Source organism: Balaenoptera ricei, chromosome 4 (assembly GCF_028023285.1).
Source record: "Balaenoptera ricei isolate mBalRic1 chromosome 4, mBalRic1.hap2, whole genome shotgun sequence".
Lineage (NCBI taxonomy): Eukaryota > Metazoa > Chordata > Mammalia > Artiodactyla > Balaenopteridae > Balaenoptera > Balaenoptera ricei.
In genome coordinates, this window is record NC_082642.1 from 159,025,441 (window position 1) to 159,095,739 (window position 70,299).

At 50.9% G+C, this 70,299-nt stretch overlaps 2 protein-coding genes across 10 annotated transcripts; both read right to left on the reverse strand.

Moving 5' to 3' along the window:
• Positions 1–212: 212 nt before the first annotated feature.
• Positions 213–31,697, reverse strand: CBS (cystathionine beta-synthase). Of its 5 annotated transcripts, none has more exons than XM_059921665.1 (16): positions 31,675–31,697; positions 26,781–26,997; positions 23,461–23,567; positions 21,324–21,458; positions 19,877–19,956; positions 19,647–19,781; positions 19,039–19,108; positions 17,677–17,768; positions 16,785–16,910; positions 16,185–16,269; positions 15,756–15,861; positions 8,174–8,251; positions 7,861–7,995; positions 7,043–7,151; positions 3,001–3,085; positions 213–1,070 (listed from the first exon to the last, which is right to left on the reverse strand). In XM_059921665.1, exons 2-16 carry the CDS (start codon positions 26,987–26,989, stop codon positions 925–927), a joined length of 1,698 nt encoding a protein of 565 aa, XP_059777648.1. In that variant the 5' UTR covers positions 26,990–26,997; positions 31,675–31,697; the 3' UTR covers positions 213–924. The 5 variants fall into 5 exon arrangements, with proteins under 5 accessions (XP_059777648.1, XP_059777645.1, XP_059777644.1 ...); XM_059921662.1 differs by lacking the exon at positions 31,675–31,697 and adding an exon at positions 30,744–30,847; XM_059921661.1 differs by lacking the exon at positions 31,675–31,697 and adding an exon at positions 30,430–30,736.
• Positions 31,698–48,249: 16,552 nt separating this feature from the next.
• On the reverse strand, positions 48,250–61,119 carry U2AF1 (U2 small nuclear RNA auxiliary factor 1). Of its 5 annotated transcripts, none has more exons than XM_059921668.1 (8): positions 60,987–61,119; positions 57,456–57,543; positions 54,081–54,147; positions 50,658–50,707; positions 50,407–50,505; positions 49,745–49,866; positions 49,562–49,654; positions 48,250–48,531 (listed from the first exon to the last, which is right to left on the reverse strand). In XM_059921668.1, exons 1-8 carry the CDS (start codon positions 61,028–61,030, stop codon positions 48,393–48,395), a joined length of 702 nt encoding a protein of 233 aa, XP_059777651.1. In that variant the 5' UTR covers positions 61,031–61,119; the 3' UTR covers positions 48,250–48,392. The 5 variants fall into 5 exon arrangements, with proteins under 5 accessions (XP_059777651.1, XP_059777650.1, XP_059777649.1 ...); XM_059921667.1 differs by lacking the exon at positions 54,081–54,147 and adding an exon at positions 54,964–55,030 and having other exon boundaries at positions 49,733–49,866; XM_059921666.1 differs by having other exon boundaries at positions 49,733–49,866; positions 60,987–61,118.
• Positions 61,120–70,299: the final 9,180 nt, after the last annotated feature.

A 70,299-nucleotide genomic window follows, 5' to 3' on the forward strand; every position in this document is an offset into this window, starting at 1 on the left:
ATCCCTATACACGAAGGTGCATAGCACTACTAGTCACAACAGCCCAAGAGTGGAAACAACCCAAATGTCCATCAACTGATGATGGATAAACAAAATGTGGTCTATCCGATAAGGAATACTGTTCAGCCACAAAAATGAAGTACCGATTCATGCTACGGTGTGAATGAATCTCAAAAACATCAGGCAAAGTGAAATAAGCCAGACACGAAAGGTCACAGATTGTATGATTCTTTTTATATGAAATATCCAAAACAGGTAAATCCATGGGGATGGAAAGCAGAGTAGTGGGTGCCAGGAGAGGAGGGGAGAGGGGAGTGACTGCTTAATGGGGGGATGAAATGTTCTGGAACTCGACAGAGGTGGTGGCTGGACGACCTCTAATAAACGCTACTGAATTACACATTTAAAAACTGATCATTTTAGGTTAAGTGGATTTCATCTCAATTAAAAAACCCCAAACACTCAAGCCACTCCAACCAACCCATCCCCAAGTGGACCACGCTGCTGAGAGAAGGGCCACGGCACCGACCCACGCTTCCTGGGCCGCATTCTTCTGCTCCCGCCTCTGGACTCCCGGGAAAGGCACTGGCCTTGGCCTTCAGTCCCCCTACCCCAGTCATGGCAGGGGTCCATCCGCCTGGCTGAGTTCTCTTTTAAAAGATTTGCTTGCTGAAACATCTTAAGAGAAAGTTAGTTAAAGAAAAACACATCTAATCGAATAAATCATAAATAGATTCATTTCGGTGGCCAAGTGTTAATGACGGGAAACTATAACATCTCTGCTGGGCCCGGGCTAAGCAGTAAGCATCCTTGCTACCCATTGTGACAGAGTGATGCCCAGTGCCAGGTGGCTAAAAATCACGTGTTTGTTTGTTTAGTGTTTACGAAAGCAAAAGAGAACAGCCGCGCAACCTCGGGGGGTGGTCAGGGCTGGGCTGCGGCCCCGGCACCTCCGCTTCCTGACTTTGTCTTCTGGTTCCGCTCACGGGCGGCCACGAAGTTCAGCAAGTCGATGGCAGTGACGACTCCGAACACCATCTGCCTCTTACTGGACTCCCCGTGGCTGTGGTCTGAGGGGGGACAAGGCCGCAGGTTCAGAGGGGCCTCCACACGGAGCGGGTCTGAGGCAGCCACGCCCCCAGGCACAGGGTAGCGGGGGTGTGCGGGGAGGATGCCCCGTGCCCACGGGCACCTGTGTGCCCTGGCAGCCCAAGCACAAGTGCCGTCCCCTCCCAACACAAGCCACTTGGGCGAAGCCGCAGAGAGCAGGGCCCTGACCCCTCTGAGCCACGCCCACCGGGGACGCCCGAGGGTCGCATTCATTCAGAACAGCCGGTGGTCCCCCCCGGGGCCCAAGGCCCGAGTCGTGGCATGAAATTCCAATCCTACTCACACCCAACACCACCGGCTCACATCTCTGGCCTACAGTTCTGTGTTCAAACCCACGCCTTTCTCTCAGGCTTAGAATGAACGCAGACCCCTGGCCCCCTGCCCTGCCGCCCAAGGACAGAGAGGGTGATGGAGATGGTTAATTTTACATTTCAACTCGACTGGGCCATGGAGTGCCCCAGTACTGGGTCGAACATCATTCTGGGTGTCTTTGGATGAGATCAACTCTTGATTGGATGGACCTAGTAAAGCAGATTGCACTCCCCAGTGTGGGTGGGCCTCATCCAGTCAGTTGAAGGCCCGAATAGAACAAAAGGGCTGACCCACCACGAGTAAGATGGAAACGTCCGGCCTTTGGACTCGGAAACATTGACTCTTGGGGTCATGAGCCTGGCCACTAGCCCCACAGGTCTTGGGACTTGCCGGCATATAAGCCATTCCTCACAGCAAACCTCTGTATACACACATCCTACTAGTTCTGCTTCTTGGGAGAACCCTGACTGACAGCTGTCGTGAAGCACACAGCGGGCTGGGCAGAGCTGAGCAGCAGGCGGTAAATGCCCAGGTAGCGTCCCATTCCACCAGACCCCACTGCCCTGCCTGTCCCTCACGCCTCTGAGGGCAGAGGTCGCACAGGGTGGGCTGCTGGAGACACAGAGAGGCCAGGCATCCTACTGGCCGGCTCGGAGCACCTCAGGAAAAAGCAAGGGGCACCCAGAAGAGATGAGGGGCTTCTAGGCAAAGGGGCAGCTTTGGAGAAGCACTGAGCCCCACGGGGACGGGCAGTCGGAGCGGTCTCCAGGTCCCCCGGGAGACGCTGGCCAGAGCTGGGTCGGCAAACTTTCTGTAAAGGGCGGTACGGTCTCTGTTATGACCCCTCAGCTCCACCCACACAGCGCGAAAGCAGCTGCTGACCGTGCTTTCTGGCAGGGCGGTGTCAAAGGAAACTTTATTTACAGACCCTGAAACCGGATCCCACGTCAGGGTGTGCAGATGTTCAAACACGAGTGTGTGACACAAGAAGGGGAGCCTCCCTCCCAAGCTCGGGGTCCGGGGCCTGGACGCCCTCCTTGTCACTCGGAGGCTGCGATGCTGATCACACACAGCTCCCCAGCTCGAGGGGTGGGCGGGGCGTACACACCTGCAGGTCCCCCCCACGCCCAAGGCCAGGCCCCGCGCTGAGGAGCCAAGGACGGGAGAGGGTTAGATGGGGGGGCCCAGGCCCCGGGACCAGCCCTCGGTGGGCGGGAGGGCGGGCTCCAAGGCCCCCGCCAATTCTCGGGATTTCTATAACCCTCGTCCTCGCCCGGCACCAGAACGACATCCCCGGCCTCTGGAGAGGCGGCCAGGAGGCCCGGGAAAGGCTTTGTGAGCAGGTTATAAAGCCCTGTGATCTCACCGGGAGCCGGTACCCAGGTTGGCCCACAGCGGGGTCCCTCTGAGATCTGCACCCAAGGCTGGGGATCAGCACCTCCAGCTCCCAGATGCCCTGTGAGCTCACGGCAGGAAAGCGCGCACACACATGCCTGGGGCGGGGGGCCCGGTGGCCAGCACCCCACAGGGCTCCTGCTCCCGCCCCCCAGCCCCCAGCCCACAGAGGGCCCCACTTACACTGGATCTGCTCGTGGACCACCAGGGCGAAGTGGTCCATCTCCAGGATGTGCGAGAGCTTGCCCAGAGGGTCCGTCAGGTGGATCTGGAAGAGAAGCCGTGGTCAGTGCTCGCCAGGGCAGCCCAGCTTGGCTGGAGCCCGAGGAAAGGAGCACAGGGCAGCAGGAGAGGCTAGCGTCCCTCCAGAAGGTTCTTCTGGAGTCTTGCTGACTTAGAAACTGAACGAGACTCGACACACGTGAAAGGACATTTGGATGACGTGCAAGAGTTCATATGTATCACTCAGTGCAAAGAGCCAGTAGGACGGCTTCCCACAGTATGATTCCACCTCTATGAATTTCTGGAAAAGGCAAAACTAGGCAGATTGGCGGTCGCAGGGTTCACGGAGTGGGGAATGGGTGCAGGGATCCAGGGCACGTGGGGCACATACACTACTCTGTGTGATGCTGTAATGGGTACAGGTCACTGTACATTTGTCAAAACCCACAGAGCTGCAGAACCCAAAGACTGAACCCTCAGTAAACTAGTGACTTTAGTTACGAACAGCGTAATATTCACCATCCATCGGAACAAATCCTACGTCAGTGCAAGATGTAACAGTACAGGGCGTGGTGATGCGAGGGGGTACAGGGCGTGGCGAGGGGGTAAGGGGCGTGGCAAGGGTCGGTGGTACGGGGCGTGGCGATGGGAGGGGGTACGGGGCGTGGTGAGGGGCGGGGGTACGGGGCGTGGTGAGGGGCGGTGGCGAGGGGCGTGGCGAGGGGCGGGGGTACGGGGCGTGGTGAGGGGAGGGGAACGTGAGCGCCCCGTCTGGGCCATCTGCTCAATAGACACATGATGAGAGCTTCCAAGAAAAAGAAAAAAAGGACACTTAGGTCCATCTTTCAAACCCCAAGGTGATCTCCAAAGCTGTTAGCCCCACTGGAACCCTTTCTAGTTCGGCTCTGGCAATGGAGGCAAGTTCCCTGTGAGAGGACGCAAGCTCCGGGGTGAGTGGAAAAGCGCCAGCGGTGCCTTCACCTGTGTAAGGAGGGTTGGGCACCACCTGCCTGCCAAGCACTAGTGCACGCTGAGCCGTACACAACACAGCGGCCCTGGGCTGTGGAAGCAACTTCCCCCAACGCTTGCCTTTATGAGGTCAGACGCTGGGCGTGGTCAGTAGACCACAGGGGTCAGGATTTCTCCTCTCCGCCGGGAGAATAGGGTGGAAAGGGGCGCCACAGCTCCATGCGGACCTCCCCGTGCTGCTCACTGCCGGCAGCCAGACCCCCGTGGCGGCAGGAAGGGGCAGCCCTGGATGCGGAGGGTGTACCCAGGAGACAGGACCCACCCAGGTTTCCTCGGGGCCGCATTCTCCTTGGGACACTATCTGGACCAGGGATGCCGGGGACCCTGCTGAAGGACGTCCTGTGTCCGCTTACACCCACGGCTTGGTGCCTGGGGCAGAGCAGGCACACACGTCCCCACCCAACATCTCGGTGGCAGGGCATCGAGACCCCCGAGGGTCTGGATGGCACTAGAGCCCAGGGAACTGGGGCTCGGCCACACCCCGGGGGAAGGCTGCGGCTGGAGGTCAGCCTCGGCACTAAGGGGGGTGACCTAGTGGAACAGGGAAGAGCCAATCCTGACTACATGCTGGATCTGTTTCTTTTACTTTAACCTTTGCTTCCCGTTGCTTTTGTTCGCTAAAAGGATACTGTCTCTACGGAACAGCCTGCCTCGGGGAACGCCGCCCCTCTGCCTGAAGGTTAAACCCAAGTGCCTTTGTTCAGGGAAGCATCCTGAGCTGTCCACCTGTGGATGGCTGCAAGAAAGAAGACATTAACACGTCCCCTCCCCGAGGCTGGCAATTCCAGGGGATATTTGCAAATCTTAGGGCCTTTTTACTTTACTTCCTCACCTCCTCTCCCTCTCTGTTCTATGAAAGAAACTGCCATCCAGACCCCGAGAAGATGGTTCTTTAATACATCAGTCTGCCATCTTCTGGGTCTGCTGGCTTTCCAAATAAAGTCGTATTCCTAGCCTCAGCACCTCGTCTCCCGATTTACTGGCCCGTCGTGCGGCGAGCAGAGCGCGCTTGGACTCGGTAACATTAGAGCGCTCAGCTCTTCCCCGGGGGAGGGAAGGGCGCGCACAGCAGAGAATCAGCAGGAAAGGCCAGAGACACAACAGAACTGGACTCAGGCACGGAAAGGGGTGGACGGCACGCACACCACACCTCGGAGGGACCTCAAAACACTCTGCTGGGCTTCCCTGGTGGCGCCGTGGTTAAGAACCCGCCTGCCAATGTAGGAGACACGGGTTCGAGCCCTGGTCCGGGAAGATCCCACATGCCACGGAGCAGCTAAGCCCGTGCGCCACAACTACTGGGCCTGCGCTCTAGAGCCCGCGAGCCATAACTACTGAGCCCACATGCCACAACTACTGAAGCCCTCACGCCTAGAGCCCGTGCTCTGCAACAAGAGAAGCCACCGCAATGAGAAGCCCTCGCACCGCAACAAAGAGTAGCCCCCGCTCGCCGCAACTAGAGAAAGCCTGCACGCAGCAATGGGGACCCAACGCAGCCAAAAATAAAATAAAATAAAATAAAAAGTTTATATAGAAAAAAAAAACACAACACTCTGCTGCATGAAAGAAGCCAGACAAGGGTACACACGGTGGGGCTACGTATGCGCACGAGCCCGGGGAGGGCGCACAGTCTACGGGACAGGATAGACGTGCGGGGAGGGGAGAGGAAGCCGGGGTAGAAGGGGGGGAGGGGATGGATACGCTCACTCTCGACTGTGGTTTCGCGGGTGTGTGTTCATCTCAAAATCATCAAATGGGACACACTATGTTCAGCTCAACGCAGGGAAGAGGAGGGGCAGAAACTTCCAGAAATGCTGGTGGGCAATGGCATGGGCGGAAAGGTTGCCCCTGCTCAGCCTGGCTGGCCACCCACATGCATGTGACGCCGGGCCCTGTGCTCCCCCCTCAGGGGCCACGGGGGCCAGGATAGCCTCGTGGAGCTTCCACTGCACTGGGGGGCAATAAGTGCTCCAAGAACACACCCCGTGTGCTAGGTGCTCGGGGCCTGGGCGTCAGAGAGGCCGAGAGGAGGGGACGGGGGGTGGGGGTCAGGAGAGCAGAGACAGCTGGTGCAAAGGCAGCAGGAAGGGACCGGCCCGTCTGAGAACCAGCGCAGGAGGACGGGAGGAGCGGAGGGAGCCGGGGTCGCAGGGCCCGGACCCTCCCGGCTGGGCTTGGCAGGGAGGGACAAGACCCCACCCACGTCTCCTGTGGTCTCTCCAGCCGCAGAGAGTTAGGGCCAGGAGTGAGGGGCCATGCAGGGACCACGCTAGAGGCGATGGCAGGGGGGTGGATATGGGGAGAAACACACAGATTCTGGTGACATTTCAGCTACGTGTGGGGTGGGGAAAAAGGAAAATCAAATCCATTCCTAGATTTGGGCTCCACCCGCTAGCCTCTCAAGCTTGAGACAGCCAGCGACCCACCACTCCCACTCACTGGGGGTCCGAGGAGAAAGGGGTTGTGGAATGTCAGGAGACCAGGGAGAGGGGCTGCCCTGACCCCAGGCACCCTCGGGGACACAGTCGGCTCTGTCCTGGCCCATCACAGGGTGGCCATCATCTCAGGATGACCACGGGGTCTGACCAGCCCCGGCTCAGCCCCCAGAACGTTCTAGTTCTTATTACTTAGGCGTGCCAGGTGATCTTAAATGACGTGTGCACAGGACAAAATCAGGGCCCGGTGCTCTGGGAATGGTCACGCTGGCAGATGCCCGGCTCGGCTGGGATGACGGTCCCTGGGCTTGCCAGTGACCACAGGCATTGCCAAAGTATGGGCGTGGGTGAGCCCTCACCAATGCTGGCCTTTCCCCACCTGGGGCTTCTCGCTTTGTGAAGCTGGGGCGAATTCTCCGATTTAGGGGTCTGATGGGGTCTGGGGTGGTGTCAAGGGTCGGGGCGAGGGACGCGCGGCCCTGCCTCCCGGGACAGAGCTGGTCTCAGCACTGACTGCTCAGGCCTCGCGGGGCTCGTACCTGTTTGAACTGCTTGTAGATGACTTTTCGAACTTGGTCCGATGGCTGAACCTTCCCCGCGAGCAGGGACGACAGCATGTTCCCCAGGGTCACCATCCCCAGGATCACCCTGGGGAAGCGGGGACGGGGCAGGAGTCAGCACGGGTGCCTCTCCCGCGCTCTCCACACGCCACCCCACCCCCTGCCAAGACAGCAGAATCCAGCACAGCCACCCTCGGGGTCAAACCCAGAACTCCTCTTAGAATCAACCATTATCTGCCCAGGGTCTCTGTGTGGCAGGAGCACAGCAGTGACCAAACACCCCGCCCTTGGAGCTGACCGTCCAGTGCAGGGAATGGTAAACCAGTGAGCCCCCTGGGCATCTCCATTCTGACAGGTGTCAAGGGTGACCAGCTGGCCAGTGTCCTGGGACATGGGACTTTCGGTGCTAGAATTGGGACAGTCCCGGGAGAGCCCTGACGGTGGGTCACTGTCACCAGGGCACGTCTGTCACGGCCTTCCACTGTCAGGCACATGCCCAGAGCCAGGGCAGGACCCTACACCGGCCTCCTGTGCACATGCTGGGTGCAGTGGGCTGGGACCCAGGCATTGAAGCCCAAAGGGTTAACATGAGCAGCCCCCATCCTGGCCGGTGCTCAGGGACCAGCCGTCCAATGCTCTGAGCATCTGAGTGCAAAGTGACCAAGGCCAGCCGGCCAGCTGTGGGGTCCACTGGGCTGCCCCGTCCAGCACCGCCGACACAGAGCAGTGTGGGGCGCAGGCTGGAGGCGCCCAGCAGGGCCCAGAGGGCAGAGCTCTGGATGGAGGCTGAGACTGACCCCGAATCGTCCACCACGGGCGCCTGGTCGAAGCCCTTCTCCCGGAGGATCTCGATGGTGTGCTCACAGGTGACTGTGGGCAGCACCGTCAGCGGGGCCGACAGGCTCAGCTCCTGAACTCGGAGGTGCCACCACCTGCAGGAAGAGGGTGGGGCAGGGAGGCCGTGAACCGGGAGGCCGAGTCCAGGACAGGGAGACCGCAGGGGCGCCCAGCCAGGTGCAGGACAGCACACGTGCCCTGGGTACCAGGCACGCAAGTCCCGAGCCACACGTGTGTGGTCGGGGAGAGATCTCTGCTCAGAGGCGTCCTCACCATGGCTTCTTCACCAAGAGGTCCTCCTCCTTCATGAAGCCCTTCTGCAGCATCCACCTGTCGCTCAGGAACTTGGACCTGCGGCACCAGAAATCACCAGGGTCTCACCACCACCCCTGCCCACACTGAGGGTGGAGGTTCTCAGAAAGAGAAAGCCCAGCATCCCTCCCCAGACCCCATGGTCCAGCAGAGACCCCAAAGGGGCTGGCTGGAGGCTCCACGAAGAGGCCTGAGAGCCAGATTCCAGAAAGTCCCCCTAGGGAACTGTGGTCGACGGGGGCATCTGGTCAACCAGGGCTGAATGAGCTCAGAGCACAGCAGAAGGTTCTGTGGTACACTGGGACCTGGGACCCTTTGCTGCAGTGCTTGCACCTGGACAACCGTCTTCTCAAGCAACAGATACAAAGAAACTATGAGGGACTAAAAATAACAGCATGCATGCACAGTTGGGGCAAATTAAGGATAAAACAAGATACAAAAAGACCAAAAACTTAACTGCCACTTCTGAGTTGCTGCAAGCAAAAGCAGGGTACTGCAAATGCCCCATGTACACAGCACCACAAAGGGGTGGGCAGACCACCGAAGGCACCCCTCCAGCCCTGACCCCTGGACCGACCCCTACCCTCACCCCACCTAAGGGACCAGCTCACCCCCTCCTCAGCGAGTGAGCAAGGGAACCTGTTACTTGTTTTCACTCCCGCCTGCTGCAGAATGAGTCCCAATAAAGCCTTGCCTGAATTTCTTGTCTCGCCTCTTATTAATTTCTATTGATTAAAGAGTCCAAGAACCCAGGTGGGTAACAGTTCTGTCCCGGATCCTGTGCCATCATGTCCCCTTGGGGCTCCTGGGTGGCCTCTTCCCTGGCTGTCCTCATGTCTGCTCTGGCAGAGGGGGATGAGGGACCCCATCCCACCTGGGGTCAGAGGACACCAGACCAGGCCTTGGGGTCTGCCAGAGACCTGCCCTAAAAAGGCAGATGAGAAAGCACCTGACAAATAGCAGCTTAGGCCTGGAGCTAGAGGGGCAGGCTTGGAGGGAAGACCCGTTGAAAGCCCAGCATGACTCCGGTTTATGGGTGAGGAAACTGAAGCCCAGAGGGCAAGCAGAGTTGTTGATCCTCACCAGCCATGTGGCTGACAGGGTCTTGGTGCTCCGGCCGAGTGTCAGGCCTGAGCCTCTGAGGTGGGAGAACCAAGTTCAGAACAGTGGTCCATCAGAGACCTCCCGGCCCTTCGTAATATCAATCGGCGAGAGCTCTCCCAGAGATATCCGTCTCAACACTAAGATCCAGCTCCACTCAATGACCAGCAAGCTTCAGTGCTGCACACCACATACCAAACAACTAGCAACACAGGAAGACAACCCCATCCATTAGCAGAGAGGCTGCCTAAAATCATAAGTTAACAGACACCCCAAAACACACCGCCAGACGCAGTCCTGCCCACCAGAAAGACAAGATCCAGCCTCATCCACCAGAACACAGGCACTAGTCCCCTCCACCAGGAAGCCTACATGACCCACTGAACCAACCTTAGCCACTGGGGGCAGACACCAAAAACAACAGGAACTACGAACCTGCAGCCTGCGAAAAGGAGACCCCAAACACAGTAAGTTCAGCAAAATGAGAAGACAGAGAAACACGCAGCAGATGAAGGAGCAAGGTAAAAACCCACCAGACCAAAGAAATGAAGAGGAAATAGGCAGTCTATCTGAAAAAGAATTCAGAGTAATGAGAGTAAAGATGATCCAAAATCTTGGAAATAGAATGGAGAAAATATAAGAAATGTTTAATAAGGACCTAGAAGGACTAAAGAGCAAACAAACAGTGATGAACAACACAATAAACGAAATTAAAAATTCTCTAGAAGGGATCAATAGCAGAATAACTGAGGCAAAAGAATGGATAAGTGATCTGGAAGATAAAATACTGGAAATAACTACCACAGAGCAGAATAAAGAAAAAAGAATGAAAGGAATGGAGGACAGTGTCAGAGACTTCTGAGACAACATTAAACACACCAACATTCGAATTATAGGGGTCCCGGAAGAAGAAGAGAAAAAGAAAGGGATTGAGAAAATATTTGAAGAGATTATAATTGAAAACTTCCCTAATATGGGAAAGGAAATAGTCAATCAAGTCCAGGAAGTACAGAGAGTCCCATACAGGATAAATCCAAGGAGAAACACGCCAAGACACATATGAATCAAACTATCAAAAATTAAATACAAAGAAAAAATATTAAAAGCTGCAAGGGAAAAACAACAAATAACATACAAGGGAATCCCCATAAGGTTAACAGCTGATCTTTCAGCAGAAACTCTGCAAGCCAGAAGGGAGTGGCAGGACATATTTAAAGTGATGAAAGGGAAAAACCCACAACCAAGATTACTCTACCCAGCAAGGATCTCATTCAGATTCGACAGAGACATTACAACCTTTACAGACAAGCAAAAGCTAAGAGAATTCAGCACCACCAAACCAGCTTTACAACAAATGCTAAAGGAGCTTCTTTAGGCAGGAAACACAAGAGAAGGGAAAGACCTACAATAACAAACCCAAAACAAATAAGAAAATGGTAATAGGAACATACATATTGATAATTACCTTAAATGTAAATGGATTAAATTTTCCAACCAAAAGACACAGACTGGCTGAATGGATCCATAAACAAGACCCGTATATATGCTGTCTACAAGAGACCCACTTCAGACCCAGGGACACATATAGACTGAAAGTGAGGGGATGGAAAAAGATATTCCATGCAAATAGAAATCAAAAGAAAGCTGGAGTAGCAATTCTCATATCAGACAAAATAGACTTTGAAATAAAGACTATTACAAGAGACAAAGAAGGACACTACATAATGATCAAGGGATCAATCCAACAAGAAGATAAAACAATTGTAAATATTTATGCACCCAACACAGGAGCACCTCAATACGTAAGGCAAATGCTAACAGCCATAAAACGGGAAATCGACAGTAACACAATCACAGTAGGGGACTTAACACCCCACTTTCACCAATGGACAGATCATCCAAAATGAAAATCAATAAGGAAACACAAGCTTTAAATGCTACATTAAACAAGATGCACTTAATCGATATTTATAGGACATTCCATCCAAAAACAACAGAATACACTTTCTTCTCAAGTGTTCATGGAACATTCTCCAGGATAGATCATATCTTGGGTCACAAATCAAGCCTTGGTAAATTTAAGAAAATTGAAATCGTATCAAGTATCTTTTCTGACCACAATGTTATAAGACTAGATATCAACTACAGGAAAAACACTGTAAAAAATACAAACACATGGAGGCTAAACAATACACTACTTAATAACCAAGAAATCACTGAAGAAATCAAAGAGGAAATCAAAAAATACCTAGAAACAAGTGACAATGAAAACACGATGACCCAAAACCTATGGGATGCAGCAAAAGCAGTTCTAAGGGGGAAATTTATAGCAATACAATCCTACCTCAAGAAACAAGAAAAATCTCAAATAAACAACCTAACCTTACACCTAAAGCAATTAGAGAAAGAAGAACAAAAAAACCCCGAAGTTAGCAGAAGGAAAGAAATTATAAAGATCAGATCAGAAATAAATGAAAAAGAAATGAAGGAAATGAAAGCAAAGATCAATAAAACTAAAAGCTGGTTCTTTGCGAAGATAAACAAAATTGTTAAACCATTATCCAGACTCATCAAGAAAAAAAGGGAGAAGACTCAAATCAACAGAATTAGAAATGAAAAAGGAGAAGTAACAACTGACATTGACGAAATACAAAGGATCATGAGAGATTACTACAAGCAACTATATGCCAATAAAATGGACAACCTGGAAGAAATGGACAAATTCTTAGAAAAGCACAACCTTCCGAGACTGAACCAGGAAGAAATAGAAAATATAAACAGACCAATCACAAGCACTGAAATTGAAACTGTGATTAAAAATCTTCCAACAAACAAAAGCCCAGGACCAGATGGCTTCACAGGTGAATTCTATCAAACATTTAGAGAAGAGCTAACACCTATCCTTCTCAAACTCTTCCAAAATATAGCAGAGGGAGGAACACTCCCAAACTCATTCTACGAGGCCACCATCACCCTGATACCAAAACCAGACAAAGATGTCACAAAGAAGGAAAACTACAGGCCAAGATCACTGATGAACATAGATGCAAAAGTCCTCAACAAAATACTAGCAAACAGAATCCAACAGCACATTAAAAGGATCATACACCATGATCAAGTGGGGTTTATCCCAGGAATGCAAGTATTCTTCAATATACGCAAATCAAACCATGTGATACACCATATTAACAAATTGAAGGATAAAAACCATATGAAAAATCTCAATAGATGCAGAAAAAGCTTTTGACAAAACTCAACACCCATATATGATAAAAACTCTCCAGAAAGTAGCCACAGAGGGAACTTACCTCAACATAATAAAGGCCATATATGACAAACCCACAGCCAACATCGTTCTCAATGGTGAAAAACTGAAACCATTTCCACTAAGATCAGGAACAAGACAAGGTTGCCCCACTCTCACCACTATTATTCAACATAGTTTTGGAAGTTTTAGCCACAGCAATCAGAGACAAAAAAGAAAGAAAAGGAATCCAAATCAGAAAAGAGGACGTAAAACTGTCACTGTTTACAGATGACATGATACTATACATAGGGAATCCTAAAGATGCTACCAGAAAACTACTAGCGCTAATCAATGAATTTGGTAAACTAGCAGGATACAAAATTAATGCTCAGAAATCTCTTGCATTCCTATACAATAATGATGAAAAATCTGAAAGAGAAATTAAGGAAACACTCCCGTTTACCATTGCAACAAAAAGAATTAAATACCTAGGAATAAACCTACCTAAGGAGACAGAAGACCTGTATGCAGAAAACTATAAGCCACTGATGAAAGAAATTAAGGATGATAAAACAGATGGAGAGATATACCATATTCTTGGATTGGAAGAATCAACATTGTGAAAATGACTATACTGCCCAAAGCAATCTACAGATTCTGTGCAATCCCTATCAAATTACCAATGGCATTTTTCACAGAATTAGAACAAAAAAATTTCACAATTTGTATGGAAACACAAAAGACCCTGAAGAGCCAAAGCAATCTTGAGAAAGAAAAACGGAGCTGGAGGAATCAGGCTCCCGGACTTCAGACTATACTGCAAAGCTACAGTCATCAAGACAGTATGGTACTGGCACAAAAACAGAAATATAGATCAATGGCACAGGACGGAAAGCCCAGAGATAAACCCACGCACACATGGTCACCTTATCTTTGATAAAGGAGGCAAGAATATACAATGGAGAAAAGACAGCCTCTTCAATAAGTGGTAATGGGAAAACTGGACAGCTACATGTGAAAGAATGAAATTAGAACACTCCCTAACACCATATACAAAAATAAACTCAAAATGGATTAAAGACCTAAATGTAAGGCCAGACACTATCAAACTCTTAGAGGAAAACATAGGCAGAACACTCTATGACATAAATCACAGCAAGATGCTTTTTGACCCACCTCCTAGAGAAATTGAAATAAAAACAAAAATAAACAAATTGGACCTAATGAAACTTAAAAGCTTTTGCACAGCAAAGGAAATGAAAAACAAGACGAAAAGACAACCCTCAGAATGGGAGAAAATGTTTGCAAACGAAGCAACTGACAAAGGATTAATCTCCAAAATATACAAGCAGCTCATGCAGCTTAATATGAAAAAAACAAACAACCCAAACCAAAAATGGGCAGAAGACCTAAACAGACATTTCTCCAAAGATATACAGATTGCCAACAAACATGAAAGGAGGCTCAACATCACTAATCATTAGAGAAATGCAAATCAAAACTACAATTAAATATCACCTCACACTGGTTAGAATGGCCATCATCAAAAAATCTACAAACAACAAATACTGGAGAGGGTGTGGAGAAAAGGGAACCCTCTTGCACTGTTGGTGGGAATGTAAATGGATACAGCTACTATGGAGAACAGTATGGAGGTGCCTTAAAAAACTAAAAACAGAACTACCATATGACCCAGCAATCCCACTATTGGGCATATACCCTGAGAAAACCATAATTCAAAAAGAGTCATGTACCACAATCTTCACTGCAGCGCTATTTACAATGGCCAGGACATGGAAGCAACCTAAGTGTCCATCGACAGATGAATGGAGAAAGAAGATGTGGCACATATATACAATGGAATATTACTCAGCCATAAAAAGAAAAGAAATTGAGTTATTTGTAGTGAGGTGGAAGGACCTAGAGTCTGTCATACGGAGGGAAGTAAGTCAGAAAGAGAAAAACAAATACCGTATGCTAACACATATATATGGAATCTAAAAAAAAAAAAAAAAAGTTTCTGAAGAACCTAGGAGCAGGACAGGAATAAAGATGCAGACGTAGAGAATGGACTTGAGGACACGGGGAGGGGGAAGGGTAAGCTGGGATGAAGTGAGAGAGTGGCATGGACAGATATACACTACCAAACATAAAATAGATAGCTAGCGGGAAGCAGCCGCATAGCACAGGGAGATCAGCTCGGTGCTTTGTGACCACCTAGAGGGGTGGGATAGGGAGGGTGGGAGGGAGATGCAAGAAGAAGGAGATATGGGGCTATATGTATATGCATAGCTGATTCACTTTGGTATACAGCAGAAACTAACACACCATTGTGAAGCAATTATACTCCAATAAAGATGTTAAAAAAAAAAAAGGCAGACAAGGACCAACAAAGTGGGGAGCAGAGAGGATCCACAGCCCCCCAGCCTAGACGCGTATGCCCGAAACATGATCATTCACTCACACTCTCGCCATTTCTCTCTCACACAGGCAGGCAGGCGTGTGCACACACAGCAGGCCGGCCCGGCACACGGGGAGATGGCCGTCCTCACGCACTCTGTGGTGTGAGCGTACGGCCATGCTTAGGGCAACCTGGCAGTGGACACCCAGACGTGACTCACCCTCTGCTGGAACGGGCGCCCACCAGGGGCGGCTGAGCTCACCCGAGGGATGTAACCTGCCACTCCTCGGCCAGGGAAGAAGCCCGCGGGTCCGTGGGGGAGGTCTCTAGCCCCCTGTGCCCTTGTTCCCATACAGCAACCCTGGCTCTTTTGGCCGGTGGCCCCAGACAGGGGCCGTCGGCCCCGAGGGCGGGAATTGGAAGCAGGAGGCTGCAAGCTGCCGCCTGGGCAGGTGTGCAGATACTCAGCACCATCGGACTCGAAGGGGCCTTGGAGGCCGCCAGGCAGACATCGCACAGCCCGTCCCCGGGCCACCGACCCCAGCCTGGGTCTCGCCAGGTTGGGGCTGGAGTGTGAGTGAAGCAGCAGAGCCGGTGCTCCCTGCAGCCGGGGGTGGGGAGGCGTTCTTAGGGCGGCTACGTCCTCCTCCTCGTCCCCCGCGGCCTCACAGACCCCCACGCTCCCTCCCTCCGGCTGCCGGGCCTCAGGGGGGGCCTGGCGGGGAGCAGGGCCGGCACAGGCGCTTGGGAGGCGGAGCGCGGGAAGCCGAGGGGCCGGGGCGAGTGCTCCTTACATGTAGTTCCGCACAGAGTCCGGCAGGATCACCACGCAGCGCTGCTCCTCCCTCAGCTCCTGGGCGGCCTTCACGGCCACCGACATGGCACTGCCGGCACTGCCGCCTGCCGGGAGGGTCGGGGTCAGACCCGCCGGGGGCGGGGGCGTGCGATGCGCGTGCGCATGCGAGTGTGTGTGCACGCCCGAACATGCTCTGGGGGGTCCTCGGGGGAGGGGCCGGGCTCGGGGTGCTGGGAGGACCCCCGCTTCTCTCTGTCCACCCGCATTCTCCTCGTTACCACCGAGTGTCACGACCAAACCCTCACACAGAACCTCCAAGCCCTGCAGCAGGTGGCGTGCAGGTGGGCCGGGCAGCCCCAGAGCGAGGGTGTCCTTCAGGCGCCGGACCAGCAGCGGGCAGAGGGCGAGCGCCCGGCGCCCCACTCACCGCACAGCAGCCCCTCCTGCGCGATCAGCATGCGGGCGAAGGCGAAGGCATCCTCGTCGTTGCTCTTGAACCACCTGTCTACCACCTGCGGGGGGCCGAGGGCGGGCGGTCAGGCCGGGCAGCTCCGGGCGCTGGGCAGCGGGCGTGTGGCGGGTGTGGGGACCACCGCCCAGGTTGCAGCCTCACAGAGGACCTCGGTCCAGGAGGCCGAGACTCTGCAGGGATGCGGCCCAGCCCCTCGCCTGGGATCCGGGACTCATCTGCAGACCTAGATCGCGCCCCAGCCCCTCCCCCCGGGTCCAGCACACTGTGCACGTGGCCAGTAAAGCCTCCCACCAGCCCCGCTGCAGGGCCACACTTCTAGGGTAGGTCCCTGACCGAAGCATCCTTTAGGGTCCTTAAAAGGAGCCTTCTCTGGGGTCCTTAGCTCTCCCACGTCGGCCTGCTTACCCACTCCAGCCACCCGGCTCCCTCCCTCTGCCGGGCGGTCTGTGCCACCCGCCACCCCCCAACGGCCTCCGTGTCTGCTCAACAGGGCCGTGGCACACGCTCGTCAGGGTGTGGCCTGAGGGCTGGGCTTGTCACTGCCGCCCCGCCTACCGTCCGGTCCAGCACGGTGGGGATGAAGTCGTAGCCGATCCCTTCCACCTCGTAGGCCAGCTGCTCCGTCTGGTTCAGCTCCTCGGGCTCTGCGAGGATGGAGCCTTCGGGGTCCACCCCGATGATCTGCAGAGTGGGCAGCCTTAGGGCTCAAGTCTCACCTGGACGCACCCGGCTGTCATCAGGGCGCGGGCCCCGTTCCCGGACCTCGGGCACGAGGCTCGAAACCCACAAACCCAGGCCCGGGCGCTGGGAGATCACGAGGTAAATAAATGTCCAGCTCAGGGCACTCAAGGGGGCAGCATGAGGCTGGGGGAAGTGGCGTCCTGGAAAGCTCCTCCTGCGCAGGGTGCCCCAGGACAGCCCCAAGAGACGCCCTGGGACAGCGGGAGCCTGGGGCGAGGGGGGTGCTAGGACTGACCTCTCCTGGACGGCGGAGAAATGGGCAGAGAGGAAGGGTGCGCTCGGCACCTCCAGTGGGGGTCTCTCTGAGCCCCTCCCCAGGCTCAGGTGCCCCTCCCCTACTCTCAGAGCCCCGGTGGGGCAGTGGTAGGACCTGAACCTGAGAGTTCTCGGCTTCTGGAATGACCCTTGGAGGCCACCCAAATGGACTCTCCCACCCCCAGCTCATCTGGGCGTCCAGGTTGCTGGGTCCTTTATCTCCCGGGCAGGCACAGGTATACCCCACCAATATAAGGTGCAAGGCCGTCTACGCAGAAGTGTCAGAAATGGGAACTTCCAGCTCTAAAGCAGAGGCCACTCTGTGGGCCCAAGGCCAAGGAGCCTGACAGTTAAGCCTCCAGCCGCAGTTCAGGCCGCAGGTGGGAAACGCGCACACGTCCAGGCCCAGCTCTCCTGGGCGGGGCAGGGTGGCGCCCTCGCAGCCCCTCACCTGGCATCCAGGGCACTTCTCCTTCAGCTTCCTGGCGATGCCCGTGATGGTGCCCCCCGTGCCCGCCGACGCCACCAGCATGTCCAGCCTCCCTGACAGGGGAGAAGGCATGTCAGGGAGAACATCCTCAGGCAGGAGCGGCCGACCCCCACTCTTTTTTTTTTTTGAGCATCTTTATTGGAGTATAATTGCTTTACAATGGTGTGTTAGTTTCTGCTTGGCCCTCCACTCTTAATAAGAAGCAAGAAGGTCCTCAACCATAACGAAGGCAAGTTATCAAAAAGGGCAAAAGCAAACCTGTTCTCAAATTTAAAGCCTCTCATCGCAGTCCTTCATCTTTAAGGCGCAGTCACAGTAACAGGGCCCCAGGGAGCCCCATTTAAGGCTAAACGGCAGCCAGTCCCTGAAATCCCTATTTGTCGTGAATCGTGCACGAGGTGACTTCCTGCAGGAGGTGGGCCCCAGGTGGCTGAGGGCTGAGCCCAGGGAGGCTCTTCACAAGCTTTCTTAAGCTGTTTGGTTCAGACGACGTGGAAAAGTGAACTGAATTATCAAAGGAACCAGAATAAGCCGCTCAGCTTGGCTCAGACATCGTCTGGGCTCTCTCAGTGCCCGGTGGCCAGCTCAGGCACCTGCAGACAAGTCAGCGCGGGCACCCGTGCCGAGGCAGAAAGGCTGTTTTTACCAAATGAGAGGATTCTCACACATAAAACCTGGGCGAGCAAATGCCTGGACTTTGCTGCCTCGCTCCTGGGCACGGAACGAGGGCACTGAAGCTAACGCCAGGCTCCAAACAGGAAGCCAGGGGTGCCAAGCCCCTGGCAACTCTTCCCGAAGACCTCTTAGGGAAACAGCCCGTCAGAAAACATCGCAACCCCCTTGGCCTTGGCACCAACTGTGCGGAGAGGTTCCAAGCAGCCTCATGTCTGTACAGAGTAAGCTAATTGCAGATGCCACCACCCCAGTTCTGCAGATGAGAAAACCCCAGTGTTGAATTCAGTGCCCAGGCTGGGGCTTGAGGCCAAGTGCCGTTCAGCAACGTGAAGCCCCAGCTGTGAGCCCAGCACCAGCCTGGGACACCCTTGTTCCCTGCACTCAAGAGCTCCTACAGGTCTAGAGGAAAGGCTGCTAGGTAAACAAATACACCACATGATATGTTTGGTGCTATAGGAGAGGCACGGGCAAAGTCCAAGAGGGCACAACAGAGGGAGGAAACCGCTCTAGGGAAATGCTCTAGAAAGCACTTCACGGAGAGGGGACATTTGAGCTGGGTTTTGAAGGATTAATAGGAGTTTACGAAGGAGTGGGTAAGTGACTTGTACACTCCCAGTCAAGATGGAAAGCAGGGTTAGAAGTATACACCGTCACACTGCTGCAGGATCTCCTCGGCCGTGATGTCGTAGTGAGCGAGAGGGTTGCTGGCATTGCGATACTGCAAGGAAAGAGAGCAAAGGAGTCATGTTGAAGTCAAGGCACAGAACCGGCAGCAGCCACAGGGCACCAGGCAAGCAGCTCAGTGCAAGCCAGAGAGGATCCCGGCAGCTCAGGGAATGGCCCGGGCACCTCAACAGACACCAAGCATGAAAACCAGCTCTCCAGAAGATGCGATTTCTGAATTAACCCAGATGTGGAGTGAGTGACAAAGAAGAGCTTCCAGTCAAAAGGTCTGCATGTATTTTATGCCTTTAGAGAGCTTCCAGGGTCCTCTGCAAAGGGCATTCCAGCGCACTGAGCTGAGCCCTCGAAGCCGGCACACAGACAGCAGAGCCAAAGGCTTGGCCGACCCTGCCGGCCATACACTGGGCTGGGAGGAGCCAGTGACCGCGTCCCAGTGCGTCGGTCACTCTGCAGCCTCTGCTCCTGCTGCAGATGTGACACCACCCCCAAGCCCCTGACAGACATCCCCCAGGGAAGGCCCCACTTGGTCCCAAGCCTCTGGGCACACACTGGCCCCCAGGGCCGGCCCTCACCTGGTCCAGGATGTGAGAATTGGGGATCTCGTTCCTCAGCCTCCAGGCCACGCCCACATGTGACTCAGGGGAGTCGAATCTGGCGTTGGTGGGCGTCCTCACGATCTCAGCCCCCAGGGCACGCAGGACGTCCACCTGCAGAGGTACGTGGTGGCCTTCACCTCCCCACCGGGCCTGTAGCGCAGGGGCAGCGGGCCGGGGAGATGCCCCACCCCTGCCCACCCACCTACCTTCTCAGTGCTCATCTTCTCGGGCATCACGATGATGCAATGGTAGCCCTTCACCGCGGCGGCCAGGGCCAGCCCGATCCCTGGGGACAGCACATGCAGTGAGAGGGGGCCACGGTGCCCCCGAGACCCCGCTTCCAGCCCCAAAGGCCCAGGGGAGAGGGCGCTACAAAAATGCCCTACGTCATCCCCTTCTGCCCTTAAATGAGGGGATAAGAGGAGAATGTGGAGGCACAGATAAAAAGGCAAGTGTGCCCAGAGAAAAAAGCAGGGTGCCCACCATGAACCCCAATTCCTCCAGCTCTTACTGGGCGCCTGGGAGGTGACAATAGCAGCAGACGTTGTGGAGCCCGCGTGTTCCCGTCCCCAGCCCCACCACGGGCCCGGGGCACAGGCCAGGGCCGGACGCCTCCTCCCTGGTTCCAAAGGGGTCAGGGCCGCTGCCCAGGGCTGAGGGGAAGGGCCACCCCAGTTAGTCTGAAGACAGAACGTGGAGCCAGAGAGGAGGGTTCTGGAGCCTCAAGATCTCCCGTAGTTTGCCCCACTCGGCTTCGGACCTGCTTGGGACCCACGACCCCTTTCTAGGTTTGGATGGGAATGTCTGTCCTGTGCCTGGCCTGCCACTGTGCTTTGGAAACACATAACTTGTCCGGTTTGAAGGTTCACAGCCGGAGAGGAATTTTGCTTCAGGAGGAATCGAGCCTCAGGTCTCATCCACCTCTGATTTAGGTGATCCTTAGATGAGACTTAACGTCGGTGCTGGAATGGGTTCAGACTTTGGGGGGCTGTTGGGATGGGGGTGAATATACTTTGCTTTCGAGAAGGACATGAATTCTGGGGGCCAGAGGGTGGAGTGTTATGGGCTGAACTGTGTCTCTCCAAAATTCATCTGTTTAAGTCCCACCCTGCAGCCCCCCTCAGAATGTGACTCTAACTGGAGATGGGTCTTTGAAGAGGAGATTAAGGTTAACTGAGGTCACATGGGTGGGCCCTAACCCCGCATGTCTGGTGTCCTCATAAGAGAGGAGATCAGGACACAGACACACACAGAGGGACGCGTGTGAGGACACAGGGAGAAGATCCCGGGAGAGAGGCCTCAGGAGGAACCAGCCCTGCTCACACCTGGTCTCAGTTGTCCAGCCTCCAGACTGTGAGATAATAAACGTCTGTTGATTAAGCCGCCCGGGCTGTGGGATTTATTACCGCAGCCATAGGAAACTAGGACAGATTTTTACTACAAGGTGTAGTTGCCCACATAACAGACTCCAACATCACCAATGCAGCTGGGATGGCAAGACATCAGAGAAAGCTGGGCTCAGTCACACACCTGCACACAGGCATCAGGTGCCGAGCAAAGTGCGTGGAGGGAAGGGAAGGGCCAGCCGGACAGGCCAGCGCGTGCAGCCATGGGTCACCCGGGCCGGCAGCTCTGGCCCGTGGCAGCGCCCACCTGTGTTCCCCGACGTCGGCTCGATGATGGTGTCCCCAGGCTTCAGGGTCCCCTCGCGCTCAGCATCCTCAATCATTCGCAGGCTGATGCGGTCCTTCACGCTCCCGCCCGCGTTAAAGAACTCGCACTTGGCCACTGGAGCCAGAGACGCATCATGAGAGAGGAAGAGGCCCCCGACCGCTAAGGGATGCCGGCCGTGCCGACCCCTTCCCAGCACCCGATACGCCCAGGACGCAGGGACAAGCTTCAGTGGTCCTGAAAATCATCGCCTGTCCACTGCCACCTCCCACACCTGACGTGGGTGCCGGTGCTCGCCCACGGGAGCTTCTGCCACCTGCCCATCCCACCCCCCATGGACCATGTGGCAACTCCAAGTGTATGAGACAGAGGAGCCTAAAGAGCCCCGCCAACTGGATGGACGGAGCAGAGCCACCCCCGTGAGGCAGCACAGTCCCGAAGAGACTTGCTGGGCGTGCGGGGAGCGGCCGACTGAAGCCCAGGCTTAAATCAGGGCAGACAGCCCCGCCGTACCCCGCGGACCATGACAGACGACCTGATGTCCTGAAGCCACAGCTCGCCCGTCACACCCCCAGACCAGGACCCACACACCTTCCACACCCGCCTCCCACCATCTTCCCCACCTGGCAGATACGATGTCCTCTCCTGTGCCTAAGCCTCTGCGTCTGCTCTTCTTTCCTTGGGGGAGGACTCCCTCCCACCTCTTAAAAATATGCAGTGTTCGTAAAAGGGGGAGAGATGGCACCAAATGTGACTGAAGGACCAGGCCGGCCTGCAGCACCCACAAAACGAGCTCCTCCTGCTTGGTCCTGGTTTCTGAAATCCACAACCATAGACCGGCTTTCTCCCCTAAGACCCAGGGAGGCCCCTGCCGGGACAGTGAAGGAGGGGCTCGTGAATGTCTGACCGCTGAGGAGCCCTGCACCCCAGACTCTTGTAGGCCACACACTTGAATTACTTGTTAGAAAATTCTAATGAGCCCATGGGAAAGCCAACAGAGATGCAGGGATTCAAGCTGATCAGCCGTGGGCAAGTCAAGTGACCAATCTGAGGCTCGGTTTTTCCATCTGTAAAATGGACACAGTAAAACCTACTTCAGGGGCTCCTGCCAAGTTGAAGCGCACGCAGCCAGGCCCATGCCTACGGGGTACTAGTTACTGGTCTCTATTATCTGACGGAGGAGCACAGAGCAGACGATAGCTCTCCTGGGCTGTTCTGATACACCCCCAGCAGCGCCTGGGAGTGTGTACTGCTCGTTGCTTATGAGAGGATTCTTCACCAGAGGGGTGCGCGGGAAGCCTCTGATGGTGATGTCTCTGGGGTGAATCGACCACGTGGCCTCGGACCCTCCCCTAGGAGGTGTTGACCCCCAAGGACCCCCACGCTCTCCCCTCCCCAGCTCTCTCTGCCCCAGCAGCACCGGGCCTGGTCCCCGCCAGGGCCTCTGCACCTGTCACTTCCTCTGGGACAAGGCTGACATCTACCTGGGCTCCGAGCCCGGGAGAACAGTGGAGGTGGAGAAAGCCCCCCACCCTCTTGTGTTCCTGGGAACAGCCTCCTGCAAAGAAGCCCCTTCTCCATAGGACTTGGATAAGACTCTCAGGTGACCCCCCTGTGTACCAGACACAGCCCCCAGATCCCCACTCTGTGTCTCATAAGTGAGACGCGAACTGTCTGTCTGAGCACCGGGGCAGCCAGTTCCTGCCGGGCTGATGGCTGGGACCCTCATCACCAAAACCGCCCCGGCTCTCACGTCAGCCCACCCCACCCACGGTATGTCTGCTCCTCCCTACGAGAGTCCGAGACCGAACGGCGCCGCTCTGCTCCCGGGATCGGGCCTCCCACTCCTGCAGTGGCCGGGTCAGAGCACCCTCCTTCCTGGCTCGGGTTCTGCCCCCGACATCTGCCCGGACACGCTTCCCTCCACAATACAACCCTCGGCTCACAGGCCACGGCCTCCCTTCCAGCGGCTCCGGAGAGGCCTCGCTCACCCTCCAGCACCCCGCCCTGTCCTGTGTGCATCCCGACCTCACCTGATGGGGTCCAACACCCCTCCCCCAGGGTCTGAGGGCCCACCCGCACCCCAGGCCTGCGAGCCGCGCAGGAAGCCGGTACTCACGGAGCTCACACTTCAGGCCGAAGTTCCTCCCGATCTTGTTGACCCTCACCATCGGGGTATCCCCAATTTTCTTCAGGATGTCTGGCAAGATTTTGGGAGATTTTGCCCTAAAACAGAGGAGTCCACGATTACTCAGAGAAACAAAATGGTACCAGCCTTGGCAGTCCAGCACATTCTTTTAAATAAATCAAGAAGTAAATCAAAGAACTGCCTTTCATGAGGATCTGGGTGGCAATTACACAAATCTACATTTGGTAAAAGGTCACACACGTGCACGGGCAAGTACACCTCAAAACCTATGAAAATGAATGCAATTTAGTGAACAGCTGCAACATTTCCGGGGTTTGAAAACGCACTGTGGTAACAGACGGTATCAGTGGGCAGCTGGGCGAACGTCCCCACGACCTCTCTGTATGATTTTTGCAACTTCATTTGAGTGTTATTTCCAAATAAAAAAGTTAAAACAAACAAACACTGACTTCAAAACAACATCATGTCCTGGTCCACCTTTTTAGGTACTTTTTTTTTTTTTTTGGCATACGGGATCAAACCCATGCCCCCTGCATTGGAAGGCGGAGTCATAGCCACTGGACCACCAGGGAAGTCCTGATCTTTTTAGGTTTTTGATCTTCAATTCACCTCCTCTCTTAGCACCTGCCTCCTGGGATACCTCCCTTCCTTTTCTTCGATGAAAAAACTGGTGGGGACCCCTGGACAGAGACCCCCTCAGACAGTCTGGCCACCGGGCAGTGACAGTGACTGCAAAGAGCCTACCCAGGCACCTGGCATCACTCAGAGCGTCTGGCACAGGTGGCAGGAAGCCTGATACTCAGACCAAAGAACAAAGGCCTCTGGCTGGTCATCTCTTGTCCTTGGGGCTAAGGTCAGGCGAATTCCCAGGTGGGCCTCCAGGCTCAGAACGGGATTTGCTTCTCATTGGCCAACTGTCCCCCTTCACATTTGAGTGACTGGCCCCCTCCCAGTGGTTCTTCCAGCTGAGAAGCCGGTGACAGGGGACAGGAAGGTGTGGGACAGCCCAGCCGCTGCTCAGCTGTGTGCACGCCGTGATGCCTGCGTTTCCTGAGGCCCCCACGATGTTGCCTCCATCCTCATCCTCAGGGACCAACTATTCATCCCGGAATATGCAAAACTGACGTGAGCTCCAAGAAACTCAATGGCTTCCTACACCTTGGATTTCTCAGGCGCCATCCCCACGGCTCTCACGCTTGCGTGAGCCGCGGTCCCCACTGCAGGGACCCATTAACCATGTAGATTCCTCTCCTCTCCCAAGTTGGTGAGCCAGCTCCCCAGGAATGCTGCCTTCCGCCCCGGGGCCCAGACAGGCAGCAACATGGCCTAGCTGGAGCCCAACTGCACCCTCCAAGGTGACACGGACGCCCCGAGCCACCCCAGAGGCAGGCTTGGCCAAGAGAGGTGCGGAAGTCGGGGTGAGGGGAGAGCCCGGGCGGGGGCAAAGGGCTCCTGACCCCAGACTTGGAGGGAGACCAAGCTCTAGGGGCGACCTCGGGGTTGACTTATTAACTAGTTAAAGCCAAGGCAGGAGGGGTAAACACCTGGGAAGGACCGGAGGGCGGCTGAGTCATCCACCCCCAGCAGAGGTTGCAGCGGCCTGAGAAGGGGGAGGCCCAGCCCGCCCCCCGCCCCCGGGCAGGGGATGGTGGGCCAGCGGAGAACTCAGGGTTCCTGACCCAGTACCAGGCCCTGGGGGGCCAGAAAGTCACCTGGGAAGCTTGCCTGAGGTGATCGGGGCCGGGGCCTGGGGAGGGAATTTAACACCTTATCTCAGCTGCTTTCCCTGTGACAGCCCAGGAGGCTTCTGGGAGCAGAGCCCTATAGCCCCCTGGAATAACCTGAAAGCCCTGGCTGTGCTTCCCCTCCGCAGCCCCTCCCCTCCCTCTGCTGCTCCCACTCTGTTCCTCATTCTAAGCCCACCCTGCCTGGGAACCGTCTGGAACCCCTTCTCCAGATACCCACAGGGCTGGCACCTCCTGCCCATCCAGGTACCGGCTCTGAGGTCTCCCCAGGCCGCCTGGCCACGTCACCTGTCTCATCAGCCCTGTGCTCTCACCACCGGGATCGCCTAGGCTGCCTTGTCCCGGGACCCGGGTCCAGTGTCCTGACAGCGGGGGAGCCCCGGAGCCTCAGGCCCAAGCCCAGCTCCTCAGAACCTGAACTGGGACAAGCAGTTTCAGGATGGGACAGCAACCCCGCCAGGGCGTTTTAGGAGGGTTAGGCCACCACGTGAAGTGCACGTGTGATGCCAGGTTGCAGCCTGGATGGGATGGTGTCCCAGCCACCCCAGGCCCAGTGAGAAGCTCACAGAGCCATTTCAACCCCTGCTCTGCTTTGTTCTGGAAGCAGGGGCTCATGCCCTATGGCCGGCGGCCAACTTGGCCTCCTGAGCTCCCACAATCGAGGTATGTTTAACGCTGGGAGCTTCTGGGTTTGTAAATGTTACTTCGGTCCATTGGCCCCAGTGAGGAGCGCACCCCCTCCCCCTCCCCAGTTCTGAATCGGAAATCAATAATCATAAACGTTGGTACAGCAGTGTATGAGGAATAAGAACCGAACATCCAAAAGGCATGTTCTTCTGACTCATTTGCTGTACTTCTGGGAGATAACGCTAAGGAAATAAAGATAATCCTAAGATTCAGTGAACTCAGTTTGAGTTTCATGACGGGTCAGGGATTGTTCCCTTTTTTTTTTTCTTTTTTTTCCTTTCCCACTGATTGATCTCCTGCACCTAGAACAGGGCACAAATGTAGTAGGTGCTGTGACTAAATGAATTGCATTTTCCACTGCAGTTATTCATAATGAGATCATTGCAGACACATGAATACCCAAGAGAGGGCTTAAAGTCGTGGTTTATTCATCCAACAGCCTCAGTCCAACCACAAAGACCCCACTACAGAAAAATATTTCACGGCCTGGAGTTAAGCAGAGAAGGGCAGGCATGGTCCTAATAACAAGAGTGTGCACACGGACGGATCTGGATCAGAAACCTCCCCCCTACCTGTCACTCAGAGCGTGGGACCTGGGCACATCCCTTTATTTATTGAGCATCTGCTCTTGGGAGGCACTGAACTAGGTGCTGCGTTACAGCACAAACAAGCCTTGGCCTCTCTGAGCCTTGGGGGACTCAGCTATAAAATACCTCCCACCCCAGCTCACCATCCATCCAGAGTGACTGCAAGGGAAGGTGGGGATGGGGTGGTGGTTCACACCCCAGGTCCATATGGCTACCTGGCTTCAGGTAACAAACTCTCCCCCCCCACCTTATGATCATAAAGGGGACTCACAGAGCAGTGTGGTGATGTGGAGAGTTGGTGGCAGGCCTGCCCAGCTGCCAGGAGCACCTGCTCGGGGCATCGGGACGGATCCACAGGACCTCCTTGTCCTCCTTGTCTTCCGGAGGCTCCTTTTCCAGGCTCCCTTTCCCCAGGTGTGCCCCTGAGAGGTGGGGGCACCCTGCAGACCTCTCTTCTGCTTGGGGTGTCTCAGAAGGCATGGTGGGATCTGTCAAAGGCAAGGGGAAGAGATGCCGTCAGTTCGGTCCGTTTCCAAACACCTGCAGGAGAGCCTGCTTCTCTGTTGCCTGTCCTGGGAATCCTGCTCGCCCAGCCCCCTCTGGGTGTGGAGCTCCATTCACTCAAGTAGCTTGGCAGGAAAAGTCATAACTATGCAGGCAGCAGCTGCTGTGGACAACATCTGGACAGTTTCTCAAAGGGTTAAGCATACAACTACCGTGTGACCCAGCAATTCCACCCCTACGCATATAGCCAAAAAAAATGGAAACATACAGTATTTGCCCACCGCATTCATAAACCGCAATAGCAAAAACCTGGAAACAAACCAAGTGTCCATCAGCGGATGAATGGATAAACAAAATGTGGTTTACCCATACAGTGGAATAGTATTTGGCCATGAAAAAAGAATGAAGTTTTAAAATCTTCTCAACATGTGAGCGCATGCACACACACACAGACACACACACATGGCAACTATGTAGAGGGGATGAATGTTATTCATCTTGATAGCTTGATTGTGGTGTCTTTTCATAATGTATACATAAATCAAAACATCAAGTTGTACACCTTAAATATATATACAACTTTTATACATCAAAGATATCTCAATAAAGTTGTTTTAAAAAGACTACATTTAGGGACTCCCCTGGTGGTTCACGGGTTAAGACTCTGTGCTTCCAACGCAGGGGGCCCAGGTTCGATACCTGGTCAGGGAACTAGATCCCGCATTCCACAATGAAGATCCTGCATGTTGCAACTAAGACCCGGAGCAGCCAAATAAATAAATATATATATTTTAAAAGACTACATTTACATGATGGAAATAATAAGAGGAAGATGAAGATGATAATAAATATATTTTTACCCTAAAAAAAAAGGAATGAAACATTCTGCTAAGTCAAATAAGCCAGAGCAAGAAGAATATTGCATGACTCTACCTATATGAGGTACCTAGAATAGGCAAATCAGAGAGACATGAAGCGGAATAGAGATTCCCAAGAGCAGGGGGAGGGGAGTCACTGTTTAATGGGTACACAGTTACGATGAAAAAGTTTGGGGTACAGATAATAGTGATGGTTGCACAACATTGTGAATGTGTGTATTGCTACTGAATTTTACACTTATGAATGGTTAAAATAAACAGTATATTACGTGTATTTTATCAAATTTTAAAAATCTCATGGAACCTTAAAATAGATGACAAAAAAAAAAGAAAGAAAAGAAAGGAAAGAAAGAAAGAAAGAAAGAGAGAAAGAAAGAAAGGAAAGGGAATGGGCACACTCAAAGAAGAGGCTGCAGCCCTGCCCGGCTCCTTCTGGTGACAGTGAGCAGACGCCCACCTCTCATCTTCAGAAACCAGGACTGAACTCAGCCGCTCGGCTGCCTCCCTGCGATCTCCCACACTGAACAGAGGACCTGTCCACGGCCGGAGCAGAGCCGTCACTCACCAGGCTGATGACCGAACACTCAACACGGCTCCAACTCCGTAAGGAGCAGTGAAAACTAAATGGAATGAGGTCTCCTGGATGGAATCCCAGAACAGAAAAGGGTATTGGGGGAAACTAAGGAAATCTGAATAAGTAGGGACTTTAGTTAACCATAATGTTCATTAACTGTAAAAATCGTTAAGATGGTAATAACAGGGGGAACGGTGTGTGAGGGGGGAGGTACGTGAGAACTCTGCTCTCTTCTCAATTTTTCTGCAAATCTAAAGCTCCCCCCCGCCCCCACCAAGTCTCTGGAGCCCTGTGGGTTTGGAAGGTCCCTGCGAGGAGCTCAAGGTAGGGGATGTGGCTCGGGGTGACCTCTGAGTGCAGCCCTCACCACTCCTCCGGGAAGCTGGAGGGACCCCAGCCCCCAGCCTTGCTCCTCTGCTCCCCAGGACATTTCGGAAGGCAGTTTGCTGTGAAAAGGTCGGGTGGCCCAAGCGGAACTGGGCTGAAGGTGCAAAGGGCCCCTCACTTGGAGGTGCACATGGAGGCTCGTGGACCCGCTGGATTTCTCCTCGGGAGCGGCCCCATCCGGGTACCGCCGCCATCAGCAAGGGCAGAGGCCGCCCCAGCTGGTTCCCTGTCTCCCAGCGCAGGGCCAGGTGCAGACCAGCACCCAGCAGGTCGCCCCAGATGCCCAGGCAGGAGCCTGCGCGCAAGGGAAGCGGAGACCCACCCCCACCCTTGGCAATCACATCCGTTTCAAATCCACGAGGCCCGCGGCACACGGCTTTCCGGGAGAAACCAGCCTCCCAGCCGATCTGCCCCCAAACGTGCCTAGAGCAGAGGTTCCTTCAAGTCTTTGGATCAGCAAGTACTTTTTCAGGCTCTCAGTTCCCCTCGTGAAACCACGCAGGGACGTCCCGCGTCCTTCTTCCACCTTTCAAAAAGCCCCCGAGGTAAGCGGAACACTGCCTTCGCTCCGCGGTGCGCCCGCGGTAGGTGGTTCTTCCGTCGTGCAGAAGCGCCCCTGTCGTAGACCTCTCTCCGCATCAGAGGCCGACAGGCCGGCAGCCCCCTGGCCAGGACACCCCGCAGACCGGCCCGGCAGACGCAGGCAGCCCTGCGCCTCCTATGTGGCGACTTGCCTCGCCTGTAGCGACCTCCCGAAAGGTAAGGGGCTGCTGGGAACTCAAATCGAGACCGACAGAGTCTCCGTAGAACCCACAGGCACTCGGCGGGACCCTCGCTGGGCGACCCGGGTTCGAACCCGCGGATTCAGTCCAGCGCAGCCCGTCTCAGCTCCCGGCGGGCACAGCGCCCCGCGGGCACAGCGCCCCGCGCGCCGACGCACGTGCGCGCTGGGAAGGCGGGCTCCCCTGGCGCGGTCCTGCTGGCTCCTGCCGCACCTCAAACCACAAGACCCTCCTGGGGTCACGCCCCCCGCCCCCCCCCCAGCACCCTGCACGCGCGCAACACTCGGCCCAAGGGGGCCAGTTAGGGCCAAGGGTGCGGAAGGTAGTAAACTCCCGTTTCAAAGGGAGTCTTTTCAGGCGGGAAATTGAGACCCTACAGAGGATCTGGAGACCGCCCGGTCACCCGGCCTTTAGGAGGGGCTTTTGGGGATACCGTCTGGGATAAACACCCCCAGGTAACCCCTGGGAGGCTAAGTTTTGCGCTCCCGCTCCTTCCCCACTACCCCTCCCCGTTCTCCAGCTCAGCCATCCGCCTTGCCTAGGGCTCGAAGTCGGGGTCTCAGGGCACCCTCCCCCATCCCCTTAGTACGTGCTGGAGGCAGGGCCCTGTTTGCCCTGCGCGCCCGGCGCTCCCTCCCCTCGCGGGCAGCCACCTCCCGTGCAGCCTACGCAACTACATCAATATTTTACACCCCGCCCCCCCCCCCCCCCCCACTCCACAGAACTGGCAGAAAAGAGCAATTTTCGAGACAACCATTTCCCATCCAAATTGCAGCGAAAAATCAATGATGGCACCATTAGAGCGCATCTTCCAAAAGTCTCAGCTCGACGCCCTCCGGCTCGCGCCCCCTGCCGTCCCCTCCGCAGCCGCAGGAGTTGGAGTGGAGGCCCTGGGCCACGTGGGCGCGGAACCCCCAGCTTCAGGACAGTCTGGACTCGCGATAAGGGGAGGGTCCGGGACGCGGGGGGCGCGGGACCAGCTCCGCGGCTGGCAGATGTAGATGATGCAACGCCGGCCCAGCGGTTGACGAGGCGGGGACCCCGACCCAGACCCCGGCCAGATCCCTCCGCCTAGGGGTGGGGCGAGTCTCGGTCCGGCAAGTGCTCACCTGGACCGAGACCGGGAAAAAGCGGCGGGCTGGGCGCGTCCGGGAGCGGCGAGCGGTGACCCGGAAAGCGCAACCCCGGGGCTGGGTGGCACCCCGGGGACCGGGCGGCCAGAGTGGAAGGAAGGCGATTGGCCGAGAGGAGGGGGCGGGGGCCGGCTTCCGGCCAATCCCGAGTTGCGGATCGCGGGGACCACCTCTCTCGTACCCGCCTCTCGCCACGCCCACCCCGCCACGCCCCCATCCCTCCCCCACTGCCGCACCTTGGGTCAAGACCCCACCCCCATCACCTACTCTCTTTTGACGCAGCCGTGGGCCGGTGGCCTCTGTCCCCTCTTCTCCCCTCACTCCCGGGACCCCCGCACGCTCCGCCTACCCCTACCCTCTCCCCACGCCCCGCCCCGGGACCCCAACCAGAACCGCGCATCCAGGGGTGTGCGAATACTCTGTATCCAATGTCCCGATTCTGTTTTACTTGGGTAAATCCTTGCTCTGCGGGAGTGTAATAAATAAATATTGACTGGTGAGTTTAAAACGTGCGGTCTGGAGAGAGGAAGGACTTGGAAGGCCCTGAGGATAAGCCTCAGCACGCATCCCGCCTGCTGGGTCCCCTCACGCAGGCCCCGGTCCCGCGACCACCGGACACGGTTCTGTCTGGTCGCGGGACCCCAGGGGGCTGAAAGCTGCGGGCGGGCCCAGCGCGCAGACAGTAGGCGCTCTGCACCTGGGCTTCGGATCCACCCCGGCGGGTTTGTCCCGACTTATTTCCTGCCCCTCACGGTCCAAGGGCCCAGCATACACAGTGCTTCGCCGGCCGAGGCCCGCTGTCTGCCCAGCCCGGTGACCGCTCCCATCAGGGAGGGAACCTGAGCGCACGTGGACATGGCCAGAAGCCACAAAGCCGCTGCGAGCCGGGCTGCCGGCAGGCTCTCACCAGTCACGGGCGCCGAAGGCTGACGGCCAGGACGGCCCTGGCCGCTGGGAAGGCCACCGCTAATAACAATATTCCAGACTGGGTGCTCTCGACTTTTAAAGAGCCTGGCTGCCTCTTGAGGTTCCCGAGCTGAATGGAGAATCCCTGACCCTTGAGTTTCTCCTGCACTGCAGTGACTAAGTGAAAGGCGGAGCCGCCAGGCTTGGGCAGACATACAGGATGGAGTTACTTGGCCCAGCACCCAGCTGTTTCGTGCGCTGGCCACGTGCCCGCATTGCTGCCAGCACTGCGTGGGAAACAGAGGAAGCTCAGACAAAAGCTCTGCGCCTGTGGGGCTGCTGTTCTAGGGGAGGGGGCTCAACAGACATCACTTCATAAAAAAACTTCCACTAATGAGACTGATAATAAAGAATGATACAGCGGGGAATGGAGAAAGACAGGAGTGCGAGAGTCCTAGATCAGGTGGTCGGAGGTCTCTGCGGACAGGTGACCCTTGAGTAGAGAGCTTAGGAACCACATCTTGTCCTGGAGAAGGATGTCCCCGGCTGAAGTTAGCCAGTGCAAAGGCCTGGGGCAGGAACAAGGCAGGGTGTCCGGGGAAGCAGGGAAGGTCACTGTGGCCGGAGCGGAAGCAGGTGCGGTCAGAGGCGGGAGGGGAGGCGGAGTCCAGGCCACGATCCGGACTTTAGCCTCAATGACCTGGGGCGCTTGGGAGGGTTTCCAGTGGGCAGTTTTTGATTATGCTCCGAATTACTTTATCTTGGCATAACTTCAGACTGCCACAAAAGTGGCAAGAATAGTATAAGAATTCCCAGATACTCACAGATTCCCAGATGTTAAATTTTTACTAACCCCTGAATCTTTGAGTGTGATCTTACTTGGAAATAGGGTCTTTGAGGATATAATCAACTTAAGATGAGGTCATAGTGAATAAAGAGGGGAGCTCTAAATCCAATATGACTGGTGTCCTTATAAGAGGGAAATTTGGACACAGACCCACAGAGGGGAGATGCCATGTGAAGACAGAGGCAGAGACTAGAGCCATCCAGGCACAAGACAAGAACACAGGCAACCACCAGGAGCTAGAGAGGCAGGAATGACCCCCCGCCAGAGCCCTCAGAGGGAGCAAGGCCCTGCGACACCTTGATTTTGGACTTCTGGACTCAGAACTGTGAGAGACAATGAATTTGTGTTGTTTTAAAAGGCAAGCATAAAATTTTTTTTTAAAATTTTGACGTAATTTCAGAATGTCAGAAAAGTGGCAAAAATAGTATAAAGAATTTCCAGGTGCCCTTCATCCAGATTTTCCAAATGTTAAATTTTTATTATGTTTGCTTTACACTTCTCTCTCTGTGTCTCTCTCTCTTGGATTCTTACATATAAAATATGTATCTAAGTCTCTGTCATCAATTTATCTACCATCTATCTATCTGGTTTTTCTGAATGGTTGAGAGTAAGTTGGAGATTACAATGTCCCTTTACCCCCAACTACTTCTGTGTGTATTTCCCAGAAACAAAGAATTGTTTCCTATAACCATAATTCAACTGTCAAAATCAAGAAGTTAAGCTAAAACTGCTTTTAAAAAATTAAAGACTTTAAAAAACAAACAAAAAGTTAACGTCGATACAAAACTATGATCTAACCAACAGACCTTACTCAGTTTGCCAATCAGTCCAACAGTGTCCTGCATAGCCAGTCCCTGACCATATGCCACATTCAGTGGCTGAGTCTCTTTAGCTATTCTTTGTATTAAGACATTGACATTTTTTCCTCCTTCCTTCCTCCCTCCTTTTTTTTTTTGGCTGCACTGTGCAGCTTGCGGGATCTTAGTTCCCTGACCAGGGATTGAACAGTGAAAGTGTGGAGTCCTAACCACTGGACTGCCAGGGAATCCCCAGGACACTGACATTTTTGAAGTGTACAGGCCAGGGATTTTGTAGAATGTCCTTGGTTTGGTCTAATTCCACCCAGGGGATGCACTCTGGATGGAGACCACAGGAGTGGTGCTGAGTCAGTGTCTGTGATGTGACAGGGGCACCTGGTGTCTGAGTGTCCCATCACTGGCAAGGTTAACTTTGCCCACTTGCTTGCTCCACTGTAAAGTTACCATTTTCACTCTTGTAATTAGTAAGCATCTTATGGGGAGATGCTTTGAAACTATGTAAGTACCCTGTGACTTGTCAAATCTCATCCTCTAATTATAGCTTCCATTGATGATTTGTCTGAGTCAATTTCAATTAAAATGGTTGCCCAGGGGTGGTTTTCTAATTCTATCATTCCTTCTACATTTATTATTTGGCATTCCACTATAAGAGTTTTTCTTCTCCCGCACTCATGCATTCATTCATTTATTTACACCAGTGTGGATTCATAGATTCCTGTTTTTAAAAAACCATACATTCTACCATTGAAAGTGAACAGACCAATGGGTTTTTGCACACAAGCACTAATATTTAGTATTCACAGAGTTGTGCAACCATCACACAATTTTAACATTTGTGTCACTCCAAAAAGAAACCCTGTACCCATTAGCAGCCATACCCCCATCAACGCAGCAGCCATAGGTAAACCACTACTTTGTTTTTATTTATATAAGGTAAACTCATGGATTCTAGCCATACTATATAGGTTATAATCTTTCACTAGCACCTTTTGATGGAAAATGGTCCCAGATCAAGAATCAAGCTGGATCCTGTTGTTACCTGAAAACAGGGTGTGCCTCTTGGTGGGTGTCAAGCCAAAAGACACAACCAAGCCAAAGAGTGGGAGAAGGAAGGATGTATTACTTGCAGCAAGTAAGGAGAACACCGGGGATCCTTCCCAAAGCACTGTATCCCCGAACAGCAAAACTGGGTAAGTTTTAAGCTAAGGGTACATGCATATTCATGAGGGGCTTGGGTGGTATATGCATGTTCATGAGGGGGCTTGGGCAGAGGAGAATTCAGCATAGAATTGGGGCCAAGGTCGACAGAATCCAATCTTTAGTTGATTGAAGCCAGGAGGGTCAACATCATTATCCCATCCTGTACCTGGTGGGGGTCTCAGTTCCTGCAGAACTCAAAGACTGTATCAGACTGTGATGTACATTCCTTGAGGAGGAACTAGGACTTAGTTTTACCAATGAACTATTGTTTCTTTCTTTAAAAAAAAAAAAAAATTAATTAATTTATTTATCTATTTTTGGCTGCATTGGGTCTTCGTTGCTTCGCGTGGGCTTTCTCTAGTTGCAGTGAGTGGGGGCTACTCTTCGCTGCGGTGTGCAGGCTTCTCATTGCGGTGACTTCTCTTGTTGCGAAGCATGGGCTCTAGGCGCGTGGGCTTCAGTAGTTGTGGCTCGCAGGCTCTAGAACGCAGTGTCAGTAGTTGTGGTGCACTGGCTTAGTTGCTCTGCAGCATGTGGGATCTTCCCAGACCAGGGCTTGAACCCTCATCTCCTGCATTGGCAGGCGGATTCTTAACCACTGTTCCACCAGGGAAGTTTGGAACTATTGTTTCTTGACTGCTTTTGCTGTGTTCCTGCATTCCCTCACTTCCCCAAAGATCATTAATTACTGAGACCTGTTTAAGGGCAAGCACTGTGGCCAAGCTTAGATCACAAAGTGGCTTAGGGGACTTCCCGGGTGGCACAGTGGTTGAGAATCTGCCTGCCAGTGCAGGGGACACGGGTTCGATCCCTGGTCCTGGAAGATCCCACATGCCGCGGAGCAACTAAGCACATGCACCGCAACTACTGAGCCTGCGTGCTGCAACTACTGAAGCCCGTGTGCCTAGAGCCCATGCTCTGCAACAAGAGAAGCCACCGCAAGAAGAAGCCCGTGCACTGCAACAAAGAGTAGCCCCCGCTCACTGCAACTAGAGAAAGCCCATGCGCAGCAACGAAGACCCAACGCACCCAAAAATAAATTAAAAAAAAAAAAAAGAATCTCCCTGACTTAATGTGTCCTAGTAGTTTTCCATCCACTGAGCCCTCACTCTGCTCCTCGGCTGCAAATCCCCGGCTTCCTCCTTGTACTTGGAGTTGAGCCCCATCTCTCTCTCCTATTGCAATAGTCTCAAATAACGTCTTCTTTACCCTTTTAACAAGTGTCAGAATAATTTTCTTTAACAAGAGTAGGGGCTTGGCTTAAACAACAAACCTTTATTTCTCATAGTTCTGGAGACTAGAAGTGCAAGATCAAGGCACCAGCCTGGTGAGGCCTCTCTTCCTGGCTTGTAGATGTTGGGGGAAGGAGCAGGGGACAAGCTCACTTGCGTCTCTTCTTATAAGGGCACTAACCCCATCACGAGGGCTCCACCTTCACGACCTCATCACCTCCCAAAGGCCCCACCTCCAAATACCGTCACATTGGGGTTTTTTTGGTTGGGGCACGGGGGCACAAATATTCAGTCCATAGCAGGCTGGAACCCAATCTGACTGATGTCCTTATAAGACGGGGAAGAGACACCAGGGATGCACTCACACAGAGGGGAGACCATGTGAGGACACGGGGAGAAAGTGGTCATATACAAACCAAGGAGAGAGGAACCAATCTTGCGACAACCTGATCTTGAACCTCCAGACAGTGAAAAAATAAATGTCTGTTGTGGAAGAGTTTGCTGTCCCTGCACCCGAGGTCCCTAGGGCCCAGCAAAAGGGCTTGCACCTCAGAAAGAGGCAGGAGATTGAGGCAGATGAGGGACATGTGAACTCTCCTGGGGAGGCATGTCTGGGTGGCAGATGGCCAGCTGGCCCCTCCAGTTACAGGGCAGCAGGAGGAAACGGTTCTCATCCACAGGGTGACAGAGCAAACGCAGGAGAAGAGTTAATGGTAGAAGCATTACACAACAATGTAAATCAACTATACTCCAGTAAAATTGGAGTCTCTTTCCACCCCCATTTCCAGGTCTCAGAGACAATTTATTTGGTCATTTTCATTTTATTTTATTTTATTTATTTATTTATTTTTGGCTGCGTTGGGTCTTCGTTGCTGCACACGGGCTTTCTCTAGTTGTGGCCAGTGGGGGCTACCCTTTGTTGCGGCACGCAGGCTTCTCATTGCGGTGGCTTCTCTTGTTGTGGAGCACGGGCTCTAGGTGCGTGGGCTTCAGTAGTTGTGGCACGCGGGCTCAGCTGTTGTGGCTCGCGGGCTCTAGAGCACAGGCGCACGGGCTTAGTTGCTCCGTGGTATGTGGGAACTTCCTGGGCCAGGGCACGAACCCAAGTCCCCTGCATTGGTAGGCGGATTCTTAACCACTATGCCACCAGGGAAGCCCTGGCCATTTTTAAAATGGTATTCATCGCCATAATGTAGACGATATCCTGTATTTCTTTTTCTTGATTTATGAACTTTAGGCCATATCTATTTTAACAATAAAAATAAATGATCTTTCTTATGCCAGTAACTTTTTATATTTGCAACAGTTTTATTGATACAATTCACATACATACAATTCACCCATTTAAAGTGTACAATTCAATGGCTTTTCGTGTATTCACAGAGTTGTGCAGCCATCACCACACACTCAATTTCAGAGCATTCTCATCACCATAGAGAGAAACCCCAACCCCTTAGCCATCACCCCCACACCAATCCTTCCATACCCCCCCCCCCCAGTGTTTGTCCCTGGCCACTACTAATCTACTTTGTCTCTCTAGATATGCCTACTCTGGACATTTCATATAAATGGAATCGTATAGCTTGTGGTCGCTTGTGACTGGCTTCCTTCACGTAGCATGCTTTTCAAGGTTCATCCATGTTGTCACATGTATCAGTACTTTTCTTTTTATTGTCCAATAAAATGCTGTTGTATGGCTATACAATGTTTTATTTATCTATTCATCAGTTGATGGACATTTATGTTGTTTCCACCTTTTGGTTATTATGACTAATGTTGCTATGAATACTCATGTACAGCTTTTTGTATGGATATATGTTTTCATTTCTCTTGGATATATACCTAAAAATAGAGTTGCTCAGTCATATGATAATTCTGTGTTTAACCTTTTGAGAAATTGCCAAACTGTTTTCCACACAGCTGCACCATGTTACACTCCCACCGGCAATGTAGGAGGGTTCCAATTTGTTCACCCACTCACCAACACTTCCCATCATTCCTTGTTTTGATCCTAGCCATCCTAGGGGGTGTGAAGTGCTATCTGATTGTGGTTTTGATTTGCGTTTCCCTAAGGACAAGTGATGTTGAGCATTTTTCATGTGCTTGTTGGTCATTTGTATATCTTCTTTGGAAAAGTGTCTATTCAGATCCTTTGCCCATTCTTACTTGGGTTGTCTGACTTTTTGTTGTTGAGTTGTGAGAACTCTTTTTATATTCTGGATACTGGACCTTTTATCAGATATATAATTTGCAGATATTTTCTCCCATTCTGTGAGGCATATTTTTCACTTTATTGATAGTGTCTTTCAATGCACAAAAGTGTTCAGTTTTGATGAACTCCAGTTTATCTATTTTTTCTCCTTTTGTGACTTGCACTTTTGCTGTCATACCTAAGAAACCACTGCCTAATCCAAGCTTGTGAAGATTTACCATGTTGAGTTTTATGGGTTTATATTTAGAGTTTTGATCTACTTTAATTTTTTGCATATGGTGTGAGGTAAGAATCCAACTTCATTCTTTTGCATGTGGATAACTGGTTGTCCCAGCACCATTTGTTAAAGAGATTATTCTTTCCCCATTGACTGGTCTTGACACTCCTGTCAAAACCAATTGACCAGAGATGTTAGGGCTTACTTATGGACCCTCAATTCTAAATATTTTGTTGATCTATACATCTATCCTTATGCCAGTACCACACCATTTTCATTACTGTAACTTTGTACTAACTTTTGAAATCAGGAAGTGCAAGTCTTCCAACTTTGTTCTTCTTTTTCAAGATTGCCTTGGCTATTTGGATTTCCTTGCAATTCCATAAAATTTTAGGATCAGCTTTTCCATTTGCACAAAGAGGCTGTTAGGATTGTGAGAGGGACTGAACTGAATCTGTAGATTGTTTTGGGGGAGTACTGCCATCTTAACAATGTTAAACCTTCCAACCTGTGAACAAAGGATAACTTTCCACTTACTTAGTTTTTCTTTCATTTCTTTGCAATTTTTTTGTAATTTTCAGTGTACAAATCTGGCACTTCCTTGATTAAATTTATTCCTAAGTATTTTATTCTTTTTGATTTGGGGAATAAGTTTTCTAGTTCATGAATGAACATGGGAGGTCTATTTATTTAGCTCTACTCTAGTTTTCCCAGCAATGTTTTGTCAATTTCAGAGTATGTTTTGTACTTAGTAACGGCTTTTTGAAAATTTTTATTTATTTTTTATTTTAAAAAAAATTTTATTGGAGTATAGTTGATTTACATTGTTGTGTTCGTTTCAGGTGTACAGCAAAGTGAATCAGTTATACAAATACATATGTCCACTCTTTTTTAGATTCTTTTCCCATATAGGCCTGTCCTCAGTAACTTCTTACACCACCTGTCAAGTCCTCACCTTGTAAAACAAGCCTATTAGGGCTCCTGGTTATTCCTCTGCTTGTCCTTCTCCACACCACCATGTCCTACCTTCAGCTACTAATAGTGTTACCCCTAATAACAACAACTAACCCTGCTTGAGCACTTACTATGTAGGTGCCACTCACTGTTCGAGGAACTTTACCTAACTTTAACTAATGGAATCTTCATAACTATCCTAGGAGGAGAGGTTGGGTGACTTGCCCAAGGTCTGCAGCTAAAGGGGAGCAGAACCAGGATTCGACCCAGGCAGTCGGACGCCTGCATCTCTGCTTTTTCTGCCCGTCTTGCAATGGCAATCAACCCAGCCTTGGGATATGTTAGGTTGACCCACATGAAACTGCTGATGTTTGGCAATTTTTAACCTACAAAAAAATGGCAATTTCATTTGATTCAACTTGTTAAACAAACAAAAAAAAGACCTGGGATTTGAAGCAGGTGCCTGAATGTCTGTTCACCAGATGCAGGTGGGGATTTTCTGAGTTTAAGGCTCTTCTGTGTCAGGTTTGAATACGCTTGCCAAGGAAGCTCCAGCTGGGAGTGAGCTAAGTTCACCTGGATGAGCCTGGCATCTTCTGAGCAAAAGACTGCAGTCTGTCCTGAGATGGGGGCCCCGTTTCAGAGGTGAGAGCTCCTGAGCTCACTCTAACAGTAAGTCCCAAGCGGGGTGGGGGGGCATGGTAGTTCCCCCCGAGACCCATACTGTGCCATCCACGTGAGTCATCCAGCCACCAGGAACCCGCCACCAGGGACGGGTGCAGCTCTTACGTCCCGGGCAGGGAGCTCTCCTGACGGGCCACGTGGACTTGCAGGGCTGTGTTTTCAGGCCCGTCCTGCTGCTCCTGGAACAGGTGCACGGGAAGGCAGCCACCTGGTGGCCTCAGGACTGTTTGGCTGAGAAGCTTCCATTACATAAGATGCCATAGGAGGAAGAGACCTTGAGCTTCAATGTCTTTGAACTTTATGGGGGCAGGTGATCTCGGCTTTGGACTACCCTCTCTTAGGGATTTGATGTGGGAGGAGGGTTACACTTTCTCAATTCCGGCAGTTTCAGATTGCTGGCTTTGTTCTCATTTGGTCTCCTGCACATGTGCTGGGAAGCCTCCCTGGACAGTGGGACCGAGGCTCAGGGGAGACAGGTGCTCGGGGAGTGAAGTTTCAGCCTTGACCTCAGGGCGGCCCTTGATTACTGCACGGTTCTCACCTGTTCGAAACTTTCTTGGGATGAAGCCAACCGCCCATCCGTGGAACAGGATGGGTAGGGGTATTGGGGACGTGGCCTGTGCGTGACGGAGGGCAGCCTTGAGGGATGAGCCCTCCCCAGCCCACTCTGGACCCCACCCGCCTCCGCCCAGGGAGCTGGGAGAGAGCACTGAGGAATCCTGGGGTGGGGAGTGACACCCCTTTAGCTCAGTACTGTGTTTCCACAAGGAAGCAGCACCCATCACAGTGCCGCCCCCTCCCCTCTCCTCCCACGCCCCCTCCTTCCCAGGAGAGGAGAGTGGCGGTCTGCTCGGCGGAGGCCCTTGACTTGTTCCTTCTCTCCTGACTGCAGGACATTGATCAGTTTAAAAGGTGCGAACCCTGGGGACCAACTCTCCTGGCCCCTCCCCAGGTTGGCACCGGCAGCATCCTGGAGACTGTGCATGTCCTGCGGACACAGGCTGCCCCTCAGGTGGGCTGCCCCAAGGTCAAACCATGGATGGAGGTGGTAGGACGAGTTCTACGGGCCTTAAAACCCACATTCATGTTCTCCAATCAGCTTTATCAGTAATGAAATTGATAAAGAAAAAAAAAATCTGCTGAGGTTAAAGCCCGTGGAGGCGACCTAGAACCTTCTCTCTGACCACATCTGACCACCAGCAGGTCCTATGGGCTCTCCTTCATTCTGACTATATGTGAGGCACAGGAGGTACACGGGACTGGAGAACCTGGAAATGGACCCATCTACATGTGTGGTCACCTGATTCAACAGAGGCCCCCCTCAGCTCTGCAGGGGAGGTTGCGGCTCTTTCCACAATAAGTTGCTGAAGCGATGGGCTAACCCTGTAGAAAAACAAGCACCCCTACACCATACACACAAAACGATCAGAGAGCAATCCTGCGTGTAACCTAAGTGTGCACGCTAAGACAATAAGCTTATGGCGAAGGCAGAATATCAGCAGGAACTCGGGAGCAAAGGTGTGTTAAACAGGACCCAGAAAGCACTGTCCACAGAAGAAATATTGCTGAACTGGACTAGTTACATTGGAAGACATGCGTTCATCCCACCACTGAGAGGGAAAAGGAAGCCCTAGACCGGGATAGGTATTTGCAACCTTCAACAAAGGACTCCGACTGTGTAAAGAAGTGCTAGAAATACACAGGAAAAAGACAAACGACTTGATTTTAAAATGGGCAGAGACTTGAGCAGGTGCTTCACAGAGACATGCAAATGGCCAATGGCACGAAAAGGCACCAACCTCATCCATCCATTGGGGACGTGCCAGGTGAAGCCAGGGACCTGCCAACCTGCCACTGCAGCCACTGGAAGAGCTAGAAGACAAAGGGGACGGAGACCGTCTGTCCCAGACTCAACGGCCCCCAACACCTGCCACAGTCCGAGCTGCCCTCCTGCCTGCCTGGACCACAGCAGAAGCTTCCACTCTGGTCCCCTTCCAACCCCCTGCGGTGAGACACTACTTCAGAAACATGAATCAGAATGTATAATCCTCCTGCTCAAACCCTTCCCACCACTCAGAACGAGCTCCAGGTCCTTCCCGAGCTCACGAGGCCCTGTACAATGCTGCCCTGACTCTCTTTCCCGTGTGCTGTGCCTTGAATGAGCTTTGGAGGATACTACTGTGCACCCAGCACCCCAGGACCCCTCCCGCTGGCGCCCCTCCCACTGCAGTGCTGAGTGGCCTTGTGACTCGCTTTGACCCATGAAGTGTGGAAGGAAGTTCATGCGTCTCTCTGATCAGAGTTGAAGAACCGGCAAGGGGTTTTCCTCTCTCTCTGCGCCGGCGGGCTGGCCACGCTCCATCCAGGTGGGGCTGCCCCACCAGCCGCCCCAGGGAAGATGACGGTGCTGGGAGTCAGAGCAGCTGGCCCTCGGCCGACATGTGGGGTGAGGGGGGATGAGGGCCACGTGTTTCCACAGCACAGCCTAGAGCCAGTCTTTCCTGATCCACGCATGTCCAAGCTCATTCCTGCCTCAGGGAACGTGTCCCCACTGACCCCTCCTCCTCTTCCTCCTTCTGTTCCTCCAGCTGGTCCGTTGTGCCAGTAACATGTATTAACTACTCGATTCATATGCCTCGAGCTGCAAATTTCAAGTCAGCGGCGTCCAAAAACATATTGAATGTTGCAGACAAGCTGAGTCAAAGCAAGGCAAGGTGAAATGCAATGATTCCATTTATATAAAATTCAAAAACAGGCAGAACTGTAATGTTTGGTGAAGCCTATGTAGATTTTTTTATCATTATTATTGGAGTATAGTTGCTTTACAATATTGTGTTAGTTTCTACTGTACAGCAAATTGAATCAGCTGTATGCATACATATATCCCCTCTTTTTTGGATTTCCTTCTCATTTAGGTCACCACAGAGCATTGGGTAGACTTCCCTGTGCTATACAGTAGGTTCTCATTAGTTATCTATTTTATACATAGAATCAATATTGTATATATGTCAATCCCAATCTCCCAAATCCTCCCACCCCCTAGATTGTTTTTTAGTTTTGTTTTTATTGAAGTATAGTTGATTTGCAATGTTTCAGGTATACAGCAAAGTGATTCAGTTATACATATATACATTCTTTTTCAGATTCTTTTCCATCATAGTTTATCAAATATAGTTCCCTGTGCTATACAGTAAGTCTTTGTTGGTTATCTATTTTCTTTTTTTTTATTTTTAAAAATTAATTAATTAACTAATTTTATTTTTGGCTGCGTTGGGTCTTCACTGCTGTATGCAGGCTTTCTCTAGTTGCAGCGAGCGGGGGCTACTCTTCATTGTGGTGTGTGGGCTTCTCATTGCAGTGGCTTCTCTTGTTTCGGAGCATGGGCTCTAGGCGCGCAGGCTTCAGTAGTTGTGGCACGAGGGCTCAGCAGTTGTGGCTCGTGGGCTCTAGAGTGCAGGCTCAACAGTTGTGGCGCACAGACTTAGTTGCTCCGCGGCATGTGGGATCTTCCCGGACCAGGGCTCGAACCCGTGTCCCCTGCATTGGCAGGCGGATTCTTAACCACTGTGCCACCAGGAAGTCCGATTGATTATCTATTTTATATACAGTATTCTGTACCTGTTAATCCAAAACTCCCAATTTATCCACCCCCCACCCTTTTCCTCTTTGGTAACCATAGTTTGTTTTCTATGTCTGTGAGTCTATTTCTGTAAATAAGTTCATTTGTATCGGTTTTTTGGATCCCACATGTAAGTGATATCCTATGATATTTGTCTTTCTCTGTCTGACTTACTTCACTTTGTATGATAATCTCTAGGTCTATCTATGTAGAGTGTTTAATAAAACCAAAACGAAACAAGACGATGGTCACACATGTTGAGATGGTCGTTTTCTTGAGGAGGGAGGTGCTTTGTGGCTGGGAGGATGGTCTGGGCATTGGCCGGTGCAGCTACTTCTTGACTGGGCAGGACCTACTAGGGGGTTCACCTCATAACAGTTCTCTAAGTATTGTGCGGTAGGCATCATGCAGCTCATTAAAAATATGACAATCATGGAGCCGGCTAAAAGACACAACACAAATGTGATTGGGAGTCTCCTAAGAAAACTTAAATAGAACAAATTAAGTATTTATCATTCATCCTTAATTCCTAGAAAAAAATCCCCCTTAATTGTGGCATATTTAATATGCTGCTAGATTCTGTTTGCCCGTGTTTAGGACTTTTGCATCCATATTCAGAACTGAGACTCCCCTGTAGTTTTCTCTGTGTGTGTGTCCCATTTTTGCGAGATTTTATCAGTATCGTACTCCTTTCGTATGAAGAATTTGGAAGCTATAAGCAGCACCAATTTGGGTCAATGAGACGCCAGGTGCTGGGTGCCCTGGGGGAAGGTGTCCTTCCTCTGGAACGTGAAGCCTGGAGAAGCTGCAGCCGGCTTGCTATTGGCCTGGGGCGATGCAAACCCCTACGGGGCGGAGCAGGCAGAGAACTACAGCTGGAGCCGTGCGGGGACTTGCACGTGGCTCCTCACGGCTACAGACCCCAGCTGGATTCTCTGCTTATCCTGAAAAAGCCCATCTTTGCTGGAGAAATAACTGGCAGTCTATGTGTTTTGGGTCAACACAGGCAATACATCCTCTATTTTTGTAGCTGGAACTAGTTCACCGTATCTGCTGTTACTTGCACTAGGACAACCTGATCAATTTACGTGATTTCTAGGGCTGTTCCCTCCTCTCTCTCAAAAGGTTATGTAGATCAACTGGAATAAAAAGCCGGATCCAACAAGGTGCCTTCTCTTCCTGCTTTGTTCCATGCTGCCTGTGTCTGGATTGACAGGCACAGGAATTCAGCCTCCAGGGCTAGTTCCTGTTGCCACTTCCAAAGCCCTCAGAGAACCTAATCCCCGCGCCCCTAGACAAACCCCAGCCCTCTTCCCAAGTTGCTTGGCTGGACCCAAGAGTTCTCGGAGCACCTGGTCTTCTGAAGCGTCTCTTCTGGTTGCACATCCTTTTCTCAAGTGTAGAGCTTTGCCTAATTTTTGCCCTGAAATGCCAGCCAAAAATGCCAAGTGCCCACAAGGCATTTATTCCGCCTTGCTCACTTTTGGCTGGTGCACAAGCACGCACGCAAACACACACACACACACACACAGGCCACAACACCTTGATGGACGGTGCTGCTACACCCCAACCCCAGGAGCTACGAAAGGAAAGGCAAAGCACTGTGGTTCATGGAGCCAAGTTTATTCCGGGCTGTGCTTTCCTGAGGCGGCAGCATGGAAAAGTCCTTACGTTTCAGGGATGCAAACATTTTACGTACACAAGGTTTAAGTATCTGGGGCTTCACCACAATTTCTCTATTTTTGAGTATGTTTAAAAAACCTTCATAATAAAAAACTGAAATGCTCTTTCAGGAAATGATGGGTGAAATTTGATGAGAGCAATTTAAAAAGTCCCACTTAGCAAACCAGAAGTTGAGAATCTTATATTGACCACAATCCTATGTTTGTTTCTTTGGGAAAATCTAAATGGTCTGAAAACCCCCAAGACTGGGAACCACTGGACTGAACAAAGCCAACCTCACTAGGGTCAGCCCCGCTGAGTGCCATGTGACACTCTCACTGCCACGACCCCAGCCTGACTTTCCATTACAAAGGCTCTAGAAGCACACTTATAATACCAGTGTTTTCTGTGTTTTGAATAGACTTTTTTTTAAAAAAAAATCATTTGCTGTTTCATCCCCTTTTGGTAAATAAGGACTCCTGAACTGAGAAGGGAAAAAGTGATAACTGCAGTGCCAACACCAGCAACCCTTTCTCCAATACTATCTTGTTCAAAGGAAGTGAATTTTCTCCAATCAATAGTGGTGGTGACCTCAAACGCCAATGTTTGAAATATTTAAAATGATTTTCAACTATTATATATACACACATGCATAGGGTAAGCTTGCTACACCTGTATCAAAACAGCAAGCAAAAATAAAAAAAAAAAGGCTGTAAAAATTAATTGAAGTAATTCAACACAACTGTTGAATTAAATGTGTTGATACTGTATTTAAGAGTCTGTTTCAGCAGCTATTCTCTATTTGGTTTCAGTCTTAATATACATCGTGTAATATTCAGGACAAGAAACTTTTGCAGTAATGTTTGGGCCCGTCCTCATTACAAATCACAATTATTTCAAGTGGCTTTTTTAAAAAAAAATAAATTTATTTATTTATTTACTTATTTTTGGCTGCGTTGGGTCTTTGTTGCTGCGTGCAGGCTTTCTCTAGTTGCGGCGAGTGGGGGCTACTCTTCGTTGTGGTGCGCGGGCTTCTCATTGCGGTGGCTTCTCTTGTTGCAGAGCATGGGCTCTAGGCATGTGGGCTCAGTAGTTGTGGCTCATGGCTCAGTAGTTGTGGCTCGCGGGCTCTACAGCGCAGGCTCAGTAGTTGTGGCTCATGGGCTCTAGAGCACAGGCTCAGTAGTTGTGGCACATGGGCTCAGTAGTTGTGGCTCGTGGGCTCTAGAGCACAGGCTCAGTAGTTGTGGCACACGGGCTCAGTAGTTGTGGCTCGTGGGCTCTAGAGCGCAGGCTCAGTAGTTGTGGCACATGGGCTCAGTAGTTGTGGCTTGCGGGCTCTAGAGCGCAGGCTCAGTAGTTGTGGTGCATGGGCTTACCTGCTCTGCGGCATGTGGGATCTTCCCGGACCAGGGCTCGAACCCGTGTCCCCTGCATTGGCAGGCAGAGTCTTAACCACTGCCCACCAGGGAAGCTCCCCCACTTTTTAAAAATAAAAACCCCCTTGGACCCAGGACCTACTGCCTTTACTTGGGCTTATCTACTGAGCTGCTCTTTGCTGACGTGGGTAGGTCCAAGCATGCCCAAACCAGTGGCAACACGGGGCAGCTTCAGGCCCAAACTGCCCTCAACGGCCTTTCACTCCAGACCTGCATGAGGGTATGGAGGGTGGGGCGGCAGGGCTCCTTTCCCTTTACTTTGTAAGTTCCTCTTTCTGACTTCAGTGACAAAGTTTTCAAGACACTTAAAAAAAAAAAAAAAAGCCTATTTATTTTTGGCTGCAACGGATCTTAGTTGCTGCACACAGGATCTTTCACTGTGGCGTGTGGGTTCTGTAGTTGTGGCACGCGGGCTCTCTCGTTGAGGCACGTGAGCTCAGTAGTTGTGGCGCACGGGCTTAGTTGCCCTGCGGCATGTGGGATCTTAGTTCCCCGAGCAGGGATCAAACCTGAGTCCCCTGCGTTGGAAGGCGATTCTTAACCACTGGACCACCAGGGATCTTCATTTACTTTTGAAACTAGAGACGTCCACAGGAAAAGGTGACTCTAATCAAAGTTAAGAAATACAAATTAAAAATTTTGTCACGTTGCCTCCTTCAGATGCAGTGGAAATGACTAATTTCCACAACTCTGACCAAACTTAGGTAGAAAATCTGAAGTACTGGTACTGACTTTTTTGGGAGTATGAAAAATGATTTAAAGATAACTTCCTAGACCACCAACTCAAAGTGCCACTTTATCCAAAATCATCTGCCTACTACTGCAAAAAAAACAAAAAACCCCCAAAATTTCAAGCCAGCAAAGCTGAACAAAACTAACGTGATCACTAAATCACTTTTTATAATTTACCAGATCAAAGTTGACTTCCATGAAACAAACTGGTCAGGGAAGCAGTGTGTCCCCCGCCTCGGCAGGCACACCTCCCAGGAACGGGTAAGAGGGTCGGACGCCCGCGGGAGGCTGTGCTTGCGGCTGTCGTGAGGAAGCACGGGGGTGCCGAGCAGTGCCGCGTGCTGGTCCCTGGAACCGTGTTTCGGTTTGCCTTTGGGTCAGACTCTCTCCTAAGAGAATCCCTGTGCTCCCAGCCGAGGCGCGGCCACGGCAGGAACCGGGACACAACTCCACGGCTGCCCCGAGTCACACTGCCCTGCGTTGCCACGACGAAGATGGTTTGGGAAGGTGACACACCAGACAGGAAGGTTCTGCCGAGGCCGATGTGATCACAGGGCTTGTGCTCCTGTCCCTTAGTGGTTTACGACGCAGCCACCAGGAGGTGAAACAGCAACGCGAGGGCCTGAGCGCATCCCCGTGTTATGTGCCACCCGTGTCTCAGGACACAAGGCGGCCCCTGGAGCAAAACCAGAAGCTCACGGATAAGAACCCAACACTGCAGGCTCCACTCCAGTCGGCTAACAGCTTCAGAAGAGAAACGCTGGATTACCTGTTAACATGCAGATCACAAGAAACAGGCCTTTTTCGCATATGAGTTTTCCCTTTACTGGTAGGTGTGTCATTTATACACGAAGTGACTGATGTAATACCTTCACCTCAAGGGCTGATGATGTATGTGCAGGTCTGTAAAGGAAGAGACTGGAAACAAAGACTTGGCACAAGAAATCAGTCACACAGGAATTCTGTATCACTACAAATTTTATTCAGAAACCCATCTTTGTTTTTTTTGTTGTTTTTTTAAAAAAAACTCCCATTATGAACTGGCTCGGTCAACCAACGACGGACGACACTTCCCAGCAGACACGCGGCAAGAACAGCACGGCTCAGAACCGCCCAGATCTCTCTCGGTCTCTCGACCGCCTCCTGTCGCGCTCCCGTCCCCCGCCGCCACCGCCGCCGCCGCCGCGGCCACGGTCTCTAGACCGAGAGCGACGCTCCCGAGAGCGGGACCGCGATCTATGCCTGCAACCAAGGACAGGAAAGGACACCATGGCACCCACACCGCAGGACGCAACACACAGGACGGGGACTGACACGTCTGAACACTGCAGCTCACTGCGCCGACGAGGCCAACAAAGGAGAAAAACGCTGCCAATTAAGCCACAAGCTGGAGCTGTACGACGTGCCCTCATCTCAGATGTTAAAGTGTCAGGGATAAAAAGGGGCACCTGAAGACTGAAGAGCTTTGACATCTTCTCTATCGTATCCTCCTGTGGCGCCAACTCAAACGGCCAGGGGAAACCCTAATCCAGAGCGAACGGGACGTACACACCCCTCACCCCACGTCTGACCCCCGTTTCAGGTCCCGCCCCGGCCAAGCCGCCGCCCCGACATGTACGCAGCTCAGGGACGGGGTCCGTCGGGCCCACTGTGGGCGAGGGGAGGCCAGGGTTCTTTTTCTCCTATGCTTCTTTTTGTTGACAATGAAACAATCACCAATAAGGTCTGCATCTCCAAATATTTGTTTGACAGGAGAGGGACGAGAAGCCCTCTGGGGCCAGAACTCAGTCTGAGTAGAAGTCACTCGTTACGCTGACACCTTGGCCTTTTCTCTGCTTGGTGACACGACCCCCTGCACTTAAGCAACAGGACCAGACACGTAACGGTGCCCAACTGTCGGTGGTCCACAGGGCGGTGCCCCCACCCACAGCCAAAGAAACCTGCCCAAATCAATAAAAACCAAGGAACCCCAATGGAAACAGGCAGCATGTAAAGGAAGTCCAGATATCTTGAGAATAAACACCGTGTAAACAAACCTAATTTTAGTGGTCACCAGCTTAACGGTTCCCTCAGTTACTAAGGTCTGATCTCGACCTGACAAGGAGGAAGCCGTGCGTGCGTGGAAAATGTCCTTCAAAGAGTACATGTTATATTTTAAAATATGCACTACGTTCTAAGCAGTGCCTTTTAAAGAGAAATGACATGAAAGCCAAGCTTTACTTGAAAACAGTATTTTGGTTAAGAAACGGTCACGGTGCACTCGAGTACTCACTTCTTACGGCGGCGCCCGTACAACTCCCGCCGCAGCTCCCGAGAGATGGGCTTCAGGTGCATGAAGTTGCAGAAGCCTCCCCGCGTGCACTCCCTGCGGGAGAATAGACGGGGTCACGCGGGGCATGCCCTCCACCCGCCCAGGGTGCCCCCGGGGCCTGCCCACACCTACCCCATCTCGTACTGGCGGCAGCAGGCTTCTCTGAAGTCAGTCACAGGGGAGAGCTCAGCGTGGATCGGCTGGCCATTAAACCAGCGGTTGTTCAGGTCAATCACGGCCTTTTCTGCATCTTCTTCACGGCGGAACTGAAAAGACATGGCAAAAACGCTGCCGCCCACACTTCAATGACAACTGTCTTCAACTACTGACTCAACTATGCGTCACATGTTCACAGGTAAAGTAATTCAGGTGGGATAACGTCGGAGAGCAATTTAAGAGCCAGCCCACCCTTTATTTACAATGAGTTAATTTTTCTACGGTCCAAGCTCATGCCATGTATATTGCCATGGTTTTCAAATTCAACTGGTTAAAAGAACACGTCATGATTTATGCAGGTGATGAAAGTTTTATTAAAAAAAAGGGGTGGGGGGGGAAGAAACCAAACATATAAACCAGCTTCTTCTCCCCAGTGCAACAGCCGCTAACCAACAGCCAAAGACACCCGCCGACCGGGGCCCTCCCTGCGTCTTCCCGGCACCCGCAGGCCGGCCACCGGACCCAAGCCACAGCCAACGAGGGCCGGTCAGCGCATCGAATTCATGGGCAGGTCTGAGCACGTGGAACTTCGAGGTTAGCGGCTCAGGGCACTAACCCTTCCTCAGTCCCACTTGCCGTCTCACTCCTACCTTGACATACACGTTCCCAACGAGGTGATCTCCGAGGTTGTCGCAGACGTTCATCTCCTCCACCTCCCCGTACTTCTCCTCCATTTCTGTGAAAACCTCCTGAAGGGAAGACAGTGGTTTGAGGGTCACAACAGAGATAAAAGAGTAACCGAACATAACTCACGTCTAGGAATTTTTATTAATGGACAAAAGTCCTAGTTCCAGATACAGAGGGTGAACGACAGGTCAGGGGGTTTCAGTCAACAGCTCACCTCAAAAAACTCATCATAGTGTTCCTGCATCTCGACATCGCTCACAGCACCTGTGAACAACAGAAATCTTGCTGGTTAGAGCAGGGAGCTGTGACTGAGACAGCTCTGCGCTTAAACTCAAACTGCTACACAACACACATCAGATTATCTAGAGAGAAAAGGAGAGCTGCATCCTACTGGAGACTGAAGACTCTGCATTACACAGCCACTTGTTGGAATTTTAAAGTGTGGTGAGATTTTTAAATGCCCCTTACGACAATCTCAATTCTGGCTGTTCAAATGTTAAAATCACAACAAGTTTTAATCAGCATCAAAGGGCCAACATTTTCAGAAAGTGTGAGGAAAAGGTTGACTCTCAAATTAAGAAATTTTTAAATGAAAATTTTCTTCCTTTTTAGATTTAAGATACAGGCCAAGTAATCACACTGATTTTTTTCCTTTCCTTTATTAGGTTAAAATGAAAGCTGAAATCAGGGTAAATGATTAAAAGCTTATGTTCCTGACTAGTTTCTTTTACCAATTAGCAGCCACACAGAATGTTATTAAAATTCTTTCTGATGCGATTAAAACCCAAATGACCGAAAATAAAGACTCAGTAGGATAATTACCAAGTTCAATTACAGTATTTTGAACACCCTCTTTCGCATAAAGGGAAAGTTACAATGCTTCGTTGAAGAAAGCATTATTTTATATTTCAAACTATTTTCATCAAGTTTATTCTTCGTAATCCACGTGCACTAAGTGAAATCAAGTCAGGTGTGTGGATAGATTTTGCAAATTTACATTCTATCCTCGTCATCCTCCTACCAAAGCTTACCATCAAACTCTAACGTTCTCTGAACCTAAATCTGAGAAAGCACAAAGCTGGTGTGTCAGTAAACTGACGTTCCAAACAGCCAGACCAGGGAGTGGCTTCGAGGCTGGGACAGCCTGTCTTTAATTGTCACCTTCCACAGGCCGCCTCCTGGACTGGCGGTCCCCTCTGGGCACCCGCCAAGGGCGCTGGGCCGTGGCCATGGGCTCTATCCACACTGCGCTGCCTGAGAGCAGTTCCCGAGCTCTCTGGGAAACTTTTTACCTCAAGGATAAGAACTTCAGTTTTTGATTCTGACAATGATTTAAGTTCACTTTCTTGCCACTGGAGCTGGGCGGGGGGGTGTCCCTGCATTTTAGTTATTTTTGAATTTCTAGGAATCCAGCTTGCATTAGCACACAGAACTTACTGAATGCATTAGGCAACAATGGCTACTCGACAGCTCGTGTCGATTTAAAAGCTATTGTGAACGTACCTTCTTCCCTGACCAGAAATCAAGTTCTGAACAACAGAAAAGCTAGTCAAGTGAAGCCCATTCCAAGGGCAGATTTTAATGTTTAAAATTTCCTTCTCCACATTAGAAAAAATGAGAAGACAGAAAATATTCACACACTCAAAAAGTTTTAGCAATATTGAGAATCACATTTTGGTGGCTGTTAAAATACTGGCTATATTCTTAAAATTTCTATTCTGTTACTATATAACAGAATATCGTATTTTAAAAATTTATGTCAAGTTCATATTTTAAAATGCTTGATAGTGGGCATATCTTATCTCCTATACTCTGGTTAAAATTTTTGAGTCAATCAAAATGACCTAAAAGGCAGAGATGAGTGATTAAAAAACTGTTCAACTAAAAGAGTATTTACACGACTCAATATATTTTAAATAAGTACCCAGTTTTCTTACAGAAACGCTCTTAAACTGGGGTTCATATTTAAGTTTAATCCGAGCAAAGATAGCTTATTTTTCTACAGATAAAAGGGTACGTTAAAAAGAGCCAGTAATTTTAGGAAACTGATGAACCTAGCTAAATTGTAGAATCCATATTGTGTTTAATTTATACAATCTGGACCCCAGAATTGTAATCTTTAGTACAGCTAAACTTTTATTTTTGTAGCATATGCAAAACAAGAGTCCTGTGAATCACAGATATAGACACAGAGAACTAATGCAACATTCTTCTGTCAATAAAGCATACGCATCCCCGAAAAAACAAGCAGGGCAAAGAGTGATTAACTGTCATAACTCAGTCATCTACTTCTCATTCATTTCTACCCCAGGGTAGGGCTGTTACAAAAATTATTTAATCAGTCCATAGAGAAACAGTTTTTTCCACCCATTGACTTATTTCTTTAAAAAACAGAAAACCAGGTATTTTAAATCAAGGGCTACCAAGTAAATCCTGCTACCATCAGATTGAGGCAAAGAAATTAATTCTCTATCAGGTCAGCATTAGCATCGAAAAACATTTAGTGTCTCGGCAGGAAAAATGTACCAGTCCCTCCCCTGCAGACACAAGCACCGTGCACGCACACACACGGAACTGGGAAGCCTCCCAGTCTGGGGCCAGCTTGAGGAGGTGGTGGCTGCTGGGACCATTTCACCCCCTGTAGGTCACCCTATAAACTGAGGGGCTCCGGGCCAAGGGTGTATTTGATCCAGGTTTGTGGCTATCCAAAGGTACCTCGTGGTGTTATTCTGTGATCTATTTTTTACAGCTTCAAAACAAATTGGTGCATGAGAAGCATCTACCCTTTGGTCTGGACCCCTTGATTTTAACACGAGTCCAGGATGTTCGTTTCAGTTTATCCTCAGATGACTAAATCCACTCTACGGTTCAACAGCTGTAAAACTTAAACCGTAGTTTAACTTTCCAGAGATAGTAATATTTCTCCTGTTCCCTAAAAGATACCCCTCGGTAAATGCCACATCCATAACTTAAATTCAGCACTTCCCATTACCTGAAGAAACCAGTAACGTCTACTGAATGCCCGGTCTAGAGCTATTCCCTACCAAGTATCCTTTACTTCCCAAATGTAATAAGCTAACTCCTGAAGTTGGAAACACCTACATAAAGCATCTGAGGAAGACAGGAGCCCACCAGGACTGTGCTGCACTCGGGGCCAGTGCCGCGTGGAGGGCCCCACGTGGGAAGCGTTCTCACAACAGGGCTCTCGCAGTTAAAAGCATCATCTCCAAAACGGAGTTTAAGGGGGAAAAAGTCTAACAAGAAAAAAAATCTGAAAAACAATTTCAGAACAATTTTTTTTAAGTCAGAGAAACTTTCCCTGTTAAGCGGGAAGAACGTGGGTCCGCATTTAAGCTGACACACATTCCCCCCGGATGACGGCCAAGGTACCGGAAGGAAGAGCAGCAGCTCCACGCTCTTGTAAAGGGCACCCTCTCCAGTCCCTTTTTCCTTCCTAAATAAGTGGGCACGAGTCCCAATCTCAAACAGAGGTTTCCATGGGGTCAGTGGGACATAAGCTCTCGACACCTCTAGTGAAAGGTGGTCCTTGACACTACAGCGGCAGACCAGATGGAGTTGACGCTGAGCTCTGACACGCAAGCCCAGGGAACCAGGGAAGGAACTTGTATGAACTTACAGCGCAAACCGTCAGCAGACTGGGAAGAGTTTTGAGGGTTACGGTAAATGTTCAAGAGGGCAATGGTCTGAAATACAAAACGCAACAACTTTATATCATGGAAAATTAAATGTAAACACTTAACCGGTTTCCTGTGGCGATCACTTCAGTCAAGACTCAGTGCTGAAAAAAGATCAAGTTATTTTCTTTCGAAGCAGAGATGTTTTCTCTTAGTTGATAGCTGTCTTGGAGCACCCTGACACTGCAATGCAACAGAGATCCCATGACATGCTCATATTGTATTTCTGTCACAGACTGTAAAAATTCTCCATTTCAAAGTTCCAATCCAGTTAAGAATGCAAACAACTCGGCAGGCTACTACCAAAATATTCCTGTTATAGGAAACTTTTAATGAACAAATGAGAAAGAGTGCCTGTATCAACTGATTAGAGAAATACAATAATTACGTATCATGAAATCTCTACTTCCTAGAGGAAAAATTATAATGGTGAAATAAAACCCACACTTATTGGGCCACTTACCTTATTAAATCCTAAATATTCCTAAGGTTTTTGATTTCACAGAAAGAACTTAATAATTGCCAGGGGTTCAGTCACTGTGAAGACCAATGACTGGCTGGTGACGTTTGGGTGTCACAGGGCCGGACCCCTCTCGTTAACAAACGTCCACGGTGGGAAGAGGTCCGGCCAGTGACCTCCCGGCCAGCCTGCTGAACGCGGCCAAGTATCAAGTTCTTGCTGTGTGCGCCAAGGACCTCCGGCACCGTGTCCTGTTTGCAACAGCTCTATGTCAGCAGCTCAGAAGCCAACATTATTTGTCTCAATTAAGAGTGGGCTCTTTAACACCATTGTTTTAAAAAAATTTCTCCAACTGTGGGACTTACAGTGTGAGCCGTCAGCCGTCTGTGCACTGTTTTGGGGATTACGATAGATGTTTTGAATCAAGATGGTCTGCGGGGAAAAAAAAATAAAAAGGGGAATTCTACTGGCTGCTGTGCATATATTAGACAATTGCAAAGAGACAACTTGTTTGCAAATGGCTCAACGCCTGCTGTTTGTTTCCTGCAAGTCAGACACTTGTCTTCTGAAGAGTACACCCAAACCATCATATTATGAAAACAGAGTTTGAGCGGTGACTTAGGTCAAGTGACTTAGGTCAAGTCAGCCAGCAACCAAGAAGAAACTGTAATTGTTATTTTGAGTAGTCCCACGCCACTGAAGTGTTTTAAGACAAGGCAAATAATAGAGCACTAACATTTCCTCATACTTCAAGCTAGCAGACACTATGATGTCAAAAAATTCACATTATAATCATATTCCCCATATGAAAAAAAATTTTAAAACCAAATGCATAACCCAAGTATATGTAGTCCATCAAGCTCTCTTGATCTCGTAGGAAACAGGCACACCGAATGGGTTTCCTAACTCTCGTGGACACCTATCATATTTACATATTCTTGGTGGGATCTCTGTTTACATAATACAATAGCTTAAAACATTTGCTCTTTTCCAATCCTTCTTTTAAGGGAAAAAAATCCTTTTAGCCCTTGTGCTTTAAACTGGATCAGGCAGACTTGAAACCTTACATTGTACCGTTCTTCTCAAACTCAAGTTGTCTGAAAAAACAAACCATGTTTAAGTTAGTAGGCTAGCATCACATGAATCTTAACGTCCACATCACTGTAAAAGCTTAGAAAGAAGCCCACACTCAATTACGCTAGAGATTTACAAGCTGAGCCAATAAACCGCATGATTTAAGAAAATAAACATTCAGTCTCAACGTATATCCAAAGCAGTTTTGTTAAGTGGTTTCACAGAACCGGCCGGCTCCGCTTCTAGCTGCGGGGTCAAGGGGAGTGGTCGTGCGGGTCCCCCAGCCGCAGGTCTGCTCTGGGAAACCAAGCTGGGAGGATGGCCGCCAGCCACGCAGCACCGCTGCCACCACACAGACCCACCCCCGGGGCCTGGCCTCTCTGCAAGCCACTGACACCGCCCCGAGTCAACCACTTCAGGACTCCGATGTTCCCAAAGCCAACCACACTTGGTTTTTAACTGGAATCACCAGTGTGTGACAGCTCTGATGGAAAGCTATACTGAGCCCAGTGATCCCACAGGAAATTCACTTTAGTTCTCACTCAGGTCATCTGGCAGTGGCTGTTTAATAATAAAAGAAACTTCACTTAAAGGGAGTAATTCAGTTCCATTAAAATCACAGGTGGTCAGGATTACCTAAATCCAACCAAATGAATCAAAACAAGATGTTCAAGTTAACACATACACCTGACCCCACCAAACTTTAACGGAATCATGGCCACTGGCCTAGTGGGGAAGATTTAGTTCATAAATGGAAGCACTTAAAAAAAAAAATACAACAAACAGAAAACGTAAAGTGAATTCTCCAATATTCTGAATTTCGAAAGAGACATGTTCAAAGCTATTAAGTTAGAAAATACCGTCTCTTTCTTACAACTGACTGACTTTCCTAAATACTTATACTCAGTGGTTCTGAGGCTGCACATTCAGACTTCACGGGTGGCTTGAAGGAGCTCAAGGGCCCTCAGTCTGGAAAGACTGAAGTACAGATTCTTTTCAAATCCAAACATTCAGGTAAACACGGACAGAAGTTTTCTGTTCCTCCCAGAGGTGCTTTCTCCCTTTAATTCACTGGATCTGTTGCAGGGTGTAAACCCTTGCCTTTTCTTCAATTAGCCAAAAATAAACTATCAAAAATCACCGTTTCTGACTGATCTGAACTCACAACACAGCCAAGCCCAAGGCAACAGGCATCTCTCATTAACTGAACAGACTGGCCATGAATAACTGAAGGTAAATGCCTGTCTCTAACGTTAACTTTCATTGTTCGTGTTTCTAATGACATGATACGACTTGCTGTGTCCTTGGCCGGGGTCTCAGAGGGGACACACCCGGGAGTACTGGAGAGCCCCTGCATGCAGAGTGACGGCTCTGCTGACGATCGCGCCAGCGTCTCCTCTACTGCCTGGAGAGCAACGAGCAGAAAGCCAGCTCTGCATCTACCAGCACCCGGAGCAGAGGCGAAGGCAGCGCAGGCCCGGCCGCCCCTCCCAGCCCACGCCTGTTAGAGGCAGGGACGGTGGTAAGGCAGTGAAAACCAGTCACAGCCAACAAGTTTTTCTAATGACAAAAACAGGGAATGGTGCTCTCAGACCTTCGCTAGGGGTGGTTCACCTGCCTCATTCTCATTTAAATAAACACATTTATGAACACAGATGGAAAATAAAACTATAGAAAAAAACCCCCGTTTATTAACACATGGAAATTAACTGCCTCTGTAAAGTACATGAAGTTTTGATCATTTACATGAAAACGGAAAAAAAAAAAGGAAAAACAAACAAACCTGGCTAAAGGTCGGTTTATTGTGCAACCGAGAGCATCTGTCTCCATGACGACATGCTCCAATTTTGAAATAAAATGAACAGTTGACTCTGTAAGGGAAAATAAGAGCTGATTATTTTGCTGGGAAGATAACAAATAGATGGAAATATGTCATCAACAAGATAAATGCTGTCAAACTACGTTTCTTTTACTTCACAAAAACATAGGCACATTGTTTTTACTGGTAATAGGTACCTTCCCATATTTTAGAGCTACTCAGCTTCAATTTGCCCCTCTAAAAACATGGTACTCTTTCAATGAAGAACACTCTAATTCTAACCTGGTTCCTCCGCACTGGAATCCCCTCCACTTTCAACTACAGTTGACCCTTGAACAACACGGGCTTGAACTATGCAGGTCCACTTATATTCAGCTTTTTTAGTCATTAAATCCTACAGTACTACACGACCCATGGTTGGATGAATCGTAGGATTCGGAACAGCAGACATGGGCTGCCTAGAAGTTAAACTCAGACTGGATTATTGACTGTGCAGAGGGTCAGCACCCCAACCTCCACGTGGTTCAAAGGTCAACTGTACTTCTCTATCGTTTCCTCTTAAACTGTATGTTAAGTTAATCTAAAACTGTATTTAACTTAAAACCTATCTGTTCTCTAGTCTTCCACGATGAAATTTTCTCTTGAGGACATCAACACAGTGTAGTGAGGGGTCAAGATCCTGAGTCTGCTACTAGCTGCCTGGACTTGGGCCAGTAGCCCGTCCCTGTCCGGGTCTCAGGAGCCATCTGTAAACTGAGGAAAATGCCAACATGGCACTGTCCCGAGAACCAGAATCAGATGTACCATCTGTGTGCTCATTACACGTAGTCATTATTATCTAAGTAATCACAAAGTCCAGGTTCCCTCACCCAAGACACCAGACCAATAGGAAATTCCCAAAAAGAGGTCTAAGTAAACCATTCCCCCTGGTTTCAATACACTGAAAACAAGCTATTGGGGAACTCCCCCCCGTCTGCAGGAAGTCCACAAGGCCACCTTCTGTCCCCATATCGCAAAGCCCTCCCTTAAAATGCTCCAATACTTGGGCCATCCAGATAAAATCAAAACTAGCACTCCAGCCAGCGTGACAGCAATGCAAGGTGGCTTAGCATATTCCATCTGTGATGAATTATGAACTCTTACTAGCGGGCCCCATTCAAATTTAGACTTGCAGAGGTGGGAAAGTTACCCTGTAGATTCAAGTTTTTAGCAAGGGCCATCCAGAGTTAAGGTCAAAGGGCCTCAGTGAAATCTGATGGACCATGAAGATCAACTAGCCATTGATTTACTATTAGATAGCAATAAAAGTGGAAAAGTCTGAATTTATCAGGAGAGGAAAATGATTACTACATGTATTTGCAAACTTATAGCTCTTGCTTCAGATTATTTCACTTGAGTATATAACATTACATCTTCAGGAAGTCACTCGAAAATAAAGAGCTTATTTTAAGAATATCCCAGAATAGACAAAACCCATCTCAACAATTAATACCCAACTATTCCATATAATTAAAACAATCCTTGGTCCTGTACTTCCAGAGATGACTCTCTTTTCATTATGCCCAGTTAATTACTGAATTTAGTCTATCAGTCAAAACTTTTCTAGTGTGCTCATTAAACTACTGAAATAAAATGAAAAGATGTAAAAGAAAAGACGTGATTTACTATCACAGAGAAGATATTAGAAAGGCTAATCTGTGCTTAGATTTAGAAAATGTCCATAACCTCACATGTGTAATTAGCTAAATATTTTTAATTGGTATAGACCTACATTTTACTTCCAGCTTAAATTGAAAAAAAAAGAAAAGAAAAGAAAAGAAAAAGGTAAGCGGGAATCATCATCTTCATTTTTTAGGAGTCGAGATGTTTCCTGGAAACTAAAACCCCACGTCTCCCTGAAATGAGAAACCTAGATTAAATAATCAAGTTTCCTGAATTATAGCCATGATTTTTACAATACAGCACCAACAGATTGAAACGTGGTTATTTATAGAATGAATATATGAAATGAACCTCTGAAGTAAGAGTTTCATAGAGCAACAGCGAAGACACCACCTTATGCAGCTTTTTACCAGAACAACGGAAAAAAACTGCAATGGGACATAAGTCATGGCCCACACTAACATAAGCTCAAGAGTGAAATTAACACTGCATGCTCTTCAGCAAACTCCGAGAAGCCTCTTTTTCCAGCAGAGCTGGCCAATCCATTCAAGATCATGTTCCCCAAGCTGCTGCCTCTGGAGCCACAGCCTTTGGGGCGCACACCTCTTCCATAGCACTTAATACATTTTAATGCGTTTTACTTTAGTTATCCTTTACATGATAAGTACCCTCTCACTCCTTGAGTTCCTTGAGAACAAGATCCAAATTTTACCCATCTTTGAGTCCCCAGAGATTGGCCTTGAGTTGACACTCAATTAATGTTTCTGGAGTGAGTATGACTGATGCTTTTGTCTTGTGAGTTTTGCTAGGAAAAAATATAACCCCCTCTTCCAAACAACACAGGAGATTCTAGAATGTGTAAAAGAAGACATTTTACAAGATAAACTGCATCCTGGAAGACAGAAACAATTTAAAGTGTTTGATCAAGTGGTATTAAAACATTATCTATAGCAAACTTAGGAGTTTATCATTAAAAACATATTCACGTAAGCCCTGTACAGCCCTAAAGAATCCCAAGATGTTAACCATTTATTCAAATAGATTAAGCTTAATCTTTGGGTTTTCAAAGTAAGAATTATCCTCCAAAATGTCTGGAAACACTCCCTTTAGTCTAAACTTCAGTGAATAAACTGGAAATTAATACGTGGCAAAGTCAAATTATATGTTTTACTTTTAATCTAACAATTGATTACGAAAGATATACAACCTAAAAAAAGAAAAAACACCCATCTTACTCTTATATTGGAATTGCATCTTAAAGTATTTTAAAATCAGATTATGTCTTTTATGGTTGGTTAAACCCGTAATCTCCAAAATACTTTTTCACATCAAATGTCCTTATGATCAGTCCGATCACCGCTTAACTCACACAAGAAGCTCGTGAAGCGGATAAAACCCTAACAGTTAGGACTCTAAGTTATCTAACGATTTAACGCGGGCGAAGCCTGTACTACCGCTTGCCCGGCTCGACATTAAAAGATGAAAGTTGGGGGAATCGTTAATGTTGACAACTTCAGCACAACTCGAGGCGGCTTCCGAGTGCCAGGGGCGCGGGGGCCAGGGTCGCCTGTAGGTGGGCCGCCGAGCAGCCCCCGGCGGGAGAGGCCACGCCGCCCAAGCGGAAGCCCGCCACCCGCCCGGCCCATCGCCCGCCCGCCCGCCCGCCCGGGCGCACGAGGCGGCGGCGCGCGACTCCTGAGGCCGGAAGAGCCGCCCGCCCCTCCCCCCGCCGGCCCGCCGGGCCTCCCGCCGCCTCCCGGGCCCCGCCGCCGAGCCCCGCCGCACGCCTCCCGCCCCCCTGACCCGGGACCCCGGCGGCCGGCTCTCACTCACTTGTCTTTCTCGGTGCCGAAGATGGAGGCCAAATACTCCGCCATTTCCCACCCGCCGCCGCGGCCGCCGACACTGCTGCGGACGCCGACGACCCCTCCCGACGCCCGCGGGAGACGTCACCCGGACGCGACGACTCTCGCCCCGCGCCGACGGCCTGGCGGCGCTGCCCAATCGGAAGAGACGCTGCCTGCGCGTGGGCGGGGCTTGGCGCGCGCGGGAGGCACCACCCTCGCGGCCCAGGAGCCTGCGCGCCGCCCGCCTGCGCCCCTTCCCGGCGCCCCTTCCCGGCGCTCTCCGGCCTCGCTCCCGCGCTCCTCGCGCCACGGCCGAGGCCTCGCGACCCCCGCCGGTGTCCCCTGGTGCCCAGAGAAGCCGAGCGCGCAAACGGCGGTCAAGGAGGAGGAGGCGGCGGACGAGGGGCTTCTCCACCCTGTCCCTGGGGCTGGGCCCGGGGCGCGCCTGTCCTCTCAGCGGGACAGGCGCCCTGTCCCCGCACTTTCCATGTGGGACCCCCACCGTCTTTCGAACTCTTTCTCCGGGAGGATCCCTCCTCCAGCACCCTCGTAGGCAGGGAGCAAAATCGGGGCGCCCAGCCGCCCCCGGTCCGGGAGTTGCGCCGCCTGGGCCCGGTCCCGGGAAAGCCCGGCGGGTTCGGAGAGCCTCCGACGCCCAGAAGGCCGACCGCACGTCTTCGGGCCGGGCTGACTGGCCCGCGGCGCCCAGCGCGTAAACCCTAAAGACCGCGGAAAAGCTGGAGCGCGGGGGCCGCTGCGGGAAGGGGGCCGGTCGGGAGCCGAGCAGAGGTTACAGACCTACGGGGACGCCAGGTCCTTCCCCCAGAGCTACCGACCTCCGGTTTTCTTAGTTTATTCCGTTTTTTGGAGGACCCTCCTTTCTACCCACTGTTTCCTCCTCCTTGCCTTTTTTCATGTAACCGTCCATCCTTGAGGAGGCTCCATAGGGATCCGTGGTCAAGGTCCTGACTGCTTTTATAGCTGCGCAGAGCTCCACTGTGTGGTCAACCCGTCCCCTGTTGATGGGCCCGTGGGTTGATCCAGCCTCGTCTCCACTAGCAGTCCTGCATCAAGTGGCCTCCTGCAGGCATCTTTTTGTATTTGGGGCAAATGCACACCTGGTGTGTTTGCCAACCAAGCTCTGCAGTCTCGGGTGTTCATAGCTAAACAGAATGCAACAAAGTTTTATCCTGGGGGGAGGCCAGGATAACTCACAAAAGTGAGTTATCCTGGCAGAAATGTTTGATATTTTGGCCGTCTCTAGTGTGTTAAAATTTGGTATAGAACACATTTGAGAATGGGTTGCAGGTGAAGGGTAAAAAAAGATAATCAGGTCCTTGTGTAGCTCTCACAGCAGATCTGAGGCCTCTTGGTTTCCTTTGGACACAGTCTGAGAACCACTTTTTTGGTTGGTGAGTGTCATAGCAGGAGCTATGATCCTATCTGTGCTCTTGGGGAGGGGGAAACTTCCCCTCAACCCCTCTTGGGTTCTTGTGGCTGGACTGATAGTTCAGTTGGCACAAGACAGATTAACAGGAGAAAAATAAACTAATTCTAATTCATGTGCACGGAGGCCCTGTAGAAATGGGACCTAAGAAGTGGCCAAAGCAGGAAACTTTTATACTTTTTAGACAAACAATAAATTTGTGAGGACTCGACAGGACAAAGAAGCTTAGGTTTGGTGTGCCAGTTAAAGAATGAGGTTTGTTTGTGTTTCTTGGCCCCCAATTCCCCATCTTTGGGGATAAGGGTGTCCTGCCTCTAGATGCAGGGGATGCTCCTTTCACAGAAAAGATTTATGTCCTGCTTTCAGGGAGACAGAAAGGAGGGTCAGAGTGTCCCTTTGCATTGGCCGTTTCTTAAGTACTTTAATTCAAAATAATCAATATGCCATTAAGGCACATTTTGAGATGGCCTATCCTGGGCCCCAACGGTCCTCACGTGGGGGAAGGGAGAGCTCTCTGGGGTCCTTTTATAGGGGCATTAATTCCATATGTGAGAGCTCTGCCCTCATGGCCTGATTGTGACCCGAAGGCCCTCACCCCATTGGAGGTTAGAATTTAAATGTGTTGAGGGGGGGAGACGTAAGTCTTTATAGCACTTGGTTATGAACTTCTCCGGACTCAGAGTTTCCATTTGTTAATGGAATCAGCAATGCTTGCCTTGGAGGGAGCACTTCGTAGGTGCTCACTCTAGGTAAGCAAAGTGTGCCACCCCAAAATGTGTCTCTTTGGCATGAGGATTAATTTAGGCTGATTGCTTTTAAGAAAGAAGACTCAGAAAGTGTTTCTTTTTACCTCCCCCTTAGCTGCCTAAAGAATTTAGATAAAGGGCCCGTTCCTGGAATAGAGCCGTCGCCACAGATATCTACAAAGAACATGGCCCAATGTGGTGGGAAAACCTAGAGGTCAGAGTCCGCTCTGTGTCCCACTGTCTCTGCAAGGCCCACGAACATTTGCTTACCACACATCTGCTTTTCCATCTCTGTGAATTGCCTTCCACCCCTTTGAAGTCCCAAACCACTACCCTCAACGTGCTCTTTTGTCTTCAGCTGAAGATGGTGTTTAAGGTGAGGGCTTCAGCCATTTCGGTGAGATACTCATTTTCCCAATGCCTCTCCCATGTATACATGTTACTAAACTTTTGTTTGATGTTCTCCTATTAATCTGTCTCAGGTCAATTTAATTCTTAGAGCAGCTGGAAAACCCTAGAAGGGCAGAGGCAAAGGTCTTCCTCCCCGACATTGCTGAATGGTAGCTGCTTTCACCACTGAACTGTGCTCTGTTTGCAGACAGCTCTCTCTTGTTCGACTGAGAGCTCTTTGAAGACCCTGGTTCTGTCTTTTCCTTGATTCCCCGGTAGAACAGACCTACAGTCCCTTATCTGCAATTCCAAAATGCAGAAAGCTCTGGACACTGAGAAGTTTTTTTCCCGTAAGTTTGGTGCCAAGATTCTCTTTGCTGCAAAATCTGACCTGACCTGACTGTAGCACTCCAATGCTCCCAGGGGTGCAGGCGCCTCTATCAGTTGCTGGTGTTGTTGTGTGTGTTTTAAATTTTTAAGTTTATTTTTCCTTTTGTGACTTTGTGTTCAGTCGTACTATTCATGCATGAAAAAAGAGTTAAAGATACCCCACTGCTTGCTGGGGACACAGATAACACTGTCCTTGGTGATATCAGGAAGCCGGTGATGTTGGGACCCACCATGACATATGACTTTGGAAATCAAAGGGCGGGCAGTTGAAGTTCTGCAGGATTGGTGATGACCAAGACCCACTGAGACATGGAAACCACTGCCTGGGGGGGCAGGGGTGCTGACAGAAGTGGATGGTGGACTTGGCAATGAGGACGCCAGCGTATGCCAAACGGCATTTGCTGCTCATGAGACAGCTTGGATAGCACAGGAAGAACTGATTTTTAAAGGTGAGCATGAATATTCAGAAGGTTGGCTGTGGAAATTTAGGCAGTGATGTAGAACAATCTGAATGTCTGTGGTAAAAAAACTTCTCTTCAGGAGCCATCTGAAAATCATAGTGGTGGATTTGCTAAGATTGTTTCGGGTTAAAACCTCAGTCTGCACTAGTCTTCAGAGCTGACGAGGCAGCTGGGTCCTGTGTTCTATTTCTAGAAAGGCATTAGAATGGTTGAGGGTGCAGGCAGGGTTTCAGGATGAAAAGCACAGGCCGACTCAGGATGAAGCTGGCTGTGATTGGAAAAAGCCACAGGTGGCGGGCGAATGCGTCCCTGTGTGTGTCCTCTTATGCAAACGAACGTGTACTGGTAACCCAAGAAGTGTTTTCTGCCTGGCTTGATGATCCCTTTCAATCAGCAGCATGAATTCACTGAGAGAAGCCCAGACTGGGAGAAAACGGATATTTTATTATTCCTGCACACGGTGCCTTCCTGGATGTTTTTTGAAAAGTAACATTTCTGACGTTCACTTTCCCCCGATTTGTGACAGGAGTTTTACACCCCATGAAGAGTGAATGTAAAAACTTTTTTTTGAGGTGGAGTGGGGGGTGGGTAAGTGAACGCCTCCTGCAGTTGATGTAAACCAGGGCTTAAGTCAGGGGAAAGGGACATGGAAGAAATGCTGGGCATGGAAATGGAGCAGGTCTCCTGCCTCCCTTGAGGGATGGAGACATCGCTGGACTGGGTTAAATACAGATGAGGCCAAGGAGGGGAGAAGACGGTGAGGCACTGTGAATGCTGAGGAGGCCCCCGGGGACTGTGCAGTCATGGTGTGTGACCTGCCGATCACTGGCTTCGAGGACACTTATCAGCCAGCAGGCAATCACGGAGCCAAAGAGATGGCTTAGTTCTGAGATGGTGACGCGTGGAGACGTGCTGAGAGGTACCGTCTTTCTGCGGCTGCATCGTGGCTCGAGATGACCATCCTCCACTGCCCACCTCCAGCCTGGTGACCGAGGCCGTGCAGCGCTGCTGGGCCTCCTCGCAGAGCTGGGGCAGCCAGGCCTGGAGATGACTCACTGCACACGCACGTCCGGGCACTGAGCTTCGCTTGAACTGGCATAAGCTCGAAGCTTTAGAACATTTTCCTTGGGAGTAAGAAGTACTAGAGAATTTATTGTCTGTAGTTATCTCAGCATCTCACGAGCCACTTTATTACTGTATAAATCAGCCGGAAGCAAGGTGTAATGCTATTTATGGGTTATTTATCCCACTTAGTGGGACAGATTTGGCTGCAGAGGTGTTAGTGTATTTCATGTTGGCGGTCCTGCCCCAGGCCCTGATGGAGGTTATATAATATGTTGTATGTCCTCTTCTTCTTCTTATTATTTTGGCTCTGAATGCTTTGAACTCCGAAGCCCAGCTGGCCCCGGAAGACTCAGACCTGGAGCTCGGCAAAAGCATCCCAGGAAATATTTGTGAGCGAATGAAGCGTAGTGAGGGGGGATCACTGTGGGGTGTGACAGACACTCTGATGCAAGGAGCTGTGGCCCAGGCCAGCCCCTGGGAAGGAGGGGGAAGGGGCGCAGGGAATAAGCCAGTTCAGCCAGTCTCTGTACTTGACCGACACTCTTGTGAACAGAAGATGCTGAAGTAAAGGCCTTGATGGGACTTACCGTGTCTATCAGACTCTGTGTCCCTGAGGGCAGTGCCGGGGTCAGAGTGTCAGATAAAACACAGGATGCCCAAATATCCGGAAAAAAGACGAAAACTCTAATTCAAAATGATGCATGCAACCCACTGTTCATAGCAGCACTATTTATAATAGCCAAGACATGGAAGCATCCTAAGTGTCTAACATTCGATTAGTTTAAGAAGATGTGGTATATGTGTGTGTATGTGTGTGTGTGTGTGTGTATGTATATAAAAAAATAGAATATTACTCAGCCATAAGAAAGAATGAAATACTGTCATTTGCAGCAACATGGATGGACCTAGAGATTATCATACTAAGTGAAATAAGTCAGACAAGGATAGACAAATATCATATGATTCCACTTATAGATGGAATCTAAAAAATAGTACCAATGAACTTATTTACAAAACAGAAACAGACTCACAGACATAGAAAACAAACTTATGGTTACCAAAGGGGAAAGGGAAGGGAGGGATAAATTAGGAGTTTGGGATGAACAGATATAAACTACTATACATAAAATAGATAAGCAACAAGGGTTTACTGTATAGCACAAGGAACTATATTCAGTATCTTGTAATAACCTCTAGTGTAAAAGAATCTGAGAAAAAATAACTGAATCACTTTGCTGTACACCTGAAGCTATTACAACATTGTAAATCAACTGTACTTCAATTAAAAACAAACACAGGATGCCCAGCTAAACCTGATTTTCAGATAAAGGATGAATAATTTTTTAGTATAAGTATGTCCCAAATATTGCATGGGATCTATACTAACAAATTATCTGTCATTTATCTGAGCTTTGTCCTGCACTTTTTTTTTTTTTTTTTTTTTTTATTTATTTATTTACTTATGGCTGTGTTGGGTCTTCGTTTCTGTGCGAGGGCTTTCTCCAGCTGTGGCAAGTGGGGGCCACTCCTCATTGCGGTGCGCGGGCCTCTCACTATAGCGGCCTCTCCCGTTGCGGAGCACAAGCTCCAGACGCGCAGGCTCAGTAACTATGGCTCACGGGCCCAGTTGCTCCGCGGCATGTGGGATCTTCCCAGACCAGGGCTCGAACCCGTGTCCCCTGCATTGGCAGGCAGACTCTCAACCACTGCGCCACCAGGGAAGCCCTGTCCTGCACTTTTATGTACTAAATCTGGTGCCCTCGCGAGGGCCTCAGTCACCTTTGTAGACGGCCGCCTAGCTCAGGGCTGCCTCGAGATGCACGCGGTGGACGTCGGGGGAATGGCTGACTGTAGGGGCGGACTTCGCCGGCGCGTGGGCTTGTGTCAGCTCTCGGTCTGTTCCCTCTCAGCCTCAGATCCTCCCTTCTTTGCCTGCTCTGGGCTTTGCCAGTGGTTCTGCTTTGGGGCCAGAGCCGTGTGGAGCCTCGTCAGTACAGAACCGTGGAGGGACACGGGAGGGGGGGGTTTCTCTTGCTCTTCCAGTGTTCAGGCCCTGCAGTGCACAGTGGCCAGCACCTCCCCTGGCCCTTCTCCCAGGGTCTCTGCACTGGAGTGACCTGGAAAGGCAGGTCCCAAGAGCAGCCTCTCCTGCATCCCCTGGGGTGGCTTGGTAGAGAGCTCTGGGGCACGGCACCCCCTGGCATCCCAGGGGACAAGCCTCCAGCAGCCCCGCTGGTGAGGCCCCCCACGACTTCTCCACCAGCCAGCGAGCCCCGTGCCTGCCCCACGCTGCCGGCCACGCCGGGCCACGCCGGGCCACGCCGGGCCTGCTTCAGCAAGGCCTGGGGCGGGGTCTCCCGTGGGTCCCCATGTCAGCCTGAGGGCTGCTCCCTGTGTTTGCTTTTCCTGTACTCTTCAGTGTTCCCTGTACCTGTTGCTGCCAATTCTCTGTTACTCCAATGCCCTTTTCATAATTCTTTGTAATAAACTGTCCCTTTCAAATCACCCTGTGGTTTCTGTCTCCTGACTGGACCCTGCTGGCCAGGTGTGAAGCATCTTTAGACTTCTGTTTCCACTCTGAACCTAGGCTGCCTCTCTGTTTCAGGAGGTGACTCTGTTTTGATAGTTGGCCTGATGCTTTCTGATGGGAATAGGGCTGCCAACACCCAGTGCCGCCCAAAGGCCTCCCCAGGGCTCCTTAGACCACTGTCTACCTCCTGAGAAGTGGTGTTCATGTGACAGCCTCGCTACCACCGACCAGTCCCCTGGCCGAAGGAAAACGGGGGAGCCAGGTCTCCTGGGTTTAGGGTGGGAAGCTGGGCCAGCCTGGGGCCGGGGCTGGCGGTAAAGAGATGCAGAGAACGTGATGCGAGATTTTTCCCCGGGAGGCGGACTTGGGAACTTTGGGTTACCGTGATGGGAGCCCACAGGCGCACCGTGTCCCTTCTAGCGCATCAGAGGAGGCAGCTCCTGTGCAGACTCTAGTGGTTCAGGATCGTGGGGCCCACGGCAGGCCACCCCCAAATGTGCCTCGATGGCATATTGATTATTTTGAATTAAAGTTGCTTAAGAAATGACCAATGCAAGAGAGACACTCCGACCTTTCTGTCTCTCTGAGAGCAGGAAAGAAATCTCCCATGTGAAGGGTGCACCCCCTGTACCTGGAGGTCGAAGGACACCCTTATCACCAGAGAAAGGGAATTAGGGGCTGAGAATCCTGTATAAAAAACCCCTTGGGCTTCCCTGGTGGCGCAGTGGTTGAGAGTCTGCCTGCTAACGCGGGGCACACGGGTTCGAGCCCTGGTCTGGGAGGATCCCGCGTGCTGCGGAGCGGCTGGGCCCGTGAGCCACAGTTGCTGAGCCTGCGCGTCTGGAGCCTGTGCTCCGCGACAAGAGAGGCCACGATAGTGAGAGGCCCACGCACCGCGATGGGGAGTGGCCCCCGCTTGCCGCGGCTGGAGAGGGCCCTCGCACAGAGGCGAGGACCCAGCACAGCCATAAATTAAAAAAAAAAAAAAAAAAAAAAAATTAAAAAACCCCATGCCTTCTTTCATTGACTGCCCCAAGCCCAAACTGTTTAGATTCTTCACTAATTGGGCACCCAAACGCAAGTTTCTTTGTCCTTTCAATTCCTCACAAATTTACCATTTCTTTGTCTAAAAAATATAAAAGCTGCTTGCTTTGCCCACTTCTTAGGTTCCATTTCTATGAGACCTCCATGTGCATGAATTAAAATTAGTTTCTTTCTCTCCTGCTAATCTGTCTTGTGTCAATTTTACTATCAGTCCATCCATAAGAACCCAAGAGGGGTAACGGGGGAAATTTTCCCTCCCCAACAGTTTCAAGCAGGAGAAAAATCCAGATTGGTGTGACTAGACTAGGGCACAGGGGACCTCTGAGGGACTTTCTTCTTTTGACAACCTGAAGACCTGTCCCCAGCCGGTGCTGACACCCTGCAGATCCCTAGCAGGAGACCGGGACCAGTGGCTTAAGGGAAGCCACTGCCCGGGTCCCCCGTCAGCCAGAAGGTCTTGGCAGGAGGCCTGGTTTGGTCAGTGGAGGAGTCTGGGGGCTCCAGGGCCTCTCGGGCTATCCTCAGGGATGGTCCTCAACCCCTCTGGGCTCCCCTGGCCTTTCTCTGGGGAGGTCCCTGCCTCTCACTGTGGCTGGAAGGGGGCCCCGAGACCCAGGTTCTGGGCTTATTCCAGTAAGGCGGAGTTGGGGGAATAGCAGGGCCCCTAGAGGCCCTGGGAGAGACCCTGGTGTCCTTCAGCTTCAATCGATATCTCCATGCTGAGGCCTCTGAATCTGTATTTTTTGGGCAGCCTCTCCTTGGAGCTGCCCGGTGTGTCGGCCTTTGAGTTGACCCCTCCAGGGTCTGGGTTAACGGGAGCATTTCGAGCCCACACTTGTTGCAAAAACTCCCCAGAAGGTTTGTTTTCCGATTTTACCAGGGATGTCCTACTCAGGTTACAGGTCACGATCTGGTGACACAGAGTTTTCTTTTAGGGACTCGGACACCCCACTCAGTTCCTAAGGGGGAGGGGGGCTGGAGAAGTCACGTGATTCTCACCCCAGCGTGGACAGACGACGCCCCTTTCATGATGGCTCCACCCACGTGGATTCCGTCAGCCCCAACTGAGGACGCCCCGAACCGAGGACGCCCCGGCAGCCCCACCAGACGGCCGCAGTGGGGCTGGGACCGTAAACCGAAGGCCTTGGGTCATTTTAGATGAGGAAACAAAATCCTCAGGCCTCTTTTTTCCTTAGGAGGGTTTTATCTCTACAAAGATTTTCGTC

Excerpts from the sequence above, each read along its gene's own strand:
- CBS (XM_059921661.1), bottom strand. Across the intron at positions 15,862-16,184 it reads GCAGGAGGGGCTGCTGTGCG|GCGGCAGTGCCGGCAGTGCC; the intron begins GTGAGTGGGGCG and ends CCCTCCCGGCAG. Across the intron at positions 7,152-7,860 it reads CCCGTGGTGGACGATTCGGG|GGTGATCCTGGGGATGGTGA; the intron begins GTCAGTCTCAGC and ends CCGCTTCCCCAG.
- U2AF1 (XM_059921667.1), bottom strand. The coding sequence starts at position 61,030 with ATGGCGGAGTATTTGGCCTCCATCTTCGGCACCGAGAAAGACAA. Across the intron at positions 55,031-57,455 it reads ATAAACCGACCTTTAGCCAG|ACCATCTTGATTCAAAACAT; the intron begins GTTTGTTTGTTT and ends TTTTCCCCGCAG. Across the intron at positions 50,506-50,657 it reads ACTATGATGAGTTTTTTGAG|GAGGTTTTCACAGAAATGGA; the intron begins GTGAGCTGTTGA and ends TCTTCCCTTCAG.